At 43.5% G+C, this 61,256-nt stretch overlaps 3 protein-coding genes across 3 annotated transcripts in view; 2 read left to right on the top strand and 1 right to left on the bottom strand.

Moving 5' to 3' along the window:
* selenos (selenoprotein S) overlaps positions 1–50 on the top strand; it is a 5,145-nt gene extending 5,095 nt beyond the window's left edge. The window contains exon 6 of the mRNA XM_079163879.1: positions 1–50. This exon is cut by the window's left edge and continues 571 nt beyond it. The gene's annotated coding sequence lies outside the window, so the exon portion shown is untranslated.
* A 3,028-nt stretch (positions 51–3,078) lies between these two features.
* Positions 3,079–45,219, top strand: chsy1 (chondroitin sulfate synthase 1). The gene is made up of 4 exons (XM_079161763.1): positions 3,079–3,267; positions 3,407–3,759; positions 7,024–7,519; positions 41,578–45,219. Exons 2-4 carry the CDS (start codon positions 3,449–3,451, stop codon positions 43,168–43,170), a joined length of 2,400 nt encoding a protein of 799 aa, XP_079017889.1. The 5' UTR covers positions 3,079–3,267; positions 3,407–3,448; the 3' UTR covers positions 43,171–45,219.
* Positions 45,220–59,760: 14,541 nt separating this feature from the next.
* Positions 59,761–61,256, bottom strand: part of lrrk1 (leucine-rich repeat kinase 1) — a 55,224-nt gene continuing 53,728 nt past the window's right edge. Inside the window, exon 38 of the mRNA XM_079162589.1 lies at positions 59,761–61,205. Coding sequence (XP_079018715.1) covers positions 61,028–61,205 — 178 coding nt within the window. The 3' untranslated portion in view covers positions 59,761–61,027. The remainder of the gene's footprint in view (positions 61,206–61,256) is intronic.

Genomic DNA, 61,256 nt, shown 5'->3' with positions numbered 1-61,256 from the left:
GTCTATACTGTACACGCACATTTTTAGGCAATAAAGATTTGGTCACTGGGTATTTGTATTTGTTCTGCTGAGAATCCACAAGAACCTGAAGGTGTGAAGGTGCACTATGCAGGCTGTCAGCTTTACTTAAAGGAGGTCTCACTGATATTAAGATCTGATTCTGACAAATGAACTTTTTACAACAAAAGAAGAAGAGTTTGGTCACAAACACTCTCAGGCTACATTACTGGGCCCCAGACCCCCGGGGCCTTAACGGGTAACTTGGGTATTTCTCAACCTGGACCCTATTTTCTTAAGTTTTAGTGTGAAGTGACTAATGGGGACAACAGTTTCTGATGTTGAAGGAGAACGCTACAGTCTTAACAGGCTGTAATGTAATCGCTCAGGCCAACTCCTCACCGTCAATGTACGTCGTCTCAAAGGGCTTCATGTGTTAGAAGTGTCTGATAATATTATGGAGAAATGTAACCCTCAACATTAGGGGGAAATAACATTTTTATACAATTATTGGAATTGAATTAGTAAAATACCTGGTTTGGATAAGTGAACAACCCCTTATTAACCATTATAAACCTGCTCAGGTACGACCAATCGCCTTCCAGATCACACCAGGCAAACTGACATCAGCTGTAGTGGTTGTCCCTATTCTTTAGAATCAAAGCTGCTGTTCCTTGAGGACCCAAACATTCTTGATGAAAAACTGAATATATATATATATATATATACACAGTAGAGGTGCAACGGATCATCGGATCACGGTTCTTGAGTCACGGTTCGGATCAGCAAAGAAAAGGGGAGGAGTCAAATATAACTTTGCTTTCCATTTATTAATTAAAGAAGTTCAAGAACACTTAAAGCAAAGAACTTTGGGCTATAGTCTTACATAACAAAAATATTGAAGACGTCCAATTTGAAACAAAATGAAATAAATAACAAATAAAAATAAAACATTTAAGAATACTAATTTCTGTTAAGTTTAAGTGCAACATGAGGTCTGATGCCCTCGTCCTTTGATCAATACTGAAAGAAAGAAACAGCCAGTGAGCTTCCACTGTTTACACTGAACTGAACTGTGAGGCAACAACTCTATGTTTACTTCCTGTCAGGTTATGTCATTCAAATACACAATAATGTTTACCATTACTGTGAAATGGTCTATAACTCTACATTTGTTTTCAAGAAGATGAGAATATCTCCATCGTCTGGGGAGAGGGTAGATCTTTCTGTGGTGACTGGGATGTTACTATTGGGCCTGTCTAGCTTCACTCAGCTGCTTCTGTCAGCACCTGCACCAGGTGTACGTCTGTGTGACTCTCACAGAGGGGGCGTGTCTACAGCACCTGTCTGTGTGACTCTCACAGAGGGGGCGTGTCTGCAGCACCGGACTATGAATCTCCTCCGTGATGAAGTGAGCGGTCAGTCTTTTCCTCTTCACGGAGGAACGATCTTCACACTGAAGTGGGTGCGTGAGTGGATTTCGTAGCCTGGCTCAAGCACTTTAACCAGATTTTGAAATCCTTTTGTTTTGCACTCCGGAGTGTCCCCCGTCGCTGACAGACCGGGATGGTGGCTCTTCATATGTGTGGACATGTCCGATGTATTGCCGTTGTCGTAATGCCCTTCTTTATTATTGTAATACAATCAACTTGTATAGCTTATTGAATTCTGGGCGAGATAAGGTTGGAGTGTCCTTGCACTTGAAGATTTAGTAGGCTGTTTAAACCTGTCACTACAAATCAACTTGACACGTAGCCACATATTTGATTGGCATGGCTGGAATCATCTGTCAAGGGAGTCTGGGAAAAACAAGTTGCCACAACATACATAACATGATACGGGAGTTAGACCCTCTAACCCAGTGGTTCTCAACCTTTTTTCAGTGATGTACCCCCTGTGAAATATTTTTTCAACCAAGTGCCCCCTAACCAACGCAAAAAAATGAAAGGCCCCCACCTCTGCACTTTCATTCAAATTCAAGCCTTAATGTGACTATATTGTGTAAACAATGCTTTTGAATGTGCACACAGTTCTGCATGTACAGGTAATTCATGAGATATGTTGATGGGTTTCAAAGAAGGTGTTTAATGGTATTAAGGAGCAAAAAATCAACACACCACCAACCGAGTTAGTGTAGACCACTACAACGACCACATGGGGGCGCTCCAGACCAGAGAGCTGAGTATGGATGTTCTACTTGGGGATCTTTGAAGCACTAAACTGCATACGCTGTTGCAAAATGAATAAACAACAAACAATTCTTAAAACCGTACAAAAATAAAAAAATACAACACACATTATTATAATATGCATTCAATTTCATTGTTACACGTTCACAATGAATTTCTTAGTTGCTTCACAGGATTTGTTTATAATGTTTTTCATATAACGTGAACGCAGCACCGTTCAATCAAACTCCGGGGGTGGGGGGGGGCGGGGGGCAGGATGGACCAGTGCAAAAGTAATTGGGTCTATGGTAAAAGTTACTACTACTACTACTACTACTCCCAGGGTGCATTTCTGCCAGATTCATCCAATCACCGATCTCACAATTATGTCACATGGGACGTAAACGACGGGTGGAAGTTATTCACTATTTTGGGTCTTTTCTTGTTGAATTCAGCCACTATGGAGCCGTGTTTTGCTAACAGCAGCAACAGCGACGCGTTTCGAATTCGCTACCGCGCCTCAGACTGGATTCTTCTCCATGGCAACGGCGGCTGAGGCTCATGGGTATTGTAGTATTTCTAGCTGTTCGCCAAATTAAAAGGATTGATACAACATAATTTCCCAGAAACAAAGTTGAAATTAAATCAGGTGGCCCTACCGTTTACATATATGATCGTTACATTATCTGTCAGTCTGTGTGTCTATCGTAAGCGACACAAAGGACACTGAGAAAGGTAAAAAAAAGAGACGGGAATGCAGAATGGTGAAACGTACTTCCGGCCCCTCCCACCTCGAAGAGATTCACCCATGATCCACCAAGCCAGCCAGTCAGAGCGCTTCTACGGAAAGCCGCTGGGTCAAACCACTGCTTGGTTAAACCCCCCTTCGCAATCAGCGATCTCGACAGTCCGACATTCTTCCAATGGCAAGATAATGGTGAGAATGGGGCCGCTATTCAAGGCGAAGAAAAAAGCTGCTGCATTTGTCGATCGGCGTTGAACTTTTCCGATGGTCGCTAAGGACCGACGGCTGGATGAGCAGAGGAAGCAGCGGCAGAGAAGGGTTCAGGTGGCCGCTTCAAGGAGACCGCTGTGATGCTACGTAGGCAACTGAAAGAAAAGGGCTTTTCTACTATGAGAGAGTGTGTGTGTGAGCAACAGAGGAGCCCTACCCGTCTCCCTTTTCTTCTTTTAATTTAATTTTTTTTTATATTTTGGTTATCGTTTTGCTGTCTTTTTAGGATACAGCGAGGATACACAGTGAGCTGGTGAAGTTTTGGGGAATGGCAGGTCGAAGCCGAAGAGCATGGTTTAGTGTTCTGCTGGGACTGGTGGTCGGGTTCACGCTGGCGTCCAGACTCATCCTACCCAAGGCGACGGAGCTGAAGAAAGCGGGACACAAGCGAAAGGCAAACCCGTCCGGCTGTGGGTTGAACGGGGGTCACAGAGCGGAATACAACGGGTTACTATGGCCACTGCAAGATAACGGGTCACCGGCGACCGAGAAACCTGGACCCAGGTCCAATACGTTCCTGTTCGTTGGTGTCATGACTGCTCAGAAATACCTGAACAGCCGAGCGGTGGCGGCTCACAGGTACGTGACGTGTCTCATTCACCCACAATGAGCGTAACGGTAACGGTCCCAACAGTCAGCTCTCTGTGTCCGCGGACCGGAGGGTTCGGCTCACAGCCGCTTCACACGGTGTATCTGTTAGGGAGCTAGCAGCCCGTATTTCTACCATCTCCAGCTGTTCTCGTTGGTCGGGCCCAGCTCCGTTTCTGTCGTTTTAAGGGAATTCACAAGAAAACATGTAACAGTTATGAAACTAGTGCTGCGTGATTGGTCTGAAACGACTAGAACACTTCTAACGGCTGACTCTCCTTTTTATGTCGCTTTAAGGTTTAAGGTAAGCTTATCAAAGTCCTCTATCAGCACCAGAAGTATTGAGGACCACAGTGTCCCTCTTCATTGAAGCAACACGACCGTAAACACTGAGCATTATATGTTGTTTTTTTCCATCAAATGGGAATATTCTACATGTCTGCTTCATCCTTTCCGACACATTTCTCCAAACTTCTTTGTAAACTTTGGGTTAGAACTACAACTTGCATTGCCAATCAGTCAGTTGATTATTTCTCCAGTTAATCAATTAATCATTTAGTCTATAAAATAGAGAAATGACACAATCACAATCTCCCAGAGCCCAAGGTGACCTGCAAATATCTTGTTTTATCAGTTCAGAATCTCAAATGTGTTCAGTCAGAATGTTGGACGGTCTTTCTTTACAAATGACTTGAATGACTTGTGGATTATTCGTCTCCCAAGTGACTAGGTCAGGCTCACCGTGGCACATAAGGTCCAGGGCTTCATGCCTCCCAGGGTTACTCAAACCTTCAGCCAGCCTGATGGGATCCCATCAGAGCTGTGTCCTCACTGCTCCACAGAGTCCCACTGAGGACCTGCTCTGTTTCTGATGCTTCCACTGAACATCTTCTGGGCCCTCAGACAGAAGCTCGTGACTTGAACATAGCAGGAGTCAGCAATGATAGTCATTGCTGACTCCTGCTATGTTCAAGTCCCACAAATAAGAGTTTGCCTCAAAAACTAGCAGATCTCTATATTATGAGAGAGGCCTGTTGATTGGGTTTCTAGTTTCAATAAGGACCCATCTGGACTGTGCTGTCAATGACCAGTCCATCAGCAGCAGACACCGATGAGTTGTTTATTCTGTTAAAACGGTTCTTTCAATTTCCTCTCAACAACGGTTGGAATGAATGCTTATTATTTTAGGCTTTAGCTTGAATCATCATGTAGGCTAAGAGGAGACGTATCGCTGCTTCTACATGGCAGACGTGTGGGATCATTGTGAATGAAATCCACAGATGAGTCAGCATTTGTGCACTTCATGTTCCCTTGTCTCAAAGTCAGTGGGTTATTTGAATGTGTTTTTGATTATTCTACGATATAGAATGGGTCGGTAAACGGCCCTCTGGTAAAGGTAGAAGCTTTGATGTGTCTGCTAACAAGTGTCTAAATGAGACGTCCTCGCATGCCGAACACGAGTCCTTCTTTGAGCTTAAAGGTGGAGACGTGAAGTCATGTGACCGTGGTGGAGTTCCTCTATAGGCTAACGTTAGCTTAGATGTCTACCTTTTTTTAAATACACGTTATACTTTTAACTTCTGCTGATTGCGTTCACACTTCAGAAGTCATAAACGTGGTGTTCGTTTGTGAAGAATATCTTGCTGAACGAAACGTATACGTATCAAAAACGAGTTTATTTTGTGCAATAACCCAATGGAATCATCCCCTTGTCTTTTTGTTGAGGGAACAGTGTGATGCTGACTAACTAACTCCATCCTCTTAACATGAGACCACCACGTACTGACCCATGTTGATGAATGTCTGTGTTGCTCCTCAGGTCACTCATTCTTATTCTTTTAGTAGAGGAACCGCCACACATCAGTCTTAGGGGTTGTTAAAGCTTGTTAAAGGACAGCGTCAGCGTTTCTCCACCGTGACTCTAAACATTTCCCATCGCTTATATTCATGCAAGGAAAGGCCTGACTCCTAGCTTTATCAGTCCTCCTGCTCTGCTGCAGCTCCTCATGGTGCTCACACACTGTCTGTCTAATAGGAAGTATTTAAGAGAGCTGACGGGACAGTCACACATCTGCTGTCCATCAGCTTTTACTGGCTTTATTGTCCTCCTCCAATAGTGAAGAAGGTGAATGGGATCTGATAGAAACGTGCCTCACAGAGCGACTTTTTATTTCCACATATTTGATCATCTCCAAACTTGATCTACGACAAGAGTTTGACTTTGTGGAGTCTGTTGTTTGCTGCGGTGTATCTACGAGTATGTCGGCTCACCCCTGCCTGGTTTAGCTGGGGCTGCGTTGTTTTTTTGGGGCTGTCAACGAATCTACACAAGCTATTTGTGACTGTGCGTCAGGAGACGTGTTAGAATTGAGAAGTAAAGTTACGACATGCACAGGCATGTGTGTGGTGCACAAACATGCATTTTTAGGGGTTTCTCACAATGTCATTGTCGTGGACGTTCTGTCAAACCACTGGAAGCAAACATTATGTCTGTAGGCCTCCCTCCAAAGTATGGCTGGGCGATAATAGTTCAATATGATAATTTATCGTCTTGTGATGAAATCATACATCATGATATCTTGATCATGACACAGTAGCATCGAGTAAGTTGATAAAAACAAGCACATTCGAACACAAGTTACTGAGAAAACCAGAAATATGTTGAGGGAATATCATTTGAAGATTGTGTTTTTGTTTTACATCAGACTCAACATTACCACTCTGTTCAATGTGATCAACAAACTGTTAAATAACGTTAACGTTCTCAATGAAATGAGAAAATAGTCAGTTCTATTCATTTGTCAAGTATTTCATTTACACAGGAAAATATGAAACCATGTGGTTATTTCATAGAGACTTTATATTTACTGGATCACCAGAAAACATGCTACATCATATATATATATATATATATATATATATATATATATAAAATGACATGTGGACCACATCTGCATACACAGACAGCCAGTGTAGTGAGTACAGACCCACAGAGCATCCCATTCAGCTTTAACGCTTTGTACAGAGTACAGCAACTGAGACAACCAAAGGCAGTCTAGTATCTAACGAGAAGTGCGGGAGGCATTAAGTGCAGAGTAATGTAGAGAGTATACAGACTGAACAGTACATCGTAATGTAGAGTAAACTGTAAGGAGTGGATATTAATATGCTAGATACTTGTTTCCTGTTATTACATGTTACAGATAATTCCACTTGTGTTTTCTGACTCCATCCGTTTGTCTTTGTGTGTTACAGGACATGGGCACAGAGCATTCCAGGTCGCGTGGAGTTCTTCTCCAGTGAGGGCTCTGACACCTCCATACCTATTCCCGTTGTGGCCCTGAAGAATGTGGATGACTCGTACCCACCGCAGAAAAAGTCCTTCATGATGCTGAAGTACATGCACGACCATTACCTGGACAAGTACGAGTGGTTCATGAGGGCCGATGACGACGTCTACATCAAGAGTGAGAAGCTGGAGGGCTTCCTGCGCAGCCTCAACAGTAGCGAGGCCGTCTTCCTGGGCCAAACGGGCATGGGGGCCCGGGACGAGCTGGGGAAACTGGCCCTGGAGCCCGGAGAGAACTTCTGCATGGGGGGGCCAGGGGTCATCATGAGCCGCGAGGTCCTCAAGAGGATGGTGCCCCACATCAGAGAGTGTCTACAGGAGATGTACACCACCCATGAGGACGTGGAGGTGGGCCGGTGTGTCAGGAGGTTTGCCGGGGTCCAGTGTGTCTGGTCCTATGAGGTAAGACGGTTTCATTTTGTGCCCTTATCATATTCTTTAATGTCGTTCGCTCGATTCAAGACTTAAGGACACTGACATAGAAAAGTATGGATTTGTAAACTGTGCACACCACAGACAGCACAGTGTCTTTGCTGTCTGTGCCTTTGCTGTCTGTGACTTTGCTGTCTGTGCTGCTGTATGCGTGACATAAAACCATCATCCAGCACATGTGTGTAAATTGTCCTGGCAAAACATTGGCTATAAGACAGTGATCGGCCAATCAGCTGATGGGTCGGTGCATCTCTAGTTTCAACGGTTGTTTTCCCGCTGGATAGATTTGTGTCTTTTTAAGTGCAATAAGAGATCAGAGGCTGTGTGATTTGATCTCTGTGTAATCTAATTATGACCGCTGTAAGGTCGCACTGCTCCTTGTTTCTGAAGCGTGATGATCCTGCCCTGTGGGCCGACCTTTGACCTGGGCTTTTGGAATAGCATTCCATTGGCTGGTACACTCACTGAGTCCTGCCTTCACTGTTGTGTGATGTTTACACAACACGGTGTTGTGTAGTTTAGATCTCACGTATGTTGCCTTTCAAGTGGTTTGATTGCTTGCACATAAATGAGTCACCGCTGAGGCACGCAGTCATAAACTAATATTCTATTCATAGCAATTTGCATATGAATCAAGGGTGGAAAACACCTGGCATGTGTTCGTTCAAAGAGTGACGTAGAGGCTGAGAAGTGAGAGAAAAGAAGAGCACTTCCTGCTTCACACTCGCTGCAGCATTTAGTCACTGTTGAGACTTGTCACTTGTGTGTGTTGTCACTGTAGGCCATGAGAGGAGCCATTACACACACACACACACACACACACACACACACACACACACACACACACACACACACACACACACACACACACACACACACACACACACACACACACACACACACACACACACACACTAACCACGTCAGCCCATCACAGAGGCCCCATGTTGGGACAGAGTTGTGAACGACCAGCCTGTTCTCTGACAGGTCTGGACATGTGACGGAGACCTGTTGCTCATATGGCCGATGTTCACATGAACCACAGCCCTCTGCCACTAATGAATGAATGAGGTGACTAAATCAGATCTTTTTTGTGTGCTCAACTTGAGCCTCAAGCTTTTGTATTTGTTTTAGAGCGCTGTGACCTGTTGCCCTTTCGGAAAATGTTTGTTCAGTGTTCGTACATTGTAATACTGAAGTGTTTAAAGTGATACCTGTTTTCATTATGACAGAAGTGTACTAAAGTTTCCAGAGGTCAAATGCTACCTCAGTCTGTCTTTGACGCCTCACTACTGGAGTATTAGTGAAGAGTGTCAGTGTGCAGTCACACGTGTTCATTTCAAAGTGTCAAGAAATGTAACTTCTTTATTTTACCGACAGATGTAGATTATGGTTGCCTTTTAGAATTCATAATAATTACAGATATTTGTGTTATTTATGTTATAAAATGTAGTTTTTGGTTTCAGTAAGGAGAGAAATGGCATTATTCTTTGAAGGTAAAATGTTTGATCTATTTCATGCATAAAGTTGGTGCCTTAGCTCGATAGCTTAAGATCATGGCCAGAATGCACCAAAGTGCATCATTAACAATAAATCCCTTTGTGCCTTCACTAAAAGAGATGTGTGATCCAATAACTAACTAAATGTGAGGTGGAGTGAATCCACTATGTTCTAGTCACATTTTAAATTTCAGCACTCCGATGATTATCGGGATAATATCGTGAATCGCACTTCTTTTGGTCGGGATAATCATGACATGACACTTTCACATCGTTCCGTGCCTCGTCAGCAGACAGACAGGCGTGCTCATGCCAGAAAAAGACACAGGAAGTCAGCCACCCACACTCATGAGCGATGCCTCGGCATGCTGGCATCTGACAACACCCTCCCCCTCCTGTTTCTGAACACTGAGTGCTGCTTTTCATTATGCCCGTATGATTATGATGATGATAACATCTGATATGAGTGAGTCTGGTATACCCTCAGCTCTGTCTCTCCTCAGCAGTGCCTTTGCATGGTTCTAAAAGTAGGCCCCACCATGTTTACACTCACTATTCACAAACACACAGGAATGGATGAGCCTGAATCTCAGCCTGCAGCTCACTGCACATATTGCTAAATATGAGTATGTCAGAAATATATCCTTGACCAGGAATATGATTTATGATATCTGATCACCCTGTGGCCTGCTCACTGTGTGTGGTAGTAATGTCCTTAAGGTGAGCAGTAACCTGCTTTCTTCAGAAGCACTGAGACCATTCCAACAGCACCCTGCATGCCAGCGCACAAACAAGCTCCAACACGGCTAATAATGGGAATCACAAGGCTGCACTGCTGAGAGTCCACCTCCTAATCCTAATTTCTCCTGAGCGGCCTGCAGGCCTACCAAACCCTCTCACTCTGCACTGCTTCATGCACATTCACCCCGCCAACAACAGCACCATTGTACTCTCACCGTACTGCCTCTTTTCTTCAGGACTTACTGCGTTCCCCCTTCCCATCTCAACTCAGTTTGTACATATTGTTACGAATAACATTGGGCTCTCTTTCACAACCAGCTGCACACGACCTCATATCTGATCTGAGCTGCTTCCTCTTCAATCTTAGATACGCAGAGTGGAAGCAGCGGTACACGCAGTATACACTCAAACACGCATGTGTATAGCGCGTAGAGCTGGGAAGTGCTGTGAATGTACAGAACAGTAATATTTGTACACGCGTACTGGTAAGCAGTGGTGACACTGGAACAAACTCGCGTTGTGCGTGCACTCTACAGTATCGTTGTTCCTACAGAACTTTTACATTGTGGAGGATTTCAAAGACGACAAATGCAGAAGAGAAATGTGCATAAAATAATGCAGTTACATGAAGATGAAACAAGAGAGAAAGGCCTCTAGTGTCATGTCGCTACCGGAGCCTTTTACTTCGTCTCTACGTCACTCTCTGCAGTCTGCAAGACTGAAGTCAAAGCTTCAAAACCACAGACCAATAGGAGACATCATGACTACTACGTCCTCTTCTTGTTGACCGTCTATGATTGGTGGCAACTATATGTTCTGTTGTAATCAGTACAGCATCAATCACAGTCTAACTGTCCAGAGACTAGATGATGGGATGAAGGTAGAGTAGGCACAGCATTCATGAAAGGAGAACACAAACTTCCATCACCACCACCAAACTGTCCTGACCCGGAGGTCATTGGGTCTGCTTTTAAATCTCTCAGTGGAAGAACTGTTTAGCCTCGAGCCCCAAACTCACCGAGAGCATTTGACCCGCCCATTCTGAAGTACACCTTTTTGTTTCATCAGTTGTTTGAACCGTTTCTGATTCTGCCTTCCTTTTTTATTGATTTTCTTCATGAATATAGCTGCTTTTCCCTCAATAGTCGTGTATTCTGAAGACGTGACTTTGTGCATGTACTTGGTTTTTGATGGTCTAATGTTTTCAGACTTGATCTGCGGTGGTCGGCATGGAGCGACCTACTGTTCAGCCTGGCTGTCCGGGCACGATGCTGCTGTGTCTGCAGCTGGAATGAAAGTTGCCTGATTAAGAACGGCTCGTTTAACACTTTGGTGTTCGGCCTAAACGGCTTCTTTTTACGACGTGTGCTCTGACGGCCTGGCAGGAGCTTGTGCAAGAGGATCACAACACAGCATGCTGAAGCACACGGCGTTAACACCCTCTATAGCTGTATAGAGCGCTGAGTCCAAAAACCCAGACATGAGTCAGCATTTTTGCACTTCCGCTTCCCTCGTCTCGAAGTTGACATGTTTTTTGAATGTTTTTGGTGAGATGTCTGTGGTTAACACAGGCTGAAGAGATGTTAATGTTTCTGTTTTACAAATTAACAATTACATCAGAAAATATTCCACTGGTGAATTTTGAAGCTTTTAGTCACAAGTACTTTCACAAAAAACGTGGATTCTACAGAGTGACGTTGATTTTTCTGGACTTTCACATCGTGGAAAAAGGCTGTGTGGTGGAATAGACATGTGTATGTCCATGTGGTGTCCAACAACACGGAGGCTCCACAGTCCCAATCATGATGACAAACTCCTTGTGACAAAGGCAGCGCAGACCAGATCCTTTCACAATAAAAGCCCTAGACACATACACTGGCGTACTTAAAGGGATGTCAATAAAATAGCTTACAGTAGTTTAGGCTTTATGAGAGTTGACCTCAGACACACGCTGCTCTGGGTCGATAGCATCCTGGTAGTATTCCAACCTTTTATTAAAAAAGGGTTGCAACTGTCGCAAATTTGCCAATATGAATAGTTTTGATGTGAAATAAGAGGCGAGTATTTAGAACTTTTTTTCGTGTTTATTCGTCCCATTGTGTGTAAAGGCCTTATGAGCCAATGATTACATCTGCTGAACGCACATTTACACGTCGTCAGGCTGAAACGTACAGTCAGAAGTCTGTCCGGTGAAGAGAGTTTGGTGACTTTGTACGACATGTGGCGCTCATACTAGCCATCCTCACAGAAAAAAGAGAGAGAGAGAGAGAGTTTCAGGATCAGAGCATGTTCCTTCATGGGGCCGTTTGTGTGTGATTCTTGGAAAGCTTTGCTCCAGACCAGCTCCCTCATCCTCCCCGGCTGAGGTTCACTCTGGCCCCGTCACTGCAGTGAGAGCCAGGCTCCTCCTCCTCTGTGTCCAGCCCACTGCCAACTCATGCTCCTGCTTTCCTCTTTTTCCTCTAATTGTATGCTTACCAAATCTGCCAGCACTGTTCAAGCAGAATGCAGACATTTCTTTTCCTTTCTTCTTTTCCTTTCTTCTCCATTCACAAAGCCACAGTTTTTACTTTGTATACACTGGTTAACTGGACAATGAAGACAACGTATAGTCCAGTTGGTCTCCCACAACCTCAGGTCTTTGGACTATCAAGTAGTCCATTACATTCCCAACAAAGAAGTACAGAAAGGCAGTCGTGCATGTGGTCCATCTATTGCAGTCATTGGTGTGTTTCTGTGTTTGTTGCTGGTTAGTTGTTGGGTAACACAGGTAGGACAGTGAGACATGGTAAATGTAATATTCATAAACATATTAAATCATATCTGATGACACACAGGGAATGATAATGTTGCCTTTGTCGTGCTTGTAGCTCTTTGTGCCCGGCTCCGTCATGAGGAGACACATTCTATAGACACAGTCTATGAAATGTGTAATATAACTTTTGCCGTAGTATGGAAACGGCTCCTCCCTCTTGTCCCTCAGACTTTGTGCTCTTCCAGTTTGACTTTCTGCTTCCTCCCTCTCTTGTCTCTCTCGTACCCAGAAGCCTGTCTGCTTGGCCAAAGCTGCTGGCTTTTACTGGCACTCTAAAGCTCTGCCACCAGAGGCCTTAGTCATGCTGCTGGACTCCTCCTCCTCCTCCTCCTCCTCCTTCTAACTTTTTCTTTTTCTTCCTCCCCCCTTTTTTCAACTCTGACAAAGTCCTGGCTAGAATTAAACCCCAGGGTGAGCACTCACTGCTGGGAGAATTACAGAAAATGTAAAGAGATAAAAACGGGCAATGTTAAGACACTAAGTACCGACACTGGGCAGTCCTTGGCTTCATTCCAAAAGTAGTAATAATGGTAAAGTGTGATCCAAGTGATTCTGATGCAGTGGACATCCTGCAGGGACGTGAAGGCCTGGTGTGGTCTGGGGTTTGCTCATCACAACCATCTCCAAGTTCAGCCCAGAAGTGGGTTGATCAAGCCATTCTGTGTAGATGGGCTTGTTAAAAGCCTGGCCAGCAGCCCAGGAGCAGGGCCAGCCTCTCTGCAGAGTCAGGTCCAGGGTCAGTCTACAGAGATACTTCTTTTCATATTCAAAGAAAGTCGGATTTCCAAAACAAAGCAGTAGATATACGGATCAGTGATTTGAATGCCTTTATTCATTTCCTGTGTAATTGAATGATTTTCATGTTGGAGTCCAGATGTGCACTAGAGCAGCTGGTTCCTGCTGACCTCAGACTATCAAACTGTGTTCCTGTCAGATGAGCAGCCCTCTCTTGTTTGGTAAATACGTTTTTCATGTATTTTATTGTTCTGGCACTTTAGCTTTACTTTAAATGTTTGCTTTTGCTCACGTAGTGTTTTTGGATTTCTATCCATCAATTTGTGTTGAGATAGTGAGCTTTCAGCTGAGGAGAAGCATGGTTTGAAAGTGTTCTTTGTGGAGCTCTCAGTGATGTAGTATCTAAAGTTCTCCAGTCAAACCATCCTTTATGTGCCCAGATCAAGAAAAACGTATTCACTAACAACACGACTATTTGTATGATTTTGATAGCAGCCAATCAGCGAAAGCGTTTCTATTTAATGCGATCGACATGCGATTGGTCCAAAGTTACATAAATTCAGAGGTGCATGACCACGTGCTGGCTGTGATTACGTCGTTTTCTGGCACGCGTTCCTCGTGCCGGCTTTACTACGTGAGGCGACTGTGGCTGAGTGGAGAGCAGGGTCGTCCTTCAATCAGAGGATCGACGGTTTGATTCCTGGCTTCGCTAGTCACATGTCGATGTGTCCTTGAGCAAGACACTTAACCCCAAAATTGCTCCCGTAGCTGTGCCTACGGGGTGTGAATGTGGCGGGTGGCGTGGTAGCCCCTTCCATCAGCGTGTGTGAATGGGTGAATGATGACATGTAGTGTTATAGAGCTTTGAGTGGAAGACTAGAAAAGAGGCGGTGATTAGCTAGCCGGAGGGACTCACAACTTCCAGTCACATGATGGGTATCGGATGAAGTACTCTTCGGTGGTAATCAACAGAGTGAGGGAGTGTAGAGTGCAATCAGAGCTCCCCATGGGAACAAACGCCGCCGGTTCTCCGTGTTCTGCTGAGGTTAAAAAGCAACAACGAAAATATCCGAATCCCGAAAATTGAAAATCGAATACCTACCCAACGAACGAATAGTCAAATATTGGGGTACGATACCCAGCCCTAATTCAAGCAGACCTTCGAGCTCTTGTTGGATGAGGAGGAAAAAAAGACCACAAAGGAGGTTCTGACTTCGTGTAAATGTCATTCATGTCAACATCTAAGTCATAAATACCAATGAGGGAAAAAAATGACTCCCGACACAGGCGTGTTGTTTGGAAGAGGTGTTGCACATCTCACAGCGCTGACTCAGGCCTGAGGCAGCAGCATCACTGACAAGTTTCACTTTGAACTCTGAGGAAGTGAAGTGAAACAAGCAGCGTGGCAACATGTGTTTAGTGGCAGCTTGTGTTGTGTTCTCTTATTATTTGGCTGATAATATACTGATGTGTACGGTTACCACTGTTTTGAAGTATAAATGTGCTGATTTTGTCGTGTGTGTGTGTGTCATTGTTAGTCACATATTGAAGGTATTGATTCTGGCATATTCAGGCTTCCAATATCATTCTTAAAGTTTGTAACACTGGAGGAATTTAACTCTTCACCACTAATGCAACGTATTTAGAAGAAAGTGGTTGTCATCAGTTCACGTTCAGGTTCCTCAAGTGACTCTAACATCATCCTGTCCATCATCTTTCAGAGAGTCGTGATCGTGTTCAGCTCTCAGCTGAAGAGACGGTTTGTGTAAGTTACAAAGGGGATGCCAGAGGCAGGACTGACAGCCCTTACTGTCGTGGCCTGGGGCATGCTGTGGTTGTCTCATTTATTCCTTTACGTGTTTGACTCTTTAGCCCCTGCATGTTTCTTACTCTGACGTTTCTGGGACTTGGAGTGGTTGTATCAGCGTTGGTTCGTGTGGAGGGTCTCTGGGGGCCATGCATCGTGCCTGGAATGTTAGATATGTTGTTCCAGCTCAGGCGTCTCAGGTAGTTGCGATGTGCCGCTGTGTAAGCAGTGGAGCTTTGGATCTGTCCATAAATTCGACCTCCCTGCCTGTGTTTTCATTCCGCTGTTCGACCATTATCACCTCTGCCTGTCCATCACTGCTCCGTGACACTTGGTCCTGATTGGACGTCAGTCAGTGTCGTATACTTATGTTATATAATGCCGCTAAGGTTTTGTTTTATGAGTCGCAGTAGATGAAGCCTGTTTTATTTTGTTCATCTGATGGCAGTTTAACAGCCTTTTAAATGAACCTTTGTGGATCTAAGATGAGGACGGGTTCTGCCACTGCATGCCTTACTTCTTGTCTCAATGTTTGCTTTTATCCAAAGCGACTTACAATAAGTGTATTCAACAGAACTACTCGTCACCAGAAGTCAGAGCAGTGTAGCAGTACGAGCACGGACCCTCAGCAGCTGTTACCGGTGCCATGGTACCGGCGCCATGGTACCGGCGCCATGGTACCGGCGAGCTCCAGCAATGATAAAGATGTCGCTGTGTAAACGTTAGGATCGTGGGTAGTTTTGTGTATAAATGTAAAGTCAGTTTAATACAGTCAGTTGTAAGTTGTAGAGATTCTTATCGGATCAGTCTATAAACACTGGTTTCCTCTTGCAGTGCAACAAAAAACAAAGAGCAACAGTCTTTCCCTTTTTATTTTTGTATTCATAAACTGCATGGATGAATACATGAATACCCCAACGCGTGACGCTCTTCCTCCTTGTCTCAGAGCAGCTCTGTCTGCTACTCGTCCTCCCAGCAGATAAAGCAGAGCTAAGCTCCGCTGCTGACGTTGGCCTACATTGCGCTGACCAGTAAGCCTTAATCTTTATCCAGCCAGGATGTATTTGTTTGTCTACGTCGATCCGCCGCCCGTCAGCCTCTAAACACTCACGTATTGTTGTGCTTCTATGTTGGAAACTTGAGTTCGTAGAGTGGAGTGTGTAGTAGATATGTTGGCTCGCCACACTCCTGATAACTCTTCTGCTCTACTCCAGCCCGACGTCTGTTCAGTGAGGATTTGTTATAAGTGTTAGGATTTGCTAGTTGCCGTCTTCACACGCCATCGGCGCGCACAGTGGGAGAGCAGTCGACACGTAGCGTCCTCCTTCAACACACTGTGTGCAGGCTAGCATGCTTGCTCAAAAATCCTGTTCATGTAGGAGCGCTCTCTGTATTTTCATCTCCCCAACTTCACTTTACTTGGTTTCATTGTGGCTTCTCACTGAACTAAAATAATAAAGTCTCTCTCAATCGCTCAATCTTCATGTAGTATATAGTGTCCAAATGTCTGTGTCACGTCCCCTCCAGATGTTTTGTTCCTCAGGAACAGCTGCACCGACCCTCTCACAGCAGGACGGAGCTTAAACCTGTCGTGCCTGTAACGGGCAGCATGATGTGCATCTCACCAACCAGATCACTAAAACAATGTTAGACCGATACATAAATGTAGTGTTAAGGCTTTTAGTCCAACCTGTTTGCATGCGGTCACATCTTAGTCTTTATAGTTCCACTCAGTTCCTGGTAACCAAGACTCGAACCTAGACCGGGTACAAATTACATTCAGTCCAGCTGCGTCCCACAGGGTCTCATATTGCCACTATTGACTGGTCTATGTGCATATGTCTGATATCAGCTCTCTAACGTCCTCGTCACAGGAAAACCTGATAGCTTTTAGCAGCAGATCTGAGGAGGAAGTTGAGGTGTTATTTATTTAATCAGGCTGTGTCAGTGTTGCTGTTGCTCAGGTCTTATTATTCTCTGGTCTATTATTATAGAGTCTGACTGTGATGGACTTCCTTCTGGATCACGCCTCCTTTAAATATGTTCCGGGTTTCGGATCAGGTCAAAACATTTCCGGTTTATTTGAGCGCATCACTAAGTCCAGAAGGGTTGCCACTAACTACCAATTTTGTCTATGAGTCTATCAACTATTGTATTGAGTAGTCAATCCATTTAAACCATTTATTTTCCTCAAAAACAAACCATGATTGAATGTTTCCTTTTAAGTTTATTTTATTTTGACAAACTGGAGACTGTAATTATGTGATGCAGCACAATACAAATCAAAATATGCAGCTCAGTAAAGTCCTTTTGCTGGTGTGTTTGTCTCAGCACAAGCTTAGCACAGACGGTCGGCGGGTGTGTTCTAAGGGGGCAGGTGGGGTGAGCTGTGGCATGTCGGTAGACCGGGTGCCGTATTGTTTTGTGTCACACCATGGCACCGCCTGTAGTTTGACCTGTTGCCAGCCAAGTTTCCCTTCAAACACTAACCCAATGGAATCTGTAAGCAGGCAGACCGCTTCATGGCTTTATGAAAGGACAACCAAAAAAAAACTGTTTTCACTTACAATATTGATGTAGACGCATTTTCATCCTTGTAGTCATTGATTATGCTGATTCAGCACAGCAGCCCTAAACTCCAGTTCAGTCACTAGTGTTGCTGATTCAGATGCTTTAGCTGATTTGGGGTTTTTTTTTGATCGGCAAATGAAAAGTAAATGACTTCATGATGAAAATATTGCTCGCCGCATCCCCAGTCTTGAGATGATGTAACGGGCGGTAAGCAGGCAGCTGGGCCCCGAGGCTGCTCCGTCCACCGTGCTCGATCCATCGCGACACCCATCACAGTCGATCACAGTGGTGGTTCTAAGCCTCCAGCATCCAATTAGAGCAGATTAGTTTCTAAGAGCCTTACAATGACCACACAGGTCCTCACCATGTGTTTCCTCCTCATAGATGGATCACAGAGGAGCTGGCACCGATACCACTTCATGTTCACATCGCCATGGCCTTTTACCTGCATGCCGTGTGTTGTTGTGTGCAGAGGATTTAACATGGATGTTAGAAGGCATATGTCAGAGTGTGGATGCACCTTCATGTCACTGTTCAGTCAGTTGAACTTCACCACTGATGACCACATACTCTCAAATATCTGTATACCTGTTTTACTTCTATAGTTCATGTACAGTGCAGGCAGCAACCCCCGGTCCTGTAAAGAGAAGCCGATGCTTCATGTGTTAAAGCTGCATTCTCTCTAGTGTCCACCAGGGGGCGACTCCTCTGGTTGTATAGAAGTCTATGAGAAAATGACTCTACTTCTCTCTTGATTTATTACCTCAGTAAACATTGTAGACATGAGTTCATGGTCTCAATCTCTAGTTTCAAGTCTTCTTCAATACAGCATGATGTTCATTTAGTAAATGATGGTCCATGTAGCATCAAACAGACCATAAAGCAGGGGATGCTTTAGGGCGGGGCTACACAGTGATTGACAGGTCTCTACCACAAGGTTGTCCGGTCTGGGAGTTGTCTCAGACCGGTCTTACAACTTTAACCCTTTCACTGTGGGTTTTTCAATTCATAGAAGTGTTCCGCTGTTCCACCCACTCTGTGGCGACGACCAAATGGCCAAACTCGAGGCTTCAAAACGTTAGCAAACCAACAGGCGACGTCACGGTCACCACGTCCCCTTCTCATATTCAGCCTATGGTACAGCACGAGCATATAGATTCCTAACTAAGTGTCACAGTGCAGCATAATAACCAGACCAGATATCTTTTGAATTAGTCATTGCACCTGATAGTCGCGCAAATCAATCTCTTCCAGGAAACCTCACTGCAGTAAAGATTCCATTCGCTTTTTATCTTCCTCACAGATGTCCGTGTCTCTCTCTCTCCTAGTCTGTACTACCGAGTACCAATTCACGTGAAATCAAAGGGTGTCAAATTTCTGACCGGTAAGCAGCCATAGTGTGACCGACTCGCTCACCGATCAGCTCGTTGTGCTAACCTCAGCACATGTTGCTGACAGCATACGGCCAAAAGTCTCCGGGGCTTTTGGACTTGTCCACATTATGTTCATCCAGCTACTTTAGCATGAACATCAGCATGTCTAGTATGCAGATACATGATGAAGGGAACAGCCTGTAATGCAACGCGCCCTCACATGTCAGCAGCAGCTCCTGAATGGTGCGCTTGATTCACCGGTCAATGAATTCAGGAATTGTAGGAACAATATGTGCCGTGCACATTTACACACTGATGGAGCAGCATCCTTAACTTCATTCATTAAAACAGGATCAGTTACAGTGTAATGCTAATGAAAGTTTCAGGTAAGATGTTAACCACAGATTCATACAGGAGCATTACTGTATGCATGGAAGCATATCCATATAATCCTTAAAGTCCATTGTTCAAAGAACGCATGCTATCATACCATAAAGTACTTGTTGCCTCATTGAACAGGATTTTCAGTGTTGGATCATTGTTTCGTGTCGGTGCTTCACTAAGCTGCTTTCTTCAGTCCCTTTTGAGGGTCAGTTCACCCAAATGACTAAAAGAGAGAATTCTTTCCTCCCTCTATTAAGTATTCAGATGCTGTTGAAAGTGAAAATACATGTAATGCAATGTAATTCCATCATTATTCATCCAATTGATCAGTTGAAAGAGGTGCAGATCGCTGGTGTAAACAGGACCTTGGCGTGGCCACAGATCGTTTCTAATCCTAGAATAGAACAGAAAAGACTTTATTGTCTATGTTTTGCATGCAAAGACAGAAATGTGTCTTTGGTTTGCATGTGCAAAGTCTGCTATTATAAAGACGTTAAAACGCATCCCATCCAGACAGGACACATTAAAACACAATAGAAGCTACATGATGAGGACTGAATCGATATGAAATGTTGTGAGGAAGCAGGCTGGCTTCAGAAGGACTGTCCTCGCGGATTAATTAAGATATTTGATGGCAACAGGGACAAATGATTTAAAGATGTATATCTCTGTACCTTTTTGCGCTGAGGGCAGCAGCTCAAAGTGGTGATTTATGGGATGGCCGTGGCCATGGTGATAGAACAGGGGCTTGTTAGCAGCCTGTAATCACACTGCCCAGTCCAATTACTTTGTAAGGCTTCGTCTTGCTTAGACACGACTATGCCGAGGTGGGAAGGTCACATTAGAAGAAATGTTGTCCTTGATGAATATTTCCAGTGCTGTGCTGCAGACTGAGGAGATAAGACCATCTCAGGCGGCAGGGCCATGTGACCCAGACGCTGCTCTCTGTAAAGTCAAAATGTTCACGCTGAAAATAATGAACTCGTGCAGATCATACCAAAGTCACCAGCTGTGTACCCTGGACTGAGCAGATCTGTCCTGTATTGTCTTCAAGACTGGACTTCATGTAAGAACATTTTTGTGTTCTTATCTTAACACTCATATGAGTGAAAATCTGACCCCTGACCTCCCTGAGAAGAGTGAAAACACATTTTCCATGTAGAAAAGTCTTCTTCTTACAATGAAGAAATCCTCTCGAGTTCTGATAGATCTGATGACATTGTAGCAGCTAAGCTAACCTCTTCAGGAGCCGCCATTGTTGTTTAGCACCAACAGTCTCCTCTCTGTGAACACACACACACCTAAGCCCCGCCCCTAACAGAAGCTCCTCACAGGACGCTTACGATATTTCATTTTCTGACTTTATTTTTTACTCCCTAATATCTGAATCAGCCCCCAAAGATCCTGTATCGGTCGGGCTCTAGTTAGTGCGAAGTGGTTCTAACATGAGACCCGATGGGTTTACAGTGAACAGACAAACAACAGCCTCCTTTTAAACTCTGAGATATGCGGTGCAGCTTCCTTGTGGCCTGTCTTGGTTTCCTCTCTGGGGATCACAGAAAACGTGTGTGGGTTGTAGCTCTCGTCCAATGTTTTTCAAGATGGGCTGGTGTCTCAGCCAAGCTGGTGGGTGATAACCTAGTCTGGTGCCCCCCCCCCATCTTGAGAGACCAGCGAATCACTGGGGGGCATAAAGAAAATCCAAGAATTGAGGAGGAGGCCTCATAATATATGGAACACAGGTATCCCTCAGTGTGTCAGGAAGAACAGTAAGATCTAGGGGTTGAGACTGTAAGGTGTGCGTTCATGCATATGCACTAAGGAGAAGGAATTCCTGGCTCCTTGAGCTGTGTGTGGCTGTGGGATTAGAAGGCTGTCTTTGTCTGAGAGCTGCAGCAGCTTGGACTTGGGTGGAGGGCTCAGGTTGCTGCTAGAGGAATGGCTGGAGGGGAGAGGTGAGGATGCCTCAGAGAGAGGAAGGGATCAGGGCCCAGAGACAGGGGGACGATTGTCCTCAGGCTTCAAAGCTCCATGTGCAGTATTTCCACATCGATCAATCAGTAACTCATTCATTTTAAGATGTCAGTGGGGGACATCTTCAAATGTCCGAAACCTACTTCATTCACTTCATAGTGATGTAAAACAGTAAAAGCAGCAAATCCTATCATTGAAGACGATGCTACCAGAGAGAGCAGAATGCTGCAGTGGAAAAAAACACAACAGTAATTGGTAACATAAGGCGTTTGTGGACCAAACTGTTCTGGGGACTGCCTGAGAGGAGCCGCCCACTGGGGAGCTCCCCAACAAATACGACCCTCAAGAGCTTTGTTACTGTTCATATTAGCACCGCCGAGTCGTAAGCCACATGTCTCCAGCTGGGACATCGACGAGTTTCAATTGGCCATCTTTCTTTGGCTCAGTGGGTGTGCTTTGTGCTACTGGGTTAGCTCTTGTGCTAATGTTACTATGTTAGCCCTTGTGCTAATGTTACTATGTTAGCCCTTGTGCTAACGTTACTGGGTTAGCCTATGTGCTCCTGGTCTAGCTCTCTGAGCAGCATCTCTTGCTCGTTCTTTGGCTCATAAACGAGTTAACTTCTGGACTTTACTGTGGGTGTGTTGGTCTGTGTTTACGAACTATTGCTTTTGTTTTGTGTGGCTTTTAAAAATGGTTGTAGGGCTGAACGATTTCGATAAAATATCTAATTGCTATTGTGGTTATTTGACCTTATTCTACCTTGATATTTGACACTCAGTTGGTGTGATGACACACTATCAGTGCTTATTTTTTCAGTAAACAACCAGTTAACACCGACATTCTCAGGGAATGACCTTCCATACCTCCTCCTGCTTTTTGGACCTCTGCCAATCACATTCCTGAGTATGTAGCATGACTGAACATGTGATGTACTGTATGTATCAACGAGTAAACCCTCATCTTTTAGATCATTTTCAAAGAGAACACCCTTTTGTGCCGTACACAGCCAGACGATTACATCAGCAGGGTGCCGAGGGGATTTCAGGTGTAGTGTAGCTCAGATTGATTGCATTCTTAGACGATGAATCTTTTAGCTGCAAGGTTGGCAGTCCCAAGGCTGCAGAGGGAGGCTGTCGGACAGAAAAGGAAGGCCATTGGAAACTCGTTAGGCCTTGTGGAGCATGGAGCTGACTGTGCTGACGGGATTCTGTCCCTGATGTTGTCTTATCAGTCTGGTCGGGCCTGAACATGTGATTCATCAACCTCCCCTGTCTGTGGACTGAGATGCAGCTGCAGCAGGCAGATGCTCTGGTACAGTGTCAGTGTAATGCCAGCACGCAGTGTGGTGTCATTTCTATGATGGCGTTGATCTCTAACTGGCACCAGCTCTATTGGCTTATACTCTTTTGAGGCAGTGAGACATTTAGTTGAGGCATGAGTCATTTCATAGCTCCTGTAACAGCTCTGGATTCCACACCAAACATCTTTGTTACTGACATGTCAGGTTTAATAATGTAGTTGTTTTATCACAGCCTGCAGACTGGGCAGCTCGCTCAGGCTGTCTGCCTCATATCCACTGAGAGAGAGAGGGAGCAGCCTATAACACTTGATAATGACATCTATCATGACGTTTCTCCTCACTCCCCAAATAGATCCATCTACAGCTTCCTCACTTTCCCTCTCTCCTTTCTCTCGAACCTGTGCAGACTGTCTAGAAGTGCTCTCAGTTTTTCCATCGTCTCACTCCTTATTCTCTCTGCTCTGCTTTCCTCAGCGGAAATAGTCGTCTCACCAAGTCCACAGGTTTTTTTTTTTTTAAAGAAAAGGGTATGACGAGGTAAATCCTCGTCATACTGGAGATGACTGGAGACTTTTTTATTTTATATCCAAGTGGCTTTCTACTTGTTGCCTTTTCTTCTTCTGTTGCTGTGGGGAGGGATAGCATAGACCTGTAACAGTCCAAGTCTTGATGGTGATGACAGTAGCTGTAAAAGCACTAGTAAAAGTAGCTGTAGTATTAATAGAAGTACAACTTCATTGTATTTATTTGACTACCAAGCAGTTACTTTATTTGGCTTTATTACTTAGAATTAGGACAAAACTTCACCACAGCCAGAGAGAATGTTCATTGACTTCTTTTTCACAGTTAAAGGGCTCCTACGCCCCATTTTCAAGATTCATACATGTTATTCCTATGGTCTAAGAAAGTCCAAATATATATTAGTAAACATGAACAATTATCTCCCAAATCTAAAAACTTGAGTGCTAAAACTTAAATGTGTGATCAAGTATAAAGTGTGAACATATAAGACAGTGATGTGACACAAGATGTTCTGTGACATTGAGAGCACTCAGGGGAATGTTCAGTGAGAAAGCTCAGACCTGCAACAATTGACCTTCTTCTGAAGAAAATGACATCACAACTTTGCGTTCTGTGTGAAGTATTCATTACATAGACAACTGTTTGTAAAAAAAATGTAGATGTGCAAATGAATGGCAGTGAATAAAGTCCTTTACTTCTCTGCTTTCTGGCTTTGAGTCGCTCATGTACACAAATGTTGATTGAACTTTCCGAGCCGGGGAAATGACATATTGGAATTGTTAATTGAGGTGGTGCTCCCCGTTACTTGTGTCCTATACATATTGTCCAGATCATCTCTGAAGTCAGCTGAATAGAACTAGTTATCATGTGCTTTAATTTATCCATCTACTCTATTCAGAATTGAGATACTTTGGGACTAATTCAAATCAATTCTCAAGTTAGTCAAAACAAGTCTCAAGTCTCAAGCCCATTTGGGTCAAGACAAGTCTCCATATTTAATTAAATGCTTGGCGGCTGTGGGATCAACTCTCTTTGCCAAAGTCACGCGCTTTGGATCTCCAACATCACATGATCCTCCTCCAGCAATGATTGATTTGATGATGTGTGGTTCTTGTATCTCCTTCCTCCTCTCTGGTGAATGAAGTATTGCCGGTCAGTGTGGTCGGTGGATGAGAACGTTCTAATTAGAGCAGGAATTCACTGTGAATTCAGTGTTCACTTTCTGTGTGCATGGTTACAGACGCAACGTGAGGTCAGTCTGTCCTCAGGCAAGGCGTGATATTCTGCCACTAATCTGCTGCACACCAGACGCGTTTAGTTAGACTAGGAGACGAATAGGATTGTCATGGGAAAAGTGGCCTCTTCTCAGAGGATCGGAGCAACCAATCGACTGACTGAAAGGAAATCTTAGGTCATCACTTCTCCCCGCCTCAGAATGTAGAAAACCCAACACTATTATTAATCCATGTGGAAGGATGTGTTAAAATGAGCCACTGTGACTCCAACTAAAACCTCAGACTGCTGTTCCTTTAAAGTACAGACTAAACCTTTCCTTTCATTACCTGCCAGTGCCCTCATGTCTCTTTATTGCATTATTATCTCCATCTATCTCTCTACCTCTATCATCGACTAACTTAGTGGGACATGTCAGGTTAGAATGCTGCTGGAGCCCTGCTGTTTGAATTAGATTTCCAGTCCAGAAAAGTGACTCTTGATCATTATTAAGCTCTCTTTTTTTCAGCAGGAGTCCAGCTTTCACACATGCCACACCTCAACTCATCACATACTGACACTCATTGCGTGTCTCTCCTCCTGAGAGCCATGTCACACTGATGCATTTCCACCATTCCTCATGCTAACTGCTAAAACCAAATAGAAAGTCATATGATACAGGCTTAGAGCACTGTTGTGTAAACCCTAACAAACTGTGTGTGTGTGACATACTTTAGTTTGACCACGTCTGCATGGCCACGGATGGCACACTTCACCCCGTTAGCTGTACACAGTAGCAGACTGGTTGGAGCAGAATGCAGTAGTTATTTGCTGGGAGGCTCATCATCAAAGCATCTGAAAGAGATAGTTTGGATTGTTTGCAGTGTGGTTGTATGAGGTACTTAACCATAGTCCGTGTATTAGTACAGTAGATGGCGGCCGGCACAGCCCGGTAACAGACAGGAGAACCAGCACAGGAGCAAAGCGATGTGCTGCTGTGGACCGATGCCCTTCAAAGCAGCTTAACTGTCCTAAAAGACATCTTAGAGGGTAACTTTGGTGTTGTTTTTATCACTGCACCCTGTTTTCTTAAAATGTCAAATGGGGACAACAATCTTTGAGGGAGAACACTGCAGTTGTTGAAACGGCCTGCAATGTAATGCATCCAGGCACGTCCACTAAAAGCGCTTCTTTTGTTGAATAAGGTGCCAGCTGGCTGAAGGGAGATCGACTGAAGTTTCCACTATATATGACAATGTAAAACTTGTGTTTTCTGTTTACAAAATTCAGATGTAGGCCGATAGAAAGCACAACTTACCCATGTTATATGTGATTACATCTCCAGCCTGGTCTCACTCCCAGTGCCCAGATGAGAGGTACGTGGTTTGTTTACATGACATAACGTAGCACATTGTGTTGAGGTTGTATCCCTCATTCAGCTTGACCTAATGTCGCATTTCATTTTGAAATCATCTACAATGATGTTGTGATTCCCGTCATGCGGTGCATTCAGTGTGAACGAGGCATTGAGCCGTGGAAGTGCCGCTTCTTTTTCACAATCACATATTAGTTTATATCTGTTCTTTCATAGTAAAAAAACCTGGTTAAAAACTATTTTTGGGCGGTGATCGTCTCAAGGTCTGCTCGAATGAATCCAATCCCCACACTTCCTTCTCCGATGTTGATGAGTGTCATAATGAAGACAACTAATTCAAACAAAAATGTAGCAAAATTCATTGGAGCTATCGGCCGCAGCTTGTGATAAAGCGTCTGGTATGACTTTAAGGATTCTAGTGGTACGGTCATTGGCATTAAACGATACCCAGCCCTACCCATGACATTGAAAACCTTTTAAGATAGCACTAAGCTACGCTTTCTGTACTCCAACTCAAGAAACTCTGACAAGACCGGTTTTTGCTGGCGGTTAAAAATGTCAAACATTGACACTTCATATCATGTGAGTCAGCTTGATTACATTCGGCTAAGCTCAGTATCAGAGTAATAATTGAGAGCAGGAAGTGTAAAAGATGACAGAGACAGAGGACATTGTGTTGGCATCAACATCCAGACTGATACAAACATGTACATGAGTTGCAGTTTATTTACTGTGGCTGCTGGATGTTTCCTCGTAGAACAATGAGAGGTTTCTTCCTCTTGAGCCTCAGCTAATGCACTCCCTGGCACCACACACGCTTTCTCCAACAACAATATTTCATTAGGAAGTGGGAGACCTCATTACACTCAGTCTTTGTTTATTGTTCTCTGCAGTAGCTGTGACTCTGAACATACTGTGGCTTGTTTAAATGAAAGTCTGGATGAAGCATATTAGGCAGAAGTGCCAGTGATCCACTAACATGGTCTCAAAGGATCTGTTTAGTTTCCACATATATTCCAGTTATTTTGGGGGATCCAGTTGAGAGAGATTGCATCTCACTCCTGGCATCACAATTTCATTACAATTCAATTTTTTTTTGTATAGCCCAAAATCACAAATTTGCCTCGGAGGGCTTTACAATCTGTACACATGTGAAATCCTCTGTCCAGGACCCTCACATCGGAACAGGAAAAGCTCCCCCAAAACAACCTTTAACGGGGAGAAAAGAGGAAGAAACCTGAGAGAGCAACAGAGGAGGATCCTCTATCAGGATGGACAGAAGTGTGATAGATGTCATGTGTACAGAATAAACAACATAACAGAGTTACAGCACATTCAATGTATATGACAGAAATGATTCATATAATGAGAGCAGTAAGTATAATAATGATGGAAACATTACAACTAATAATAATAACAGCAGCAGTGGATAAAGTAAAATAACAATGATAACAAAAGCAGCAATGGTATCGGCAAAGCAAGCAATGCGACTACTAATAGAAATGATATTAGCAGTGGGAGTCAGCAGGGCCACGGCAGACGAAGGACCAGGGTCCAGATGTAACCACGATCAGTGTATCCTAGGAAGTCCAAGCTTTTGGTCATAGTTCAATATTTATTATACTAATTTATGACAATTTCACACAAATTTCTGATTAAAAATGAAGTGATGACATTTTGAACAGACGTGGATGTAAACTGTAACATGACTGTACTATTTTACTGTTTTTGAAATATGTGCTTCATGTTGACCAAATGTGAATGTTTCATATCACCTAATAATGCAATAGATGTTTGTCCTCCACCTGTATCCAGCCGGGTTAGGGCTGGGTACCGACCGCATTAGAACAATACCGTGTCTGGAATGAAACAACATTTTACTACTTTCTCTGTAATAACACAACTGTAATTTTGGTTGTAAAAAATACGTTTTTTTTCCAACTTTATTATTCTGAACATTTTACAAACCAAAACACAAAAATAAACCCTTCCCTACCTCGTCTCCCCCTCCCAGCCCTGCCAGTCAGTCACACAGCATAGCGTGAGAGCGCTGTGGTGAGTGTCTGGAGGAAGCACATGTGAGACGCGTTGCCCCGGCCGGCTCTGCATTACAAATATTGCAGCGAGCGTTGTCCTTGTGGAGTTTTGAAAAGTGTAACCACACTTAGATCTGCTGGCTCCAAACTTAACGTTCATTTTTTACAATTTAATATCTATTGGAAAATCATGACCCATCCCTCCAAGCCAACGTATGCCTGGACCTTTAGCGAGGACTGAAAACAGCCCTGCGTTAAATCTGTACAGGGGTCTGCGTTGGTGGGGACGTTTTCTTTAAGGTACCGGTGAGACAACGACATATGATCCAGGAAGTCAAGTTGATTAGATGAATGTTTATCAAGGTTCATTAGATCGCAAAACACAACCGTTTGTGATGCACACAGACAGGAAAGTTATCACAAAGTTAACTACTAATTCATTTTGTCACAACCATCAGTTACTAGTAGAAATACAGCGTTCACGTTACAAAGTCATCCACCAGAAATAATAAGTAGGAGAGTAAAGATCCATCAATCTGGATCAATGTATCGATTCAATACGAAGTGAAAACATTGATACATATCATCATCTTAAGACACGCCTTTATTTTGAAATTCCCATAGCAGGTCTGTTTCATTATTTTGGTCCAAGTGCACCTCTGTCCTATGAATCCAAACCGTGCTAGTGGCGTTAGTGAGTGTGTGTGGTGTGCAGAGAGAGAGGTGACCTGCTGCCCTTCACCTGGGCTCTAATGTATCGGTGTTCGTCCAGGCCTCCTCTGTGTCTCCCCTCACGGTCAGGACGCCTCTGCTTCTGGCCGGAGGATCATTCCGTGACGGCCACAACAGGCCCGCTCAGTTGAACACACCCGGGTCCTGATTGCACGTGTTTGAGATCGGGTGCCAGTTATTACAGAGAGAGCTTAACATTTCTCCATCAACAAACGTGTATCGGGCTTGATCAGCTTTAGTTGGGTCAGGCTGAGTTTCTCACTTCAGTTTGTGGGGAAATGAAATTGTTGGTAAACTCTGGATTGAAGTCAGTTTTGGGGAAAAACAATCTCTTTCCCTTTAATGTCAGCAGCCAGTGGTCGTCACATGGCTTGTTTCCAGGCCTGCTGCATGTGTCAGTGGTGACATCTGGACCATGAGCCATAACCATCAGCGTACAGCTGTTGCTCCGTGTACCTGGGGGTCGGACGGCCATGCTGTCGGTGGGATGAAACAGGTACAGGGTTGTAATTAGGGCTCCACTCCCGCCGTCCCCCCTGGGCAGGCCACAGGGTTGCGGGGAGGGACTCCAGCTGAATTCCCCAAACACTCCTGGAACTGGAGCGCCTGCTCCTCCTCTTCATTACCCAGCAGTACCTCTGCTCCGCAGACATCCACAGGTCGGACTCAGGAGAGGCACGGCGTGGTGTTGGACTTCAGGGCATAAATGCATGTCACTCACCGTCAGCCTAACCTCAGCTGTGAATGGATGTGTTAGTGCATCATCCACAGCGCTGATGGAACATCATTAGGAGCAGTGAGACGGATGACAGAGTGGAAACCTGTGTTCACAGAAGGAGGTCTTGGTTAAAAGTTGGATTCATGCAGCTTTTGCAACATTCACTGTTATAATTCATCTGCCATTCATTTGTTGCCACTAGTGGTGCATAGTGGACAGTGGGTTTCACACTAGAAACATAAATAAAGATCCCCACACTGTAGCTCCCTTATGTGCCATCTATTAGCCACTGCTGTCTGTCTTCTATTGGTCCACCCTCAACAGGTTTTGGGTGTGCATTGTTTACAGTGGGTTTTGCAGCCAGTAGCTCAGAAACCAGTGAGATATTTTAGGAAAATATATTTCTAATTTGAGAGAGACGGTTTAACACGCCCCTTTTATCAGTTCCTGGTAGTAGAACACTATAGATGTCATCCATGTTCTGTCTACAGTCGCCCTGCCTTAATAGAGCATATAGGCAACCCTCCGTGTAGCATATACACCAAATAACCAGAACATGGTTATTCAAATGTCTTTGTTTGCTACAGAGAGCAGACTTTATGATGTCGTATTAATCTGTTCTATTAAAAGGTGTAGGGTTTATAAGGCCATGACAAACCTGGAAAAGTGAGAGGATCCACTGGACTCATCGTGTTGACCACCCCGCTGGCTTCAGTTATGTGTCCTGAATGTGTCCATCTCTTTCTATCGCCTCCGTCTGTACAGCACTTGTGACCTTCCTTTTTAATAAGATCAGGATTAAAAAATGAGACCCAACCCAGACAGTGTCAGAGGTCCAGAACTAACAGCTACAGAGCTATTAAGGACGCTGCCTGCTGTTTCATGCACCTCCTCACCTCGTCGACTCACACTGTGATAAGAGCTCTCATGAAGCAGAGGGAGAAGCTGGACTTGAAATGGAGATTTGCTGTTGGAATGGAGGGATTGTTTAGGGCAGGGACTGAGGAGCAGATTAAAGGTTTGCATGAACATATTCACTTTCAGTCGAGGAGTGTGTGTAGAAACACTTGCTCTGAGCTTTCCTACACCCACGTCCCAGTTCCTGTTGTTCCTCCAGCTTACTTGGGCGGCACTCGCTAAATGCTAGCTCCATGGACCACCAGGACTCCACAAGTATGCTGCTGCCCACCGCACAGCTATAATTACCTCCAACAATAAAAAAAAATAGAAGAAATTGACCAGTATTGGGTAGTTTTTCCCTTCGCTTTTATGGAAGGTTTTAATTTAGGCCTTTGCCTTGATGGTAGAAGCAGTTCATGCTGTGATCCGCCCATGCTCCGCCGTCTGCAGGCAGACAGATAGTAATGAAGCAGCTGTTGCCTTTCTCAGAGTGATGAGTAGCTGCTGTGGGCCTGAGGTGACCGGAGGTGATCCATATCACACATCTCACATCTCGCAAGAAGGTAAAGACAAAGTTTATGATCTGATGCCCAGCGAGTGTATCCTGGAAACAGGAGTTCAGTTGGGTGGCGTTAGAGCGGAGGTCTATAATGAATGACTCGGAAAACCTGTCACGGACCCCCGGCAGAGGTCCACAGACCCCACTTTGAGAATCCAATTTTGACAATTGGCATCGGTCTTTAGTGATAAACTTTAGTGAATAAAACAACGGCCTGGCAAGTGAAAACCCCTGTTAGTTTCATTATTCAGTGGCTCTATTTGATGCACACATGAAATCAGAGATGATCCTCTCTAAAAGCTTCATAAAGGAGCTGGAGGACAACTTGGAGGTGTGTCGGAAGCGGATGATCCCGGCCTCTCCTGGTAGTGGACTGTGAGTTTCAGACAAAGGACTAGTCCGTATCCCTCCATTGTGGTGCCAGGGTGCAGTCCAGGACACATAGAGCTGCCAACATGACGCCACAGTGGACCGTCTCTGAGCTAAAGACGCCCGTCTCTCATGTACACCACACCACTTTGTGAGAGTAGAACAGAGAGCCAGTCGGGGACTATCCTCTCTGTGTTTGTCATTGAGTGGATATTTTGGGGACGTTTTCTTAGATACCAGATGAAAGTGTGTTTGCCTCTTGGTTTAGTGACAGCAGTCTCTGGTATGGCAGGATGATGACTACGAGCCCTCTTCAGATCTCTGACCATGGTGTAGTCTCTCTGTGTTTTTGGCTTTCTTCATAGGATGTTATATCATATCGTCTGTTGTTGCCCAGTAGCACGATAATGAACTGCAGCTTTGTAATATTTCCAAGCTCACATGTACACCACAATGCCCCAGCAGCAGTCCTGTGTTAGTGCTGGTGAGTCCTCGGTTAGCTGGCTGATTGTATCTGTTCCAGTGCAGCCTCATCTAGACGGAAGTGAAGCGTGTAGTTCTGCTTTTGCCTTTTGTCGGGTCATTGTGGTGGAGCAGCCCTCTTGGTCCTACAGAGGGACGCTGTGAATAGTTTCCACCTCGCAGCTTTACACATCTGCTGCTGTGTTCAGTATAGGACTGTATTCTGTAGAGCTGATAATGTGCACTGAACATGACTTTATCCTTCAGTGACAATGATTGGCTCAACAGCAGTATACTTGCCTTTTTGCAGATTTTAGTTCTATATAAATAAGCTTTATTGTTAGGCTATTTCTGTGTATATTGTTGCTTTTTAAATGATGGCAGTTTTAAAACAAATGAAATACTTGGTTATTGTTGAATGTGGATCACAGAAGGGCAATTAGGCGCAGTATAATAAACCATGAAAAACACCAGACGTGCAGCTGTCGGCTCAGAAGAGACGCTCGGCGCCTCGTCACACTGCTGCTGTGTGTAGCAATTCTTTGCAATGGCATTCTATTGCAAAGAATTCATAAAATAATCGAATATGAACATATCAGTTGTGACGGTTGGTTGCCATCCCCTGCGGTTGGCTTGTGCATCGCAACATTGCAGTTATTGCGACAGCCCTAACTGTGCATACTGTGCTTTTGGTGCTGGTGACACTCGGAGAGAGTTGTCACATAAAACAAAGTCAGTATGTCTCACTTTGAAGAATGGGTCATCAGCAAATAGGATGGCTGCGGCAGGTCTTTTGGGTTCATGCTGACATGAAGAAAAGCCTGTATCCAGTGTTTTGGGGTGCGTTTGATAAGAGACACCATCGAGGTATTCTGCCACATGCTTGGCTGTATGCCCTCCTCAGGACAGGGTTAAGAAGAACAGAACCGGTAGATTACGGGGGTAATGGCACACATTTTCCGACAGGCTCTCCTGGAAGACGTTCGTACTGTTTCACTCGGTTCACATGAAAAGTGACAGAACTAGTTCAAATTCTAGTTGTCTTTGTGTTTGTGAGAACTGTGAGAAATCTTCATTTTTTTTTCCACGTTGTCTCAAGTCTGTTCTGTAATTGAGTCTAACAGTGCATATCTCCCATCTCTCCCCGGAGCCTGAGCTAAAGCAGACATCTGGATAGAGGGAACAAAGGGCCTTTTCTGCTCCCGGTCACCCAGTCCGGTCCAGTCCTCCGTGGACCCAAAGACACTCCTCCTTCAGCTGTGCTCTTAGCATGCTGGAGTAATAACGGCTCATATTCAGATAATGGCTCTTATCAAGGTCATCGACTCTTTATTGTGATGTGCAACACATCGTCTGGCCGGAGGTTTCATCACACTCCCATGTATACAATCAAGTTTAATAAAGTCAAGTTAAAACCAAAGATGCTTGTTTACCCAAATTAAAATAAATACACGTTTGTGCTGTCGGGGCCTATAAGTAGATTAGAAGTTTTGGCTGCTCTGCATTCCTGAACAAAATGTTACATTGTTTGCTAAAATGCCGGTTAGTTCTTCTAATGTTTGGATGTCATGATGACTCAGCAGAGAAGCTCTAATTTCTCCTCCTTTGAGAACAACTTTGTTGGCTGAACTAATGGAGCAGTGCGGCCAAATAATAGAAGATAAATATCAGACCACAGCACTAATCTTCCTGTTCGCAACTTATTTCAATTAAACCATCTAAAAAAGGCTGTTGTTTTAAAGTTTAACGTTGATACTGGATCACAGCTTAAATTGGACTTTAAAGCTTTGGTGCAACACAATTGAATTGAATCTAGGTTTAGAGTCAAAATGAAACTGACATTTAGATCATTTAATCTAAACCGGTTTTTAAGTTTGGTGCAACATGATTAAGTTCAGTTAAAACCGGATTTAATCAGGTTTAAAAATGAATCCTTGTCGGTGCAACCCAGCCTTAATGTCTTCATGTGTGACACATCATGTACACACTGCAGTGTAATAAATGTAGAAGCAGATCAACATGATGATCCTTCACTTTAAACTCTTTGGGTTTGATGGATACGGACTCAGAGGTAATGCTGTCATGGAAACAGCTAGTAGCTGAGGAAGGGTTAGTGTTACTCGGTCACATTTCAACCAGCTGCTCTGTGAACTGGGATTCCTGCCAATGTGTTGCATCATCGAGTCCAGCTATGACCTACCTGTGGAGTAGAGGAAATCAATAGTACATCCAACTGCCAAAGAGCTGATATACTGTCATCCAATGTTTTCCTTTTCGAGCTCGAGCTACTGAACATTCTGATTTCACACTGCTGTCGGATCAGCTGCTGCTCAGACTGGCTCAGTAGGTAACAGAAAAGGTCTTCTAGAGAAAGGATGGGTGGATGGATGCAGTTCAGACAGCGTAGAGCGACAGGGCTGCGTTCAGCGGTGTGATCAGCAACATGTCGGTGCTTGTGTCACATCCCTGAAGGCATTTCCCCATCAGAACACAGCCGGCTTACTCGCACGCTGCTGCTGCTGCTGCTGCGTCCTGCAAAGAGGTTTGGAAAAGTCAGCATGTTTGTTTTTTCTATTTGCTCAATTTCCAACCAAGGAAACAGGAAAATCAATTTGGACCTGGAATGTCTGTTTTTAGCAAAGATCGCATCTGTCAGCCAGCGTTCTCTGTGTTGATGTGCTAAATGAATGAAAAGGATATTGGTTTGTACTGTGTTCAATTGTCCTCTTCTAGGTTTGAAGCAATGATATGTCAGCTGTTAATGACTAACAAATCCAAGGAAAGCATTCATTTGCTTAGAAACATTTTGATTGCATGTGTTGGCAGGGAAAGGATTCCGTTATTTTAATTAACAGGTTTTGCATTCTTTATCTCCATTCTCCTGCTCACGGAGGAAAACGGTTGATTAAATGCTTTTACTCCACTACTAGTAGAAAGAAGCATTTGTGTCCTGGCCAGTTGAATTTGATGAGTATGAGCCCAGCATGGAGTGAGTGTGATCTCCTCTCTGTTTGGGAACACTGAGCCTGTTGTTCTGTGCTCATATCCTGCCTGCTGTCTTTCTAATATCCTGACCTGGCCCCGTTCAAGCTGCACCTTGTCTTTGTTTGGTGCCTCATCCAATGAATCCCGGCCCACACAACCTTCACCTGCTGACTCAGAATCAGTCCCGTCTGCTCTCCTCTCCAGAGGCGCTATATGTTTTAATGGCCGTTATATTTTTCACTCTCCTTGTTTGTTTATCATTAAAATAACCGGGCTGAGGCATTCCCAGACACACACAGTCTATTGTTGGCGTCACAGACTGTTACTGGAAAGGTTTCAGATAGAAACATAAATACATTTTATAGTTGAAACACAAACAGACATGAAATAACAGCTTCAGTGTAAATAAAGTCTGTAATTGGTTTGTGCTGCAGCAGCAACACTGTTTCAGACCAGTTAGGGCTGTTTGCTTCATATCGCTGTGGAAATCTGAAGTGCTGCTTCAGAATAAAGTTGCACAGTATAACGTTTCACATGCTTCACATTTTCTCACTCATCTTTAACTCAGTTTTGTTTGTAATTCTTGTATGTGCTTGACTGTAGAGGACATTTGTATTAAATACAGTCATTCCATGACCTTTTAAAGGAATGTGGTGCTGACAACAAATCAAGTACAGTACAACCAAGAACTGAACCTTGGTATTTCAGGCCAATCTGGGTCCATCCAGACTTCCTGTGTTTGGATGCTTTTTGGAAGCTTATCTCCTATGTCTCTCTTTCCTCTGCTTGTCTCCTATGACTCTCTTTCCTCTGCTTGTCTCCTATGTCTCTCTTTCCTCTGCTTGTCTCCTATGTCTCTCTTTCCTCTGCTTGTCTCCTATGTCTCTCTTTCCTCTGCTTGTCTCCTATGTCTCTCTTTCCTCTGCTTGTCTCCTATGTCTCTCTTTCCTCTGCTTGTCTCCTATGTCTCTCTTTCCTCTGCTTGTCTCCTATGTCTCTCTTTCCTCTGCTTGTCTCCTATGTCTCTCTTTCCTCTGCTTGCCTCCTCTCTTCTTTCTCCTCATCTGTCCCTGGGGTCTCCTTTCCTCGTCCATCCCAATGTTCCATCCATTTCCCCTCTCTGTCCATCAAGATAAACAAACACACAATTCACAATATTATCCCCATAATCATCAAATATGCTTAAAATGACACTTAAACATACAGGAATAACTTTACCAATATTTTCATTGTATCACAGATGATGAAGAACACAAACGCATCTTAAATAAGGTTAGCATAAATCATAAGGTCCCTGCTTAAATGAAGGATAAATAATAAAAACTATTATTGAGATGAATTCTTGGGGCATCATGTTTATTTCTGTTGCTTTAATTTGATATATTTTCAACACCTTGTTGTTCTGGATTAATCATCTAAAGAGTTTTTGTCCTATTTCATGCATGTTCATTTCCCAGACAAGCTGTATTTTGTAGTAAAGTACAAGAGCCAGTAGTTACATTTGAAGTACCGTATGAAAACTGAATTTCCCTCAACATGTTTCACAATGAAAGCCTTGTTAGGAAAAGCAGGGACTCTGTCCACTCAAACGCTACTGGGCTTTTAATTTGAAACGGATACAGGAAGTTTGTATTCATTTTTTTCAGAAATACCGAAGTTCTGCTTATCAACATGTACAAACAGTTAATCAAAGTACCCCATGTTTAGTTGGGGGGGCAGTGAGAATGAGTCAGCCAGTCCTCTGTGAACGCTCTCTTGCCTGATGTCCACTCGTCACATTATGTCCAGTAGACTGAGGTCTGACTCAGGCTCACCAGCAGTCCACTGCTTAGATGGCGAACATTGATGAAGTCGTCTGTTGTCACGATGCTGTTGATGGAACAACCACCTCCCATCACACACATCAATACAGACCTATTGTGGAGCTGTCTTAGGTGTGAGAAACTTTTCCTGAGTTGAGAAATGAGTTTGGACAGACCACCCTCGCTTACAAAAGAGCCAATTAGAGCAGCATAATGCCGTCTTCAATTAGATTTGCATGGCCCGCTCAGAGGCAGCCGCTGCCTATTGTCCTGCAGATTAAACACAGGCAGCGCAGCCTCAGGCCTCACTTCCCCTGCTTGCATGTTCTCTCCTTGTACCAAACATGCACACGTACACAGTCTGTTGTGCTGATGGCTTTCCTTTGCTGTGTGACTGGGGGCATCATTTAACACCACAACTTGTTTCTGTTTTTCATTTTGCACACATGGATTCAGTAAGTTTTTAATCATAAATGATGAAGAAGTACTCCACCAATTTAGAGTTGTGCTTTCACAAAGTTGTGGGACAGATTCATAGATATCCTGACTTTTGGCCCTTTATCATAAGGCCTCAAACTCTGAATAACTTGGTGCTATAAATTTGTAGTCTCCAAGCCAAGACTGAGATAACCCTGATTACATCACTATTACATCATCAGGGGTTGTTTTCTCCTACTAGACAAAAAACTGGTCCAGAGCAACAAAAGTGATGCTCGTTAGCCGGAGAGGTTGGAAGGAAGTAAAGCGGGTCGTCCACTAATCAGAAGGCTCCTCCAGGTCACATGTCCATGTGTTCAGCGGCAAGTTACTAAACCCCAAATTTCTCCTGAGGGCTGTGCCATTGGTGTGCGTGAGTGTGAATGATTAGTTTCGATCCGAATGAGCAGGTGGCACCTTGTATGGAAACCTGTGAAGCTAACATTAGCAGAGTACGTTAGCACATCGTTAACTAGCATTGGCTCTTCTATGCTATGCTAGCTACTGAAGATATACTGAATGTATACACATGCTGCTTTTGCTTTACAATGATTGGAACAGAGAAGATAGACTTACCCGGCTTTCCAGGAACAGTGTTATAATCAGAGCCATTCATAAATTGATCTGTTATAATTGCAGTCTGGTCTGGTTTTACCTGGTTATCAGAACATTAACCTGATTCAACTCCAGGAGACGCTGTATTTTGAGGAGCATTAAGAAGAGCATTAAAACACAACTCTGAAATACATAAATTGAGGAAACAATAGCAATCACAGATCACCTGTCCTGTGTTTTAGTATGTTAATTAGTGAACGCTGTAGTTGGTTCATGAAGACTTTTCTTCCAGGAGGATGTCCTGAGTGAGTCTTAAGACCTGCCTAGCGTGTAGCAGAGTGTGTATTTAGGGTCTGAACCTCTGTAATCACAGCACAGATCCTTCTCATGGACTTCAGTTGTGTCTATTGGTTTAGCATCTCCTTTCCCTTCAGATGACTTAATACTACGGTGTTGTTGCTATGATATTACTGTTTCTCTTGCTCTGCTTTGATTATTGTGTTTCGGTTGACTTGTTTGGCTTATAGTAGTGGAGACGTACGATGAAACTGAAAGCAGACGTAGGTCTGCAGTGTCTGATAGGGCTGTCACTGTCAAACAGTCAGGGACAAAACAAATTCAGAACTGACACGTACAGCTTCCTAACTTCTAATTTGAACACAACCCAAATAGCATGATACGCTCACCCGCCACGCACAATCTCCATTTGTTTGTTGGTGGTCAGAGAGCCTTACCTTTCAGTACACACACACATGTGTGCCTTGAGAATGTGGTGTGACCTGGCATTTTATATGGTGGTGAGTATCCTGAAAACCTTCACCGTTGCTCTTATAGACTGAATTTTGAGTTTGAACAGGTCCTTACAGTTCAAATATTGAGTTTTCTGAGTTAAAAAAAGCACAAGCCATTCCATGGATGGGTCTACTATAATGTGTTACAGTGCTTATTTAAAATGAGTTCAGTATTGGGGTAAAGATCTTAGAGCAGCCATCAGCTCATCTATTTAACTGATGTTTGAAATGAAGCACACAAGGCTTCAGCTCCCAGCTATCCCTTCTGACTTCCCTCTGCCTTTGTTAGAGAGCCTTTCGAGTCGGGGCAGTGCTGTTGTGAGGTTAATGACTGTGAAAGAATTGCACTAAGGAGTCATAAGTTGCAACGGTGACCACAAAAGTAGAGGTCAGGTAATTAGGCCGGGTCCTAATGATGGTGAAGCCACAGGAGAGAGCCTTAAACATCCTGACCAATTGGCTGTCAGCTGATGACCAGTGGTGTTACCCTGCTGGATACAGTCTGAGCCAACAACTGAACTAGCTAAAAGCAAACTGCTGGGAGGGAAACTACTCCGTTTGTCCCAATATAACAAATGCAGACAAAGGTCTGGGGCAGTAACTGGAAGCTTATCTGACTATAAAGAGAAAGAATCTCCGTCTGTCTGTGTGGCCTATCTCGAGAACCGTTCCTCCCATCGGCTTCACACTTGGCCGGTGTATTGCTGAGGACCTCATGGAGTGCTCTGTTGAATTTGGTGCAGTTTGGACAAGCAACACCTTCAGTATTAATAAACTTTGAATAAACTAACAAACTCTGCAGACTCATTTTTGCTGCTGGATATACTAACGTTGCAAAGTAAAAGTATTTTGTGGTAATAAGCAATCGGACTAATGGGATTTTGTCCAATAGGTTCTTTTTCAGACTGTTGGGGTATCAGAATAATGGGCCTTCAGACAATTGGCATGGCACCCAGTCCTCAACTCCCAGGAATTTTGTTCATAAAGTTCAGCAGTCAAATTCTCAATTTTAAAGCATTTATAGAGCCAAGTCAACAATTATGATTAATTATGAATAAGTATGGTTGATCAGAATACTTGCTAACCTCCAGATATCATAGCCTAAATGATGCTGATACACCACCCTGAGTTTATTAAAAAAGTTGTGAGACGAGGCAGAGGAGCCGTCACTCACATTAACTGTCAGATAAAGGTACAGGCAGTTTTGGGGGTTTGAAAGAATGGCACAAATTAATTTATGTTCGTTGTTGCACATGCAATGACCCGGTTTGAGATAAAGGCTGACCCTTCACCTCTAAAGGCGCGGCTTGGCTCAAGACTTCCATTAATGACAAGGTTACAGTGTGTTTTGATTGGCTGAGGAATGCGAGCTAAAGGCATGGAAAAGCAAAGAGTTGCTCAGGCAGTTCCTGTGATCGTACGCAGCTTCAGGTATCATTTTCCATCGCTCTCAGGCCTGTCCTGTCTTATTCCCTGTAAGGCCTTTCCCTGGGGATCAGGCTTGTGGCTGCATTCCAGAGCCGTCCTCTCAAATTAGACTTTCTAGAGGCTGCAGCCGTTCTGATGCTCCCTTCATTGGGAGGCAACACACACAAACCCTGCCTTCTTGACCACGGTTGAGATCCTGCCCACAGCTCCAAAGCAAGTTTACACTTTTAGCCTCCTGCGATTTGAGGAACAGTAGTTTTGTAAAACTCCAGCAGGTAAACACTCACTTACTTGTTGCCAGCAGTGGACTGTGCAGTTGTTGCTGAACAACACACTCCTTCAGGCCAATCGTGACATCCGATAATCTTAGTTGGAGCCAATATCAATACGGTAACCGATGATTATCTTGCAAAGGGAAAAATGTGTAGAGGAAAGTTTATCATATTAATGATACAATAATCAATTTTTCTAAAACAACACCAATGTTTAGAGAGGCTTTACCATCCCGAGAATAAAGACTATTCTTTTTTGACTTTATCTCCTACATGACAAACATAAAAGCTACAAAACCCTTTGAATCAGGTTACATACTGTTGGATTTCCTAAAGCCCTTGGACTGCATTGTCAATAGAGTGTTCAAACCTTCGACAGTAAACTGGCTAACAGCTCTATGTTATCCTCCTCCCTCTGCTGCTGATGTGAAGACCAACTGCCGACCGGTCCTGCTGGTAGTAATGAGGCACTGGTTGGTCTCAGTCAAGTCCACAAGAATTCAACTTATTTTCAGAAACATGGCTAATTAGGCTTTTTTTGGTACGTTTTTTGCTCTTACATAGCAATTCACTATTAGCACAAGATGCTCCATATGTAGAGGAAACGGGTCATTTGGGCTACCTGCTGGCAGCAGAAGTGTGGCTTTAGAGGTACGAAGTCATTTAGAAATGAATATAAATCTGGATTAATGCTTCAGTTAAGGACTGTAACTGATAGAAAAGTTGTGAAATAGTGTTTTTAATTGTGCTTGGCATGAAATCTTGGCTCCTCACACTCACAATGTCAAGTTCCCCGAGTTTGAGCAACAATCAATGCCCAAAGCGTTTGGTAATGAAAGTAGATGGTACAAATTGATTACCTGCTGCTGTCGTCATATTTCTTTTGAAGAACTTTGGTCGTCTCTAGTTGCTCTAATGATCAAACACCTCGGTGCCCACCAGCTGCGGGAAATTGTTATAAACCAAACCTGATCAAAATAATTCCATTTCAGGTGGAGTGGTTCTACGGGGAATGTTACCTGGTCAAGAACAGGCTTTCAGGATCCCAAACATCTTTCTGAAAGGATGATCATCTGTGTTAAACTGTGTTGGAAATGTTCTGGTTTTGTATCTGTGTAAAGTAGTTATTGCCACATCATTTTTATCCACCAAAAAACGCCACTGTTGGCCACTGAGTAGACGGGGAGGTGAAGTTTATGTTCCAGTTGTTCAACTGGCATTTGATAAATTGCTCATACGGTCTTCCTTACTGGCAGATCTTGTTGCATTGATGATTGAGTAAAATACAACCTCATGTTTGTTCCATTCTCTACGCTTAAGCAACTGCTCTGAACGCACTTTTTGGGTGGGCTGCCGAATATCCTGTAGAAACACTTTCATGGAACGTTTAATGAAGCCCTGTGGCTCAACTGACTGGTACTTACTGCAAGGTGCTTATCATGTTCTCGCAACATCATGGGTCTGAGTGCAGCTGGGAACAGAAATTGCTGGTCATACCTGTACCTTCATCTGTCATTAGTAAGCTGCGTGGTTCGGGGCAGACATGGCATTTCCATTTCAATGAGCATGTGTAACATCCAAATGAACATGGCCTCAGTGGCACTAACACAATCCATCTCTTGTCTCCACAGATGCAGCAGCTCTTCTATGAGAACTATGAACCAAATAAGAAGGGCTACATACGAGACCTCCACAACAGCAAGATCCATCGAGCCATCACCCTCCACCCCAACAAGAACCCTGCTTACCAGTATCGCCTACACAGCTACATGCTCAGCCGGAAGATCGCAGACCTGCGCCACAGAACCATTCAGCTCCACCGGGAGATCGTTCAGATGGGACGCTACGGAGCGAATGAGCCCAGCCGAGAGGACCTCCAGCTTGGCATGCCACCTTCATTCATGCGCTTCCACCCACGGCAGAGAGAGGAGGTCCTGGAGTGGGAGTTCCTGACAGGGAAGTACCTGTTCTCATCTTCTGACAGTCAGCCGCCCCGCCGCGGGATGGATTCCTCCCAAAGGCAAGCCCTGGAGGACATCATCATGCAAGTGATGGAGATGATCAATGCCAATGCCAAGACACGAGGGCGGGTCATTGACTTCAAAGAAATCCAGTATGGCTACCGGAGAGTCAATCCCTTATACGGGGCAGAGTATGTGCTCGATCTGCTGCTGTTGTACAAGAAGCACAAAGGAAAGACCATGACAGTTCCTGTGAGGAGGCACGCCTACCTGCAGCAGACCTTCAGCCAGATCCAGTTCAGAGAGGAGGGGGAGATGGATGCCAGAGCTCTGGCCAGCCATATCAACAAGGATTCAGACTCCCTCTCATTTCTGTCCAATTCCCTCAAGATGCTGGTGCCCTTCAAGCTGGCCACCTCTGGCCAGGACCAGAGGGAACCAAAAGAGAAGAAAGTCAACATCTTGGTACCTCTGTCCGGGCGCTATGACATCTTTGTGCGTTTCATGTCTAACTATGAACGAGTTTGTCTGATCCCAAACCAGAACGTCAAGCTACTGATCCTGCTCTTTAGCACAGACAACAACACAGAGCGGGTCAAGCAGGTGGAGCTGATGAGGGAGTATCACATGAAGTATCCTCGGGCCGAGATGGAGATAAAGCCCGTCACCGGCTCCTTCTCCAGAGCTCTGGCTTTGGAAGTGGGTTCCTTGCACTTCTCCAATGATTCACTGCTCTTCTACTGTGACGTGGACCTGCTCTTCACCAGTGACTTCCTCAAGCGATGTCGGACCAATACAGCTCTGGGAGAGCAAACCTACTTCCCCATCATCTTCAGCCAGTACGACCCCAAGGTGGTGTACGCTGGGAAGGTCCCTAGCAACAACCACTACGTCTTTACCTCCAAGACTGGTCTGTGGAGGAACTACGGCTTTGGGATCGTCTGTGTCTACAAGGGGGACTTGGTTCAAGCTGGAGGCTTTGATACCTCCATACAGGGGTGGGGATTGGAGGACGTGGACCTTTTTAATAAATTTGTCCAGTCAGGGATTAAGTTGTTCAGAAGCACAGACACAGGGATAGTGCACGTTCACCACCCCGTCATATGTGACCCAAACCTGGAGGCAAAGCAATATAAGATGTGTCTGGGCTCCAAGGCCTCGTCGCACGGCTCCACCCAGCAGCTGGCCGAGCTCTGGCTGGAGAAGAACGACCACGGCTTCAGGGGACTGGCCAGCAATAACGGCTCAGTTAGGACAGCGTGAGAAAAGCCGGGCTGCGGACTGTCATAAACTGAAAGGTGAACCCGGTCTGTGCTCACTTCTCACTGCGTGGTGTTTTCACTACCTAATTTATTTTTTACTGAAACTAAAGACTTCACATGGATATATTTTGAAAATATGTCTTTTTTTTAAGGAAAATATAAAAGAAACGCCACGATGAACAAGTCATATGGACAGTCTGGATTCTAGTACAGAATTACATAATTGATTAATGATCAAAGAAATATTTAGTGAGCCTGATTACAGCAAGGGCCCGAGGCCCCTCTGGTATCTGCCTAATGGAGCCCGCCGTCATGGTCCTTGAATATTCCTTTGGTCTTGGTGTCCACGTACTCTCAGACCATCAGTGCTCCAAATAGAACTCAACTCTTGATTGTGAATGTTTACAAAAGACTGATTGTCAACAACATTTTATCAATGACAAAACTCAGATCACAGCTATCTCGGTGGCCGTGGTTCCGCTCGTCTGTTCAATGTGACTTGTGTCATCCCATCACACCCGGACGCATTAACGTGTCAAGTCCGTACACTCTGAGATCGGATCCTGCTCTCATTGGAAGCCCGTCAGCCAGACCACGTGCTGAGGAAGGCCTGGCTCGCATTGAGTTCAGATGTCAGTGTGTGTGCGGACACACTCCAGACAGTTCATCAAACATAGGTCTCCACATCATCTCCCGAGGAGAGATAAGGAAGAGAGGAGGAGAACCGGGCTGGAGCCCAGCTGAGACCTGCTGTCTGAGTCCTGTTAACTTACTGCTGATGAAAACGCGTGTCCTGAAGTCTCCTAATACTGTAGGGAGGAAGAGTAAGCAGGCAGACATAGCAGGGGACTTTTATTTTGAAAAATGTGCAGGAAATGAAATTGTTTTATTCATCGTTTTAGAGCCGCCTCCTTTTGACCACAAAATGTATCCGATCAGATCAGGCAGGTCACACTGAAGCGTGGACATGTGCACACAGCGGAGTTGACCTGGTGCATCCGATGACTAAAGTCACATTGATAAGACAAGTGTAACCACGGCCTATGATTGCTACGGGCCATTTCATCACATTCTTTCATTCACAGTGGTTTTCTTCCATTAGCTTTTATGGGTTTTGGTAATATGACACAACACTGTTATTGTTTCTCCTGGATTTTTTTATTTTAATTTTTAATTTCTGTGAACCCAACTGCTGGATTTTATATCTGCAACTGATCTTTTGCTGTCTTATTTATTGAATTTTGCAGGCTTCACTTCTTCTCTCTGACTGTTGAGCTGTTTATAATGAAAAGATTGTATCACCAAGTCAGATGTGGGATGACTTTTTTTCCTCATGTTGCTTTTCTTAAACTCATTATCACCAAAGAGTTTTGCACAGTCTGCTTTAGGTATCATGTTGCCTCTGTGTGCGTGCGTGCGTGTGTGCGTGTGTGTGTGTGTGTGTGTGTGCGTGCGTGTTTGCGTGGGTGGGTGGGTGTTGTTTTGCAGGCACAAACATGAAACTGACTGTATAATGGAGAGTAAACACAAAAGCTCGATCTATCCCAGGCCTTTGTGATGGTGAAGGGGGAACCAGCCTGGCCTTTTAATTCCAGCGGGTTGAAATGGGAGCAGCGCTCTGGTCGGCCAGCTCCAGTCAGACGTCGCTGTCTCTTTTTTTATAAATGACTTTTCTTTTATGTTGACATAAAGTGTTGTGGCTGGTCCCGGCCTACAGAGGCGTGGCTCCCATGCTGATTCCATTGAGCTGTGATGTGAAGCCCCACATCGTCTGGTCGTTGTGTTCCAGGTCTGAGGGCAGAACATTGCCTCAGTGACGGGGGCCTCTCTGTCCTGCTCCTGCCTGTGTTGTGCATAGGCAGGTACTGTACGTTGTAGCACTCCATCGGGTTGATGCTCCTCTTTCAGCATGAATGGCTGATGACTGTGTTGTCATTATAGTGTTTTTTTTTTTTTTTTTCTTGGATTTCTTTTGTAATTTTTGTTCTTTCAACTCTGTCCAACTGGGCAAGGTTTTCTATTTAAGAAGAAATAAAATGGGGGAAAAGTATGTAATGGTGCTGCTCTTGTTGTGTTTCTCTTGTCTTTTACATTCACAGTTATCAGGATGACAGAAACAACAGGTCAAATACAGGACTCACCTTCTACTATAAACACGTAGCACTAAACCGATTAGCACAACATGGAGACAGTGAAGCAGAGGCCTTCAGGGCTCCTGAGGTTAGTAATCCAGCCTCAGGGACTGTGCTGGCATTCATATCCAGTCCATGAAAAAGAATCATTTCATAACTGCAAAGACTACCCGGGATTTGAGATTGTGCAAATAACGATATCATATCAACAATAAATCTAATGTAAAGCAGCTGAGCTGGGGCCCATTAGTGGTTCAGTGATCTCTGGTCACTGTGAGGAAGCTCCCGCAGAGACAACAGGGCCTCCAGAGGAGATGCTGGATAAGTCTCTGCAGCAGACAGCATCTACCCGTTTTATGTCACACATGCTCTAACCACACATGAACCTTTAAAGCGGTCGCCAGGCTCTGCTTGTTGAAACTGAAAATACGGTAGCCATCGTTAGTCACCTTATATCTTGAGTAATTGTTGGAATGCTGTCAAGCATTCCAACAATGTTCTATTGTTATCCTGTTCTATTGTTATCCTGTTTCTTTATTCCACTATTTCTTCCGTCCCCCTTTTTTTGAAACGCTTCTGCTCCTTCATTTTTTAAGCTACAGAAACTGTTTAACTACTAAAATGTTCAGCTCTTTCAGCAGAGGGGTGCTATGACTTTTCATATTTCTAATCTTTAAACTTTTTGAATTATTAAGCTTTTTGCAACTTTTTTTTGAATGGGTTTCTATGGCGAATATTTTCAAATATTTCAAATAATTCTTCAGCTTTGAAATCCTTCTTCTTCCTCATACTTTCAGCTACAGACACCATTTCAACTTTAAAATACTGAGAAAATCTTTTTTATATCTTTTATACTTTTTGTCCCATTTTAACTTTTATGATTTTTTCAGTCCTTTTCTGCCTTTATAATGGGTGTGTATTGCGCCGCTTAGAGTGCGTGATGTCACCGCTAGAGTGAAGAGCAGCTTCAGATTCTTGTGAAAAAAATATTTGTCTTTTGCCTCTGCCTCCACAATTTTCACTCTTCATATATATTTTAATGATCTTGAAGTAGCTAATCGTGTCGTTGTCGTACACAAGTGACTGTGGAATCCCACAGATTTACACATTTGCAGAAAATCACTTAATTGAGAGGAAAAACCAACTTTCTGCTCCATAGAGCTCAATGTTAAATCTGACCACTCATTTCTCAAAGAAAGCAGACGGTACCAGTTTTGTATATTGAGCTGGAGCTCACATTTTTAACACCACAAACATAAAAAACACATCATTGCGTTCGGCAGAGTCTTATCTTTCTCACGGTATCCATATTTTATTGATTAGTCTCATGGTTTTGGTATAAGGGGCATATGTTCGACAGGTAGTTTTGTTGAAAATCGCTGTTCACTCTAATCTCTCACACAGGTGCTGCAATCACCAACCAGTGCACCCAAGCACACAGGTGTTTCTATGAGCTCGTTAGTGATGTTTATAAACATACAGAGGCACTGAGACACACACGCACACATGACTTGGAGATATGCGTGATGCTGCTCAGCCAATCAAATATGGGTATTCTGACAAGTTTCCTGATTCCAGTGAGATGTACACACACCATGACACAAGTGGGCGAGACGAGAAAAGACCTGGCAGAGCAGGACAATAGTTACTTTAGCTGTAAATGTTAAAACATAGGACAATCTCCAAATGAGAATGATTGCCAGAGAGATCAGAGTGTCTGTCTGTCTCTCTCTGTCTGGTTATCTCTGTCTGTCACTCTCCCTCCGTCTGTCTGTGTCTCACTCTCTCTCTGTCTGTCTGACATGGAGGGATTGTTAGACCTCCTATCTGTCTGTCTGTCTCTCTCTCACACTCACTCAGTCCATCTAACTGTCTGTCTGGCTGTCTGTCTCTCTCACACTCACTCAGTCATCTGTCTGTCTGCCTGTCTGTCTCTCTCTCACATTCACTCAGTCCATCTAACTGTCTGTCTGCCTGTCTGTTCTCCATGAACAGGCTGCTGGCACACAGGTGTTCGTGATTAAGGTAATCAGCAATGTTGATAAACACACAGACTCACAGACACACGCGCACATACACTTCTCTCTCTCTATCTCTCTGTGTCTCTCATTCAGTCATTCAGGTCTTGGATACTTTTAGAGGACCCCCCACACACACACTTATTCTAATGCTACTAATACTTCTACGACTTATAATACTTCTACTACAACTACAACTTCTACTACTACTACAACAAATATCGCTACTGCTGACATTTTTTAAGCCACAGAAACCATTCAAATATTAAAATGTTCAGCTCTTTCAGGAGAGGAGTGATATGACTTTTCATATTTGTAAGCTTTAAACTTTGAATTATTCAACTTTTTGCAACTTTTTTTAATTGGATATCTATGGAGAAAATCTTCAAATCCTCTTAAACTTCTTCAACTTTCAAAGCCTTCTTCTTTCTCATACGTTCAGCTACAGACACCATAGTTAAACATTTCAACTAGAAGGGTTTTCAGCAGTGCAGTTTAAATGCTTTCAGGCTACAACATTTTTCAGACAGGTAGTCTCCCATTTCTGTATTTTCAGCAATTTGTAATCTTTAAACTTTTTGAATTATTAAGCTTTTTGCAATTTTTTTTTTATTGGATATCTATTTTCAGCAATGTTTTTGCAATTCATTTAGTAGTGCTTTTTCTTCAGACAAACTTGGGAATTTTCCCTGTTTGCTGTGTTCAGCTACTATTAACCAGTAACATATACACAATATTTAAACATTTTTAAAATAGACCTTCTAGTTACAGAATTGTAGTCTCTTTTGTATGGGTTACAATTTTCGAGAAAAGGCCTAAAAAAAGGCTTAGGGTCCAAAAGGTTAAAATGTTCAGCTCTTTCAGGAGAGGAGTGATATGACTTTTCATATTTCTAATCTTTAAACTTTTGGAATTATTAACCTTTTTGCAACTTTTTTTTGAATGGGTTTCTATGGAGAATATTTTCAAATACTTCAAATAATTCTTCAACTTTCAATTCAAATCCTTCAAAAGTTTGTTGCGCTTCTCCTCACCTGCTTACCTTTTATTGAGTACAGCGCTGTTTGATCAGGTCCGTAAGGTGAGAAGAATGGCTCGACGGCGGGCTGGGCAGCGCCGCCTCCGGTCTGGAGATTCGGCTGAAGTCCGGAGTCTGTTGTCGTTTCACTAATCTACTCACGAAATTTACAAAACCATCGACCTCTGCTACCAAATTTGTTAGTGAAAGAGGACACAGACTAGACTGAACTCAATAGACTTAAAATCAAACAAAGTATTTATTCTTAACAGGAGTATTCTGACGCAGCAGATCGATACGAGCTCGGACCTAAATCAAAACTATCTGTGACAGCAAAGAAAAAGGCGCTCCCCAACGGGGGGGCACAAAACTATATAGTCCTTAAGGGCATTTTTGTGATTGGTTGACTATTGTTGGAGGCGGCTCTTGGTTTAAACTTTCTGAGAGCCTCATTGGTGCACAGGACGTCCGTCCCTACCGGCACCCGGATAGCCGCTCCAGCGATGAGTCGGATCAGTGTGTGTGTGTGTGTGTGTGTGTGTGTGTGTGTGTGTGTGTGTTTGAGAGTGCGTTCTGAGGCCAAGGTCGCTTAACTGATTCTTCTTTCTTAACTGATTCTTCTTTGTTGAAACTGTTATTTTGTACCAAGCAGTGGCAAGACCAGGAGTACCTGGTTTCTGTTATTGATCAGTTAACGATGGGCCTCTGCGTGGATGTGAATCACTGCAGCCTCACTCTGTGACTTACACTTAGAGACATATTATGATTACTGCACATAGCATATGGTTTAAGCTTCACTACATGTGTTTACGAATACATAGCAGTGTTTACAAATATATAGCAGTGTTTACAATATCATTATTATAAACATTGTAGAAGATGCTGTTTTTTACTGTAATGATACACACTGGCTAATGGATCAGGTAGACTACAGTACTGTACTGACTCAGTTCATCTAGTCATTATAAATACATTAAAATCACTGCCTGACTTACTATAATGTTTTATCATATTATTATGTCTTTTATCAAATAATTCTTATCACAAATTCATGTCAACCAGCTCCAAAAAATTAATTATATATAGATGTGACTGAAAACAAAATGGACGTGAAAGATTCCATCATTGCTAGGTTACATCTCAGTGCATCATTAATATACGATGATAATTTAAACATAAACAACGCCTCAGATGGTCAAGAACAGTGTTTTCTCAACTTTCTCCTGACGATTTGTTGCAAAGTTTCGCATCTACAGACGATTTGGTACATCAACAACTACAGACTCACAGAGACTGAAGGAAGAAACACAACTGACACTATGGAAAACGTGAGATTTAAACACTTTGAGTGGTTTTTATGTGTTTTAGCGTCGAGACGTTTAGCTAAAGCTAACATTTTGAGCTAGCTAAGATAACGTTTAGCTAGCTTAAAATAAGTTCTTTTAAGCTAGCTAAACTTCTATCGGTTCTGCCTTGAACACTCACTGAAACAAAAAACTAATAAAACTAATTCATATTATCATAAATATGATTCATATCATCATTATAAACATTGTAGAAGATGCTGTTTTTTACTGTAATGATACACATTGGCTAATGGATCAGGTAGACTACAGTACTGTACTGACTCAGTTCATCTAGTCATTATAAATACATTAAAATCACTGCCTGACTTACTATAATGTTTTATCATATTATTATATGTCTTTTATCAAATAATTCTTATCACAAATTCATGTCAACCAGCTCCAAACAATTAATTCACTGTGGCTTTGTGGCACAAAGGCAGTAAAACTGCCTGTGCCAAAGCACACTGACTGTAATCCTGCGGGCTTAATTGTTGGAATGCTTTTAAGCATTCCAAGTATTGTTATCCTGTTTCTCTTTATTGTTGGAATGCTGTTAAGTATTTCAACTATTGTTATTGTTAGTGAAAGAGGACACAGACAAGACTGAACTCAAAATACTTAAAATCAAACAAAGTGTTTATTCATAACAGGAGTATTCTGACGCAGCAGATCGATACGAGCTCGGACCTAAATCAAAACTATCTGTGACAGCAAAGAAAAAGGCGCTCCCCAAGGGGGGGCTCAAAACTATATAGTCCTTAAGGGCATTTTTGTGATTGGTTGACTATTGTTGGAGGCGGCTCTTGGTTTAAACTTTCTGAGAGCCTCATTGGTGCACAGGACGTCCGTCCCTACCGGCACCCGGATAGCCGCTCCAGCGATGAGTCAGATCAGTGTGTGTGTGTGTGTGTGTGTGTGTTTGAGAGTGCGTTCTGAGGCCAAGGTCGCTTAACTGCTTCTTTGTTGAAACTGTTATTTTGTACCAAGCAGTGGCAAGACCAGGAGTACCTGGTTTCTGTTATTGGTCAGTTAACAATGGGCCTCTGCGTGGGTGTGAATCACTGCAGCCTCACTCTGTGACTTACACTTAGAGACATGTTATGATTACTGCACATAGCATATGGTTTAAGCTTCACTAAATGTGTTTACGAATACATAGCAGTGTTTACAAATATATAGCAGTGTTTACAATATCATCATTATAAACATTGTAGAAGATGCTGTTTTTTACTGTAATGATACACACTGGCTAATGGATCAGGTAGACTACATTATAAATACATTAAAATCACTGCCTGACTTACTATAATGTTTTTATAACGTTCTGTCTCTCTCTCCCACTCACTCAGTCCATCTAACTGTCTGTCTGCCTGCCTTCCTGCCTGTCCCTCTCTCACACTCACTCAGTCCATCTAACTGTCTGTCTGCCTGCCTGTCTCTCTCTCACACTCACTCAGTCCATCTAACTGTCTGTCTGCCTGCCTTCCTGCCTGTCTCTCTCTCACACTCACTCAGTCCATCTAACTGTCTGTCTGCCTGTCTTTTTCTCACTCTCTCACACTCATTCACTCAGTCTATCTCTCTCTCTCTCTGTCAACTAGAATGGTTTTCAGCAGTTTAAATGCTTTCGGACTTCAACATTTTTCAGACAGGTAGTCTCCCATTTCAGTATTTTCAGCAATTTGTAATCTTTAAACTTTTTGAATTATTAAGCTTTTTGCAATTTTTTTTTAATTGGATATCTATTTTCAGCTATGTTTTCGCAATTATTTTCAGCTTTCAGCATTCCAACGCATATTCAGCAGGAAAAGTCATGTTCAGGTTTATCTGGTTCTTCATCAGTTGAATCAATTTGCATATTTGTTTGTGATGTTGACGGGTTATTCAGACTGTTCACCCCGCAGTCAAACTCCCTCATTTGCATAGACGCATGCACTCACAAATAAACAGCGTTCTCTGCTTCTGGACTTTAAGAGCAATACTTCAATATCGTTAATGCAACTAATATTACATATGTATTTATTTTGGGCTGCATGTTTTGCGGTTTACTGTTCCTATTTTTCTATATTTTTACAAAATAGTTGCCACTGATGTCAATCGAAGTCCCAAGAATTGGTCACCAGTTCCTCAGAATGAGTTATCAACGGCCCCCTTCAAACCCTTACTGCAGACGTCACAACACAGCCCTGCTATTGTAGTAGAAACACAGTGTTTACTACAGGACTGCTGTAATACATGACATGACTTCACTCAGCATTATCAGCGTCATGCAGTTAAAAAATGTGGAACACATTCATGCATCGAGCTTCAAAGTTGATTTTTGAACTTGGAAACATCAGTTACAAACAAAGCTCAAGTTCAGATCTATTTATACATACTTAACATGATATCAGAGGGTATTCCTGTCAACAGCTGGTGACTTCATGACCCCCCCCCCCCCTTCGTGAACGCGTAATCAATCAAACGGTTGAGAGCACCATGTGATTCTGTATTCAGCAAATCAATAAGAATGTTCTCATTCTGCTGAATACACTTCAGGGAGATGCTGTCTATCATATGTGTGTGTCTCTCTCACGTACGCGCACACACACACACACACACACACAGGGGTGTTTTTTAGCCATGCCTTGCATGTTTTTTTAAAGACACACATGGAGACAGCGGGGCCTCTGTGACATTTCACCTCCTGTAGCATACATGCTGTGTGAGGCCAGCATGACACTTTAACTACTGGGCCCCAGTTTACTGCACTCTTTACCAACAGTAACGCCAGCAGCACCACAGTGAGGAGTTCTACACTACATGTTTGGTTTTCAACATTTTATTGAAGTGAAAGCAGTGAGATGTACTTAGACATAGTATGGAAAGGAACGTTCTTCTTGGTACCTTAGTATCAGGTTCGTCTGTCTGATAGTCCGCAGGATGATCAGTATCCTGCAGAAAATACTTCTGGCCTGAATCTCATGAAAGTTGGTGGAATGGTGTTGCATGGAAAAGAAGAACCCACTGAATTAGTATTCTTCTTTACTTGCATTAGAGGGTCTGCTGACGAATGACTATGAACGATTCATTAGCATGGGAATAGGATTGGAATATAGGACTAACATATTTAATGTGATCTTTACTAATGTGATTCTTTACTAAAAACAAACGTCATATTCATCTCAAATGTTTGTGTTTTTATCATTTCCAGTTCAAATAATAATGGATTTATACTTAGACCATCGATGTCTTTGGTGCAGGAGCTGATTGATAGTGCAGCTGTTAGCGGTGCCACGGCAGTGCTGAAGGGATGTGTTGTGTATCACTCTTTGATGCAGAGGTCTCTAACCCCTGTTGTGTGTCACTCTTTGATGCAGAGGTCTCTAACCCCTGTTGTGTGTCACTCTTTAATGCAGAGGTCTCTCACCCCTGTTGTGTATCACTCTTTGATGCAGAGGTCTCTAACCCCTGTTGTGTGTCACTCTTTAATGCAGAGGTCTCTAACCCCTGTTGTGTATCACTCTTTAATGCAGAGGTCTCTCACCCCTGTTGTGTATCACTCTTTAATGCAGAGGTCTCTCACCCCTGTTGTGTGTCACTCTTTAATGCAGAGGTCTCTCACCCCTGTTGTGTGTCACTCTTTAATGCAGAGGTCTCTCACCCCTGTTGTGTGTCACTCTTTAATGCAGAGGTCTCTCACCCCTGTTGTGTGTCACTCTTTAATGCAGAGGTCGCTAACCCCTGTTGTGTGTCACTCTTTAATGCAGAGGTCTCTCACCCCTGTTGTGTGTCACTCTTTAATGCAGAGGTCTCTCACCCCTGTTGTGTGTCACTCTTTAATGCAGAGGTCTCTCACCCCTGTTGTGTGTCACTCTTTAATGCAGAGGTCTCTCACCCCTGTTGTGTGTCACTCTTTGATGCAGAGGTCTCTAACCCCTGTTGTGTGTCACTCTTTAATGCAGAGGTCTCTCACCCCTGTTGTGTGTCACTCTTTAATGCAGAGGTCTCTCACCCCTGTTGTGTGTCTCTCTTTAATGCAGAGGTCTCTAACCCCTGTTGTGTGTCACTCTTTGATGCAGAGGCCTCTAACCCCTGTTGTGTGTCACTCTTTAATGCAGAGGTCTCTAACCCCTGTTGTGTGTCACTCTTTAATGCAGAGGTCTCTCACTCCTCCTAACACATTAATTCACTGGCCAACAGTGACGTTAACAGAGAGGAAGCTGAAACAAGTGGTTTAATAACCACAGACAAAGTCCCTGCTCACAAGTTTCTCTTTTCAGAAGATACAAGAATATAATATCGTGCTTTTCTTGGTTCACTTCACACCTGAATGAACTAAATTTAAAGCTGCAGGGCAATTCAGCTCGATTCATGTTTCTAAAATTAAGTATTTTATTTTAAGATGCACATTTAAAAAAAAGCTTTCTGTCATGTCAGCTATTCTTTAATGCAGTCCTTATTATACTTGAAGCGAGAGAAGAACGTTTTATTTATTATTAGAGTATGTATTATTTATAATTCATCCAGTTCAATATGAAATCTGACAATAAATATTGTTGAGATATTTGAGCATCTGGAGAATAATAAGCAGCGTGTCTGTATGCTGAGGAGCTCTACCCTCATTTCTATGAGACCGAATGATTCCTGAGATGACACATCTGCATGAACAAACACATGACTTTGCAAACATGAATTATTTTGGTAATGTGTGTAATTTAGTTAATTGTTGTGACAGCAACATCGTTATTCTTCAACCTGATACCATCATGACAGGTCGTAGTTCTATACTGAAGGCTGTTGCTTCACACTGACTCTCTACAGCCATCTGAACTGGTAACTGTTCCATGCAAGCTCCAACTGGAGCGATGACGTCATCGTCAAGCCACAATTACGCACGACAGGTTACCGTTTGCACAACCAGCATCAGACGGTTGTGAAACAAGAGCTGAACCCCCTGGGCTTATGTTCACATCAGACATTTGACGGTTTCCTCTGCAAACCAACAACGTGCTGGAGACGGAAACATTGTGAACGTGAGACTGTTCCTAATTACAAAATTACATTTGTATATTAAATGCTAAATAACTGATGTGATTCAGTTGAACAGTGTTTCAAATGAGAAGACAACAACATATTTCTGTAGTCTGTTATAAACTTACATAAACTCCAGTGAGGACGTGTCACAAAAAAAGATATATATATATATATTTAAAATATTTTGACTTTTAAAAATAAATACAAAACTTTGACCGTTGCTGTATTTTGCCCTGCCTTTAGTCCGGAGGTTCTGCGATTAGTGATCTGACTTGAGTATGAGAAGTAAGTTTCTTCACTATAATTTACTGTAATATATATATATATATATATATATATATATATATATATATATATATATATATATACGTAAATTTCAATGGATAATTGACTGATTTTACTTTTTAAATCTTTGTTTTTTAATCCAAGAGCTTTTCGTATATATATATACAAATGCTATATAAACAAAATAATATATATATGTATACATGTATACATATATATACACATATATGGATACATTTTGCATTCCTCCCTTATGTTTGTCTTTTGTCGGTATCGGTGTTCAGTCACTGCTGTCGTTCTGCCTCTGAGCAGCTTGGAACACTTGCATCACTAATTTAGTTCTGTGCAACGTCAATAAAATGTTCCTAATTTGAGAGGTTCAACATTAACAGCACAAGTACGGGGAAAGCTCTAAATACAGCAGAACATGAATTACAAATACAGTAAATGAAATTATGAACTTCTGTCGAACGCTTCTGGATTTGGAGGATCAGTGAGGGACAGTGGCGGGCCGTCAGGGCCTGCAAAGCCTTCTCTGCTGGCCTAAACAGAATCACAAAGTTAGAGCTATTTTATAATTTAATAATTTTTCTTAAATACACTACATGTATCATAATTTATAATAATATTTTTCCCATTATCTTATTTTCTCATTGCACAGCTACTGTGTTCCTCAGTTGCTCTGCTTCAGTGCAGCTTGTTTTAAGTAGAGCTTTTATCCAATCAGATTTCACCTCTGTGTCTCTAGGTAGAAGAGAGGCCCCAGGCCTGCAGACTCACCAGTGAATCCATGTGCAGTTTAAGTGAATGGGGACGATATTGTTGATTGTCATAGTGTTCAACCAATCAGATCTTTAGTTTAACATTCTTTGACGCCAGAGCGGCCTGCTGGCCTACAGCCACGTCAACATTAACAGCAGCGCTGCAGTGAGATTCTGTGCTGTGATTGGTCAGTGGGCGAGCACGTGACTGTTGTGAAACGAAACTTAACAGCAGAGGCTTAGTTAGTTAGTGACCAGTACTGATGTCGGGGATCAGGTCTTGCTCACAGCTGGCCTTCCGTCCCAGAGGGGTTGGAGGGGTCGGAGGTCAGAGCTCTGTGCGGGCCAGTCAAGTTCTTTCACATCAAATGGGAGAATCTGTCACGCTTTAGATGATGTCCCACGATGTACAGTCAAAATGTAATTCTGATTCATTTACAGAGTCATCTTTTGTACCGTCTCGTATCACATTTTAATTTTGATTGTGTGCAAAGACCCTCACTAGAGTTATTCAGCGACTGTAGTGTTGTTGTCCTTTCCTGTTCATGACATGTTACACTGGGATACAACAGTGAACACACTCTGTGTAACAGCAGGTCCACATTAATGTCCCACCTCAGACCTCAAGTCCCCACAAATACACGTTGTTCCCCAAACACAGGAACACATAGACCTACAGTGACTCTTTTCCCTGGACCTATTCCTTCCAAAATAACATCACAAAAGTAGGGCCCAGTTCTTTAGTTTGCACTCCAGATTTTCAAACAGCAGATACCCTCTCAGTCTGACTGATCTGGCTGCAGCACAATATGAAAGCAGTCTGGTGACGAAGGTAAGAAGTAACAACACTGTACAGTGAACATGCTGCTGAGCCGACACTCTACTACACGGCCTGGGGAAGAGACAGTAACACGTCTGGCGTTATCACCTCTTCCTGTTGCTTGGCTTGGTGAATGATAACACAGCTGAGAGGCTGTTCAGATAGGACCTGTCTGCTGATGGTGTCCATGTCTCACATGCATGGTGGGCTTGGTGGGTCTGCAGCTTTATCAGCAGGAAAATGTGTCTCAGTGCAGGTCAGTGTGCAAGGATTTGGAATTGTGAAGAGGCCCTCAATCCAAACCTCCAGGTCTATTTGCACGAACTACTGATCTACTGATGCTCTCAGCAGGGTTCTCTTGAACAGCTGCTTTACAAACCTGAAGTGTTTGAAAGATGCAGATTTATATGATAGTGATGTCCTTTAGTGTTGATTACAAATTATAATCTCACAATTTGCTCATGTATTTAGATGATGTAAATATTTTCTTTTGACTTGTGAGTTGATGTCAAATTAATATTCAATTATTCACACACCTCAACTCACCTCAACACAACACACCTCAACACAACACACTACACCTCAACACAACACACCTCAACACACCTCACCTCAACACAACACACCTTAACACAACACACCTCAACAGACCTCAACACACCTCAACACAACACACCTCACCTCAACACACCTCAACACAACACACCTCACCTCAACACACCTCACCTCAACACAACACACCTCAACACAACACACCTCAACACAACACAACACACCTCACCTCAACACACCTCACCTCAACACAACACACCTCAACACAACACACCTTAACACAACACACCTCAACAGACCTCAACACACCTCAACACAACACACCTCACCTCAACACACCTCAACACAACACACCTCACCTCAACACACCTCACCTCAACACAACACACCTCAACACACCTCACCTCAACACAACACACCTTAACACAACACACCTCAACAGACCTCAACACACCTCAACACAACACACCTCACCTCAACACACCTCAACACAACACACCTCACCTCAACACACCTCACCTCAACACAACACACCTCACCTCAACACACCTCAACACAACACACCTCACCTCAACACACCTCACCTCAACACACTACACCTCAACACAACACACCTCAACACACCTCACCTCAACACAACACACCTCAACACAACACACCTCAACAGACCTCAACACAACACACCACACTTCAATACACACAGATTAGTATTTTTAGTGAATAACATGTAGTAGTAGCAGTAGTGGAAGCTATAGTAGTAGTGGTAGTAGTAGTACTAATAGCAGTAGTGGTAGGAGTAGTACTAGTAGTAGTACTAGTAGTAGTAGCAGCATAGAATAAGCCCAATGACAATGTTTGGGCCGACATAGATGTATTTCCTCTGTAGTAGAACTTTTGCTCCGTTCATTTGCTGGTGGAGTCAAAGAGAAACCACTGATACTGATTTAGTTTGATTGGTTCCACTTATAACCAATGCAAAAATAATGCTTTACACTAACTCCAGTAGAAAACAAACAAACTGCATGAACATGACTTCTGACATAAAATTGCAGAACATAACAGCACGGACACCTATGATGACAAACTTCATATGACTGAAGAGAACCAGCGACAGCAGCGATGCATCAAGGCAGCTCCTCAGCCATCGAGGCTTCTCTATACTGCCCTCTCCTGTCTAGTGGTCGGGAAAGAAACGATGAACTATTGATCCATGTGTAACAAAAAAAGTAACAGTACAGACGTATGTAAATCTCGTCTTTGTTACGAATCCAGTCGGCCAGCTCAGAATGAATGCTAGCCGTAGAAGAGCTGGTTCAGTGGGAGGAGCTGAGTGGCTATTCTGTCCTGAGCAGAGGTTCAATGAGAGCACCTGAGGACTGAGCATGATTTATTCATATCAGCCCAACAGAGGGCCAAGTCTTTTTAAATGACAAGAGCATCATTCATGATATTTGTAGTGCCACCATGTTGGCTGCTGAGTAAACTCCTGGCACCACCCTGTCATCTTGTTTACAGGAGGCCCGGGGCCAGGGGAGGTCAGGAGGGGTCAGGTATTTCCAAGAAAATCTCTGTAGCCTCTGGTCTTTTCAGGATTCTGGATCATTTAGGATCTAAAATATTACAGCTGATGTTTCAGCTCAGAGATCTATTTCTGATCAGTAATGTTTCCGTACATACAAGGAACCAGTGGCACAGTTTACATGCTACTGATCAGCAAATGGATTTCTAAAGCCGTGCAAATGCGCACACATTTGAGCTTAGCCTAGCCTCGGGATAAACATTCATCCTCTCATGATGTCATCAGGGTTAAGGCCTCTCTGAAGGAACAGTGTCTATTAAGTCTTGCAACATAATAAAGTGGAGGGGTGGAGTTTAAAAGTCGTGGGCGAGAGACTGCCCTCGGCAGAAAGGACGACATCGTCGGTGCTTTGTTCATGTCCGTTATCGCCTCCACGCATGTTCGAAAACTAAAGCATCAATGGTTTTATATTTGTATATCTCCACCTGTAGATTATGTATTTGGTGGTGTGTGTGTGTGTGGCTAGTCTTTGCATACTACTGGATACGTTTGTGCTTATTAAACAGAACATTCTCAAGAACCTCATGTGGTTGCAGTGATTCACACAGTTTGACCTCTGACCCCTCACTACTCTTAATCTACGCGTGAGAGGTCTCTTGTAAAGTTTGTGCTTCATTGTGGAAGATGATGACAAACACATTTGGTGGTTTAGTTTGCAGGATTTGCTGCCAGCAGGGAGGGTCTAATAAGAGACGTGTTGCATTATGGGAATGTGCTTTTTTTGAGATTGAGTCAGTACATACCACCCTGGCCTGTGCTGCTTCATTTTTTTTAATTGTCTCTTTAAGCCCCCCCGACCTCAGTGAAATGCTAAGCAGGTCTGCCGTTGTGTCGCCGTGCTGCGTCACATATCACATTACTGACTTAGTTAAGCTTTGCCAAAGCTCTGAGCAGGAAGCAGCCTCTTGTGTTTCTCATACCAAGCAGGAGCCTCGTTATCAGCTTCCTTCCCCCATCCGTCATCATCCCTTCATCTCCCCCTCTACCCAAGAAAGTGACGGATTGACGAGTCCAGGACTCAAAGAAGAGGAAACAGTCATGAAACAAGAGTTATCAGAAGAACTTGATTTAATACCATATTATACAGTGATTATGTACACAACTTCTAAAACAATATACCTTCGTTATAGATTCTGATAAATACACAAGCTCTGCCCTACGACTAGGCTGCAATATACAGATCTTCACTGGCCACTGTACAAATGCAAATGTTGCAAATAATGCAAATAAAATGATGAAAACCACGTGGTCTCCTCCAGTGGTTGTCAAGCCTTACACTGTGGCTGACGGCTGTGCGTTGTAACCAAAGTCCTGCTGTCAGTGGTGCCTGTGCTTTAGCTCCGGCACGAATCTGCCCCGTCTGTAATCTAAGCTCCTCTGGTGACACTCGTCCGTCCTGTGTGGACAGACCACGGAGCTAAAGCATGTACGATACATCGGAGATGATCTGGTGCAGCGCTGATGTCTTCTCTCTCTCATAACGAGGGTTTCCTTCATCGAGAGGCCGACCAGTAACAACGATAACTTAAACCCAGAGAACACACCATTTCCTGTTCTCTGAGGTACAGGTGATAGGAACACAGATGAGCAACACTCTGTGGTGTCTGAAGAAAGAATAAAGTTTCATGTAAAAAAAAATAAAAGTGTTTTGATAGCAAAAGCTGGAAACCACTGGTCTGTTGCATAATGTTAAACAGAAGACAGATGTTCTGTGCGAACAATGGAAGCGTTTGGCTGTCATGCGGGTTCATGTGGCACAGATAAAGAGAGGAACACTGTGTCCTGAGTCAGTGTCACTGCCATCCACCTCAGCTGCTTCCTAGCTCCAGCACCAGGCCATTTAAAGAAGAGTCAATACTCGTCTCTGAAGAACGTCCCCGTCCATAAAGCTGCTGTTTGGAATAGTTAAATGAAGGGACACTGAAATAGACAAGACAGAATAAACAATAGATTGCAGCAGCTGGAGTCCGACAAACATCTTGAGCTGAATTCCAGTCATACCAAACAGTTAGAACATGAAAATGCAGCAGACGTCAGAACCTCTGTGCAGAAGTGAAGTTTTGTTCTGGCGACCTTGATCTGTGGCTGTCCATGTCCGCTGTGGGATTACAGGTCTTGGCTTATTATTGGTACCGAGGTATGTAGTGAGGGGACATAACTGCTGTGCACAGCTGGAGGCTCGGGCCCTCCTCCCCCCTCCTACGTTATCCTGATGTCAGCGTTCGGCGGCCCCCTGCTCTGAACACTGGCAGTCTGTCGCTGTGTATTCCCCTCGGCTCCCCCACGTACAGAGCTGCGATTCTGCACCTCGCCGACGCAGCACAACAGCTACCTTCTTTTCCTCATGCTGGTCTCCAAGCGGCCGAGCTCCTCGTAAGACTGGTAGAAGACTTCCAGCTCGCGGCAGCCCCAGCCCCTCCAGACACACAGGCACCACTCCATGTTTTCCTTGTGAAAGCCACACACAACTGTGTCCTTTGCCACTAGTGCGGCCTCCTCCAGGATCCTGAGAGGAGGACAGAGAAGAGGAGTGAGGCACGCAAGACAGAGATCGATC

This window comes from Pholis gunnellus, assembly GCF_910591455.1.
Source record: "Pholis gunnellus genome assembly, chromosome: 1".
Classification (NCBI taxonomy): Eukaryota; Metazoa; Chordata; class Actinopteri; order Perciformes; family Pholidae; genus Pholis; species Pholis gunnellus.
Note: the sequence above shows the minus strand (reverse complement) of the source record. Positions and strands in the feature narration are given on the sequence as shown.

What these genes read in the sequence shown, in the direction of transcription:
- chsy1 (XM_079161763.1), top strand. Translation starts at nt 3,449, where the DNA reads ATGGCAGGTCGAAGCCGAAGAGCATGGTTTAGTGTTCTGCTGGGACTG. An exon ending in CGAGCGGTGGCGGCTCACAG is followed by an intron (nt 3,760 to 7,023) that starts GTACGTGACGTG and finishes TGTGTGTTACAG; the next exon opens with GACATGGGCACAGAGCATTC. An exon ending in AGTGTGTCTGGTCCTATGAG is followed by an intron (nt 7,520 to 41,577) that starts GTAAGACGGTTT and finishes TTGTCTCCACAG; the next exon opens with ATGCAGCAGCTCTTCTATGA.